General features: G+C 39.0%; 2 protein-coding genes across 2 annotated transcripts; one reads left to right on the top strand and one right to left on the bottom strand.

Moving 5' to 3' along the window:
* Positions 1 to 27,688: 27,688 nt before the first annotated feature.
* GPR63 (G protein-coupled receptor 63) lies at positions 27,689 to 61,080 on the bottom strand. Its single transcript, XM_064649927.1, has 4 exons — positions 60,942 to 61,080; positions 46,247 to 46,332; positions 41,531 to 41,608; positions 27,689 to 38,414 (listed from the first exon to the last, which is right to left on the bottom strand). Exon 4 carries the CDS (start codon positions 38,270 to 38,272, stop codon positions 37,013 to 37,015), a length of 1,260 nt encoding a protein of 419 aa, XP_064505997.1. The 5' UTR covers positions 38,273 to 38,414; positions 41,531 to 41,608; positions 46,247 to 46,332; positions 60,942 to 61,080; the 3' UTR covers positions 27,689 to 37,012.
* LOC135410686 (collagen alpha-1(I) chain-like) lies at positions 40,681 to 68,576 on the top strand. Its single transcript, XM_064647393.1, has 5 exons — positions 40,681 to 40,837; positions 60,282 to 61,591; positions 63,855 to 63,990; positions 64,899 to 65,037; positions 65,936 to 68,576. Exons 1-3 carry the CDS (start codon positions 40,681 to 40,683, stop codon positions 63,924 to 63,926), a joined length of 1,539 nt encoding a protein of 512 aa, XP_064503463.1. The 3' UTR covers positions 63,927 to 63,990; positions 64,899 to 65,037; positions 65,936 to 68,576.
* The last annotated feature ends 3,513 nt before the right edge of the window (positions 68,577 to 72,089 follow it).

Below are 72,089 nucleotides of genomic sequence, written 5' to 3'. Positions count from 1 at the left end.
AATTAAAGATGCAAAAAAATGCTATAATAAAAATGTATCTCAAATACAACTGAACTAAAAAGAAAAAGAATTCTTCATGTTCTCTTGTATATGAGAACATTTGTTCTGTAAGTGTTTCCAAGTTTTTTAACTGGATTCTAATTCTGGAGAGGAATAATATCATTCCTACCCATTTCCACCCTATCCAAACACTATTAGTTTGGGTAACAAAATGAGGCTTTTGCTGTCACCACTTTTCTAGGGAAAAGTCTATGTAGAAAATGAAATCTCATTTCAGTCATACAAGATATTCTGTAGCTTATTCAGCTCTACTGAACAAATGCCTACCCTTCCAGAATATATGGGCTTCCTAAAACATTTAGACAAATTGAAGAGCAATACGAATACAGTTCAATGATATTAAATGCAGCAGACTACACTGAATACTTTAAGCTAATATGTTCAATCTAAACCTTTGACAGCTCTGATTATCCACAAAAGTTCTCTCTCCCTCCTCCTACACTTTTCTCCAACCTCAGCTATATTGGTCCCAGCTGTTCTTAAGCTTTCTCTAACTTCCAGTAGCTAACCATCCCCTCATTCCTCCTGCAGCATCTTGCAATGCTCTCCAAGCCATATACAAACTGGGTTCCAAATGAGTGTTAGCAAACTTCAGAGTTGGCTAACTCCAATGCATGGGAAGCATTCAGTTGCCAAACTGGGTTTCTTTCTTAAACAGACTGTGGAACAAGAAATCACATTTTGGAAGATAGTTTGTAAACGTGTATTGGTTTTCAAGTTCAATGCAGTGAGGGATTGGATGCTTAATAACTGTGTCTGATTGTGGAGTTCTATTTTGCTGCACTTTAGCTTTATTTTTGTTATGGGAACAAACAGACACTAGAATAGATCTAAAATTTACAGTATTTACAGCAAGTTCTTGTTGGCAACCTAAGGCTGCAATTACCAGTACTATTTGTAGGTCCTCAGCTGGTTTCTGGAAAATGTCCAAGTTATTTCACCAATAATTTGGGGATCGTATGCATATACCCTAGGAGGACTGCACTGCTAGGCATCTGAAATGAAGGGAGAAGGTGGACACCAAATTTAGGCAGATGATACACCTTAATTCCCTTCCTCCTCTTTTGCAATCATTTCTGTTGAGATAGCTCAGTTTAGTCCCATCACCAAACCATGCAGTGGACCTGAGCAGCTCTATCTAAATTAATAGATTCAGGTAGTACCCTGAACAACCTTTCCCTGAACTGCAGCCAACTCTGACAGCAAAGGTTTCAAAATACTTTTTTTCTCACTGATCTTCCTGTCAATGCCAAGGAACTCTAAAACATACAAATTTACAGAGTATGGCCAATGTTAGAGAGTCCAAAATAGTAACAACTGGGTCCTGAGATTAAAAGGATTTAAAAACAAGAACTAAAAGATCTTTTTGTTAGTACTGTAGCTTTTGTTAGCATTCAGCTTTCAAAGTCTGCAGTAGTTTCATACAAGTTGGAAGGACACTTCTCTACAGCACAGAGAAACTGAAACATGCCTTATCTTTTGTAAAATACCTGATCTTCTCACTGAATCAAACAAAAACTTGGTTATTAAGGAAAAAACCTACACCACAAGCTGGGCAGGAAAATGGAGAATAGTGGCAGTGCTGCTTGCCATTTCTCTCTCATCCCTCCCACAACTACATGGAAACACTGACAGTTTAGTTCACATTGAAAAGACAAAAGGAAAGGACCAACACCTGCAAAGAGCTGCTCCTTTTTAATTCCTCTGGAAGTTAGACTTTTCAGAACAAAAATGGTCCAAAGACTTCATTTGGTACAAAAGGACAACCTTTTGGTACTTACATTTTTTGTTGTCCTCTGAATATCAAGGCTTTAAGCTGGTTTGTCCAGGATTAACCATGATCAGCTACTATTAGGATGGCAGTTTCTAAAGAGTCACCAACCAGCCTTACAACTACTTGTCTTCGGAGTGCCAAGAGCAATCCAATATCCCGGCTGGGTGGCCTCCTTAAAAGTATCCTAAGATTCCTCTCCATGTTTGTGTGCTGATTACCTGTGTCAGTGTTAGGTATTGTGTCTAATCCTCAAAACTAATGAGGTCTGTCTCCAGATCTGAGGCAATCTCATTGTTCTCAGTCTTCCTGAACTGAAAAATCTCCCAGGGACATAGCATGAGAGAGCTCGCTGGAATAGCTAACAAAGGTGCTAAACATTACTATAGCAACTGGGGAAAAACAGAGGCTCAGTATATATCCCTGATATATTTGCTATGTCTTTTATCATTCATACTCAATCTTTACACAACTGTAATACAGTCCTTTGGCAATATAAGCCCTTGTATTTATTACAAATAAAGTAAAACAATGTTAGTCAGAATAATTGCATTTCCTTCCCTGGAGATTCACCTTGCACATTCATTGACAGGCTGGCTCCCTTTCTGTATCAACGTAGGTAATTAAACCTTTCTGGCCTAAAGTGAACTGAAGAACAGTAGGAAGCAGCATGACAGAATGTATAATGAAAACATTCTTTGAATGTAAATCATGTAACGTCTTATTTTTTTAATTATTTCATAGTTTTTTTTACTGTAACTCTCGTTGAATTGTAAGAGACATGAGGGAGACCTTAACACTTCATTTTTCTGGTTTTCCAGCTTTAGTATTTCCCTGGTAGGCGTTTGAAGGTGCACAGGATATGGAATTCTGCTTGAGTGCATAACAATTTTTTTTCTTTAATTCTTTTAAACACCTAAATGTACAATGTTGGATGAAGAGAATTTAGTCTGTCCAAGAATGTGCTAAAGGGTACTCCAATACCTGGATTCCAAAACTGCCTGGGACTAGGGACCAGACCCTAGATTTCCCCTCTATGTGACAGAGATTATGCCAAAAAATATTGCACTCTCTGTCTGAAGGAAACTATCTTCCTTTTCTCCATTATTGCTGTGTGGGTTTCAGCACTGGATACCACTCACTGTTCTGGCAATTCTCTCTAGCTTCATAACACTCTCTTGAACTATCCATAAAAAAAAGCAGAAAGAAATTCCATCTGCTTTCCAGCAATATGAGCTAGGTGCTTGTTTTTTTGTGTTGGACTTCAGATCTCAGCAGAAGATGGTGATGTAAGTTCCACATGGGTACTCCACAATGACTTCTTCTTGTGTAAAAAAAGCCTTTTACAGTTATTAACTTTTTATATAGAGAATGTTTCATGGAGATGGGTGTATTTATCTCAGATGGCTTTGATGAAATAATTCACATTTTTTATTGTGCATTTTATCTGAGTTTTGGGATAGTTCTAATAATTTTCAGACAGCTCAGATTAGGTGTACAGTCAAAAGAGATTTTGAAAATTTATCTTTAAAATTAATAATCCTTTAATCTCATATTTGGATTAATCAGCATTTGCTCCACTGTGCATATTTTTTTTCCACTTTTGTTTAAGGTGATTCTTTTAATATTAATCCTAACAATGTGCTAACCCAAATAGTAGTTCTCATATTTGAATAAGTGATTTGTTAAGCAGTGTCAAAAACAATGAAGGCCTTGATTTTCATGAATTTTTATTATTTTTGGTTAACAGCTGGCAAGGCATGACTAATTCTTTTAATAAAGACAACGTTATAATTCATATCCATTGTTTAAAGTATAAATCTGGAAAAAGGACATAATGGGTTCAGGAAAAGTGTGAAAAAATCTTAGCAACTGGAAATGGGTCATAAAAACTAATATACCTTCCCTATTTCTAAAAAACTTCAGAAGTGTTCTCTTTTATAGGCATATGTCTGACATACGTCAGGTAAAAATAACTTACATAGCACTAAGGATAACTCTGCTATTACCTGAGCCTGCTTTCATAATCAAGTAGATGCTGCATAATCTGCATTTTTGAGAGTAGACTTAAATATCAAATAATTGAAAACATTTACTGTTTGTAAGTAAATACAGTATAATTAACAAGAGAGAAAATTAATGAGCAAACATGAGAATAATTGCTGAATCAATAACAAAAGAAATTGCTACATGAACAGAGAGACAGAAGAGGCCTGGAAACATCAATCTTCATTATGTCTCACCCCTGTCCTGCTTCTCACCCCAACTCATCCACATGCACTGGGAAAAAGATATCAGTTCCTATGACTCATCTGGAGCTGAGTCCATGTGGATAGGCCAACCTGTTATGTGCATGCCTTAATAGCCAGGAGGTTGCTATGAAAGAGGAATACAATGACTGAGCTGTGCCTTCCTCAGAGGAGTCATAAAGTTCTCCTTTATGCTGATATTTGTTTCTGTTAGACTAGTAGGAAAACATCTTTGAGTACTCCACCCTTTTTAAAAGCTGATTAGAATTATGCAATATCAAAAATAATGGGGGGAAGGGACTTTGCAAAGGGATCAATGTGAAAATTATATAGCAGTAATTTTTTATTTTTTTTTTAGGAATTTGGGTCTAAAATAAGTTGAAGCATTCATGTTCTGTTTTATTATTATATGGGTTTTTGCCCATCCCAAATGCAGAAAAATGAAATGTTCATGTTCATTAATTCCTAAAGTAAAAAAGTTTTCACAGCTCATAACTTGAGCCTGACTTGCAGTGAGCACTGAGTCTGCTGCAAGCCCAACAGGACTCGGTGGGGCTGAAACGTTCTGGATAGAGATGTGGAGCTAAAATAACTACCTAAGTTATTTTAATAACAATAGTTACTCAGCCAATATTTCTTTGGTAGATAGCACTTCATAAACTGCAAGCTATTTATTTTCATCTCTGTGAAGTGCAGAGGCAAGTACAGTTTACATGCAAGATACCTCCTGAAGTTACCTCCACCAAGGGAGATGACTAAAAAGCCATTTAGCATTGTTGCAGTAAATTTTCAGATGCCATGTGTGTAACCAGAATACATGAATCTTCATCAGGTCCTTGGTTTTTTTTTATTCTGCAAAGCTGAGCAATTTAAGTGCCCATACTTGGGCAGACAGTGAGCATTTAGACGCCTTAGGGTATCCTGTCTTGTCTCCAGATGACACTCCAGGAAGACAAACGTCTCCAAACATACTGTACTGTCTCTGCCTGCTCCACATTGATGACTTGGTAACCAAGGACATCTCCACTGGCACTTGGCACTTATGTTTATGTATGTAAGTTCCACCACAGGTGAGGAATTCACAACAGCCAGGACTCTCTCCATGGATGAGATTTAAGTATCTTTCAAAAAAATTAACAAGTCCAGAATAGGCAGGAGCATTAGAAAAAAATACTGAAGGACTTAAAATTTGAGAAGTTTTTTTGGGTTTGGGCATGAAGTGGACATGTTCCATGTAGCATTCACCAGGAAGATACTGCCCACACTGAGAGCTGTAGGTGAGAAGAATTTTGTAAAACTTTGCAGTCACTGAAAGGCTAAGAAAGGTCTGATTTTCAGGACTCATGTTTTGAACTTGGCTGCTTAAATACCAGACTAAAATGATATTTTAGGCCTTAAAATCATTTGCATGCTTGAGCCAATATGATTTGATCTGTCATAAAACATCTGGAGGAGAGAAATAAATTAGGCCTCTTTCTCCCATCACTTAAAGCACTGTCCCATCCACCCTTACAGCACATCAGCCTGAAAACTTGTAACATACCAATACCAACCCAGTCCCTACTTGATTCTTTGTTTTGATTTTATATTTTCTGTCCTAGAAATAATTCTCAGAGAAGTCTAACGTGACATTAAAGAGGTTTAAAGAGAACAAAAAGGATACAGACTTTCTGGTAAGTGAAAGGGAAAGCTTGAAAGTAGGATTGGAGAAGGTTAAATAGGACTTATTTGTGCAATTGGGAAGTACCAGTCAAGAAGGGTCTTACTTCCTTTAGTTCTAGTACCAGAACTGATGAGAGTTAAATGCACTGGTACTGCAGAATGATTTCTAAAAAAACTGAAAAACAAAATAAATGGCAGCCCTTACTTTCCCTAATTAAAACAGCTTAGTTACAGTAATTTACTGTCAGGATTAATGCAGCAGCAGCCAGGCAGATGAGGCCTATTAAACAGCTCTGCTTTTGCCAAAAGGATTTCATTCAGTACAACTGGATTTTATAAAATCTTCATTGCGTCTAAACATCTGCATCTAAATTTTTACAATTTCATGGCATTTTTTACATTCTGTTTTCTAAATGTTTTATTATCAGAGCGTATTATAGGCTTTAAGATACTTATAAATATGCATTCCTTTATCTGTGTCCTCTTTTGAGAACACAGATACACTTTAAAGCTTTGCCTAGATCACTGTGGCAATTATTTCAATCTCACCACTAACAGGAAAAATCAAGAAAGCTACAGTTTACATGGCACTGGACCTCCATCTAGTGAGAACAATAATAGTGCATGTTTCTGGTGCATAAAACCGGCACAGTTCTTGTTTCTACATTAAAGAAGATTTTCATAAGGGGAATTGTGTTTAGCTGCCAGAAGAGATGTGGATACTTCTACATAAAACACAAAGGAAAATGTAATTTTTTATTGTGAAAAACTTCACAAAAGTTATACCCTCAGTTTAAATTGTCAGTGATGGCTCACAAATCTCAGTAAAGGAAACAGACCTTGAGAAAAACCTGCTGTAGTCAGACACATGTAATGGCTGGTATCATATCATGCTCCTCTATTTATCCAGTTTAAAGACTGGAAAGGCCAGTCTAAAGCCTCTGTTCCAAGATGGGGAGGTGTTATCATCCCCACTGGACAGGTATGAAGGAAACACATCAACCAAGGGCTGGATTTTAAAGGTTTAAAGGTGTAGAGATAGGCACCTACTGAGCTTTTCAGATATGCCTAAATGTCTATTTCTAAGTCAAGGTGTTAAGTGCCTGACTCCTCCTAAGCATCGTGGCAGATGGCTGTCTGCATCTATTGCCACATAAATGCCTGCAAAACTTGTCCTGACGTGCCAGACTGATACTCTGCTCTTCTTCCCGTTTGGAGGGGAACAGAACTGCAGAATTAGTATCTGCTCACTGATGCACCTGCAATAATGACAGTCCAGTATTCCCTAGGGCTTGTATCAAGGAAATCTTCAGGGCATATTTCATGAGACTTCTGTAAAAATTTCTGTGACCCTTTTACACAAAGGACAAAGCCACCAAGGCCATCTGAATGCCCAGTTTTCTCTGATGCCGTAAAATTGTCTACTTGAAATTTTTTTCATCTGCTTTTTCCAAATCCAGGATTATTTCTGTGAGATGCTATAGTATAAAAACATCTTTTTCAAGCTAGAAAGAAAATTTTTGCAATAGCATGCCTCAGTATTTGCAGGATAAGAACTATTTTTTTAAGAGGCATAGGTATTGCCTATAAATATTATGACAGATAATGTCTTCAGACATCAATTTGCTTTAAAAGTAATTAATATAACTATACCATATTTTCAAAAGAGGTTTGCAAGAGAATATAAAGCACTTATGTTGATATAAATCCAGTCCTATTTTTCAATGCCAAAATCTGCACAAATTCTATTTTAATAATATTACAATTTTTTTTAATTCTGTTAGACCATATAACTTCCTCCAAATCATATATTTTGTGGTTGCACAAGAAAAGTAAGAAACCTAAATAGTATGATCTGCATCCCTGGAAAATACCATTATATACCAAGGAAATTTCTTCTCATAGTATGAATTCCATGTGAAATACTGCAGTGGTAAAATTTATTTTCACTGTGTTTTACTGTTCACTGGTGTTTTATTCACTCTTCCAGCCTCACTGTAGTCAAGTTAATGATGATGAGTGCTTCTATATCATTTGCACCTTGAGCAGCAAAAAAAATTAAATCCACTAGATACTAGAAACAGTGGATCTTAATAGCAGAGTTGGTCAAAATATGTTAGGTTTTGCTATCCATCATCTAACCCATTTTTAGCACTAGAGTACAAAGAACTGCAAAAATAATAAGGAAATAAATGTATATACTCAAACCCCCAGACAAGCAAAAAAACACAGTCAGGGAAATGGGGTTTAAAACAGAAACACTGTACGGTATGGTCCTAGATTTGGAGTAACAGCAGGGTTTAAATATTAGAAGGTCCTCCAATTTTATTTTTCAGAGTGCTTAACTGAGCCTTTAATTTTCAAAGGTTATGAAATTTTAACCGAATTGAATTTATGTTCACAGTGTTTTTCCATATGATTCTTTATAATCCTGGACTTGTGCAAACCATTTGGCACTGTCCTACATGATTTCCTTGTCTCTAAACTGGAGAGACGTGGATTTGATTGGTGGAGCACTCGGTGGACAGTTTCACTCACACAGCTCTCAAGAGTCGCAGTCAACGGCTCTATGTCCAAGGTGAAACCGGTGACGAGCGGAGTTTCTTAAGGGGTGGTTTTGAGACTGGCATTTTTAACATCTTTGACATGGACAGTGGGATGGATTGATGTCTGCTGATGATACAAAGCAGTGTGGTGCAGTCGGCATGCTGGAGAGAAGGGATGTCATTCAGAGGGATCTGGACAAGACAGAGAAGAGGGCTCATGTGAAATTCATGAGGTTCAACAAGGACAAGCGCAAGGTGGACTTAATGGTATACAGCCAATTGGTTCACAGACAGTAAGAAGTTGAACGAGATAAAGCTTCCAGTGGTTCAGGAAAGACACATTAGAGATTGGAAAACCCGAAAGCAGAGCTCTGACTTCCTACATGAATTCCAGGGATGCCCTGGAAAGCTCTTCATTTGATTCCATAGCCTAGATGTCACTCCACTTTAAAATTTTTTTTACTTTATCATAAAATCTAAGGCAAGAGACAAACCCACGTTCAAAGCAATTCCCAGTTCAGTTCTTATTTTAGAGGTGGTGCCACTAGGCAAACAGGAGCTATGGATAAAGCCAAAGTAAACAATAAATAAGTTCTACAAAGAGAAAAATAACTCCTTCCTCAAAAAAAGGAACAGATCACTTGACAATGTTAATTACTTGCAAATTACAGACCACTGAGATATGTATATCCAGACTGAAATTCTCTAAATAAAATATAAAGACACCAGACATTCAATGAATTACATCTAGAGAGCTACTGAGACAACTTAAAATACCCTTAAATGAGTTGAGCTGTTAAATTGCAGGATCTGTATTTGGCACACAAATCTAAGCATCCAATCTAGCCCACATGGATACTTATTGCAAAATCCTGTCTAATAACTTTGTCCTTTTTTTTTCTGCATTGGAAAATAAGAGTCTGAGAGATTAGACATTGGTTCTGTGTATTAAGATGCTCTAGACCAGTTTTATAAGGACTGGAAAATTTAGTTTCCTTTTTCTGTGGAATTACCTACGGATACCAGAGAAGTATTCGTGTTCTACAACTTTGCTACAGAATGAATGGATCTGCCCAAAGATAATGTACATCAGCTATTTTAATCCATGTCTTAAGCCATGTAGAGAAGGTTGGTTTAAACAATAAAGAAGATCAAGTGTAGCAGGGATACACAAGAATGTTAGAGTTGACAAAAAATCATACAGACTGGAATGGTTTCTCTACAACTGTAACTATAAACATACCATGATGCACTCTAAGAAGATAGTATTGTTAATCAGAGAAATCCATCAATCATTTGCGACATGTTCCTAAAACAATGCAGCGTTTGAAAAATAGAATATTAGGAAATATTATAGAAATAATTGAGAAGAAAAGAAAAAGTCTAGTAAATTCCTCCTGAACACTGCACACAGTTTTGGTCACTTCATCTTGAAAATAACAGGAAAGGGTAGAGGAAAGGATGACAGAGATGATGGAAGATAGGAAATGATTTCCTAAGAGCTTTGGAATAGGTTCCTGACAAGGAAATACTGAATAAATCACGATACTTTGGTTGAAAGGATACAACTGAGAGAGGATAAAAATTACTCTACCCAACAGATTGGCAATAAAAAATGGAAACACCATTCAAGATCACAAAAGTTTGGCCCTGCCTTTTCTCATTCCTTTCCTTGTGCCTTTCTTGTGCTGGAGGAAAGCCTTGATTTGTCCTTGGGGGTCATATGTGTCCAGGCAAGGAATCCATTGAGCAGGTTCTCCTTATAAGAACCTTACAACAACATGCCTTTGACAACAGGCTGAACCTTTAACAGGAGGGACATTGAGTTAAAACCAGGTGCCAGGCTGTGCACCAATGGGTAAGGCTTTGCAGGGGCTTGGCCAGGCTCACCACATCCCCAGATCATAGCTGCATTTCTTCCACCATGGTCTCACCAGAATGACCCTTGGCTTTAGACCATGCTCATTTTATAAGTTCCGAAAGAGCTTTTCCAGAGTAATGGTATTTGTTCTGCCTCACCCTTGTCTTCCTGATGTAGAAATAAAATCCAAGTGCAGTTCCTTAGCTCTGGTTAGTATCAGTTTCCATTCTGAAGACCAGTATTACAAAAAAAAGCTGCAAAATCTTAGTCTTGGAGAAAAGCAAGGTGGCACTGTTCCTTCTGATTCCCTAAAGTTTGCTCGGTTATTCTGGACTTAAAGAGCTTTTGCAACCCTGCTGCAGTCCAGAAGCAAAACACAAACACACAGGATAAACAGAACAGATCTAGCCAGCTTTATTCAACTCCTTAGGTGTTAAAATTTCAAGTATTTATAAAACATGTAAGAGAAGTTTACACAATTTCCATATGTACAATAAAAGTGTGTAAGATACGTATGTAGATGTCATTAAAATTGCCTCTGAGTAAATAGTGACAGTAAGACCAAGAGCTATTTAATGAGTATTTGCTGCATGCAAACTGGACATAGGAATGCATAAACAAATGTCAGATGCATCATTAATGCCATGGTAATTTTTTTCCTCTTTCTTAAGTTCCTGAATACTATGAAGCCCATTTAAGTCTTAAGAAACTTCCTATATTATTGTCAGTCACAAACTTGACATCTCGCTCAGAATAAATCCATCTAACTAGCATGCTTCTCTTTGTTGGAAAGATTCTCTGTATTAGCAGGAGATTTGTACTACCAGATGACATTTATACCTTCCCTGCTTCTCTATCCTAATTTGAAACATTACTTTTGAAGGCTGAACAGAGGTAATAGATTGAGAGCAGCTTATTAACTGGCATAACACAAAAGAACCAAGATTAGAAATGAGATAAAAATGTTGCAAGAACACAAAAATAGTATACATGAAGTCATTGACTTCCTGAGGCTCCTTACACCTTGATGTCATTCCCTTTTAAGTGTCTTGGCTTGTCTGCAACCACCACTACATCCCATAAAAATATACTTGTACATTTAATAGAAAAAAACTGTGCTACATTCTGAGGCCTTTATGTAAAAAAATCCATCCAAATCTCATCTTGAAACTCTGCAAAGAATCACTTCTCCTGGATGAGGTATCTGAATTATGACTATATGATTACAAGGTTCTCCAGTATATACGATTATATTCTGCCTTCCTCTAGGCATGTTTGGTATTCAAAGTTACCTCATTGCTTTGTTACCTTGTGAGAAAGCAAGAAAAACTGATTATAAATTCATACACATACATATACCCACACACAAACTTATCATTAGTGTATATATATATATATATATATATATATATATATATATTCCTGTTATTATCTGGTGTTCACTCATTTGTAGTACAGCTGTCATACTTCATTATTTCTTAAATTCAAAACACAGTAAATTATTATTCTTTTGTTCTGATCTGCATATTTCTTTGCATTTATTCTATATGAATGTATTACACTGCACTGTTGTTATTATTTATTATTTCATTTAAATTTCCCAATTATTTTGGTTCTGAGAATTTACTTAAGAGATAAAAATGGGGGGGATGTTCTAAATATACTATTGCCTTGTTCCCAGCATATGCAGTAATTTCTTGTGTTTTTAAATGCCTCACTTGATTTCCTTTGTCCACTTCAGAAAAGCCACTCATATACAGCAGGCTCATGTGTGGATTCCTCACAGCTATTTTTAGGATGCGTTTGTACTAAGATTTATACCATTCTCTGGAGGTGTCTGTCTTTCTACACTGATTAAATTGCAAGGCTGTGTGATTAAGCTTCTAATTTAGGCATCTCAATGCTGGGTTTAGGCACAGGCTGTTCTCTAGGGTCCTGGCTACATCACCTGCATATCTGGTGTCATGAAGAAAAGCATTTCCCTTCTTACAAAAAATCCTCACCAGACAGTGAGAAAGTGACAATTTGTTAAGTCCTCGGCCAGGGGAATAGCAAAATTCAGCAATGCCTGCACTTCATGAGAAGACTTTGGCCACTTTGAGTGGATATCTCAAATCAGTTGCCAGTGATTTTCTAAGTCCCAGATCAGCATCTCAACACAACTTGAGTTCAGCTGGTAAGACTCTACACATGTGAAGAGTGAACATGTACAAAGCCCACCACATAACGCAAGGCTCACCTTCAGGATTTATGAGTCAAGAGGATGCTATTGTCAGTACTGCCAGGAGCTAGTCTCTGTTCCTGTTCACTTCTTTCATCCTAGATCTTGATATAAGAGCCACCCATCATTTTTTCTCAGTTTATTGTTTATAACTGAAATTTGTCATGTATTTTCATCCTGAGGTTCATACATGATTGTCAACTATCACAGAACTTTGTAATTCAGATAAGGACGGAGAACTTTAAATCTTTTCCTGTTTCAAACATGAAAATTAAAACGTTTCTGTCCCCTTGACTCTTAACCATTCATTCATCAAATCATAGATTTTTTTAGGTTGGAAAAGATCTCTTAGATTATTGAGTCTAACCATTAACCCAGCACTGCCAAGTCCTCCACTAAACTATGTCCTTAAGTGTCACATCTACAATCTTTTAAATATCTCCAAGGATGGTGACTCAATCATTTCCTTGGGCAGACTGTTCCAGTGCTTGACAACACGCTTCTATGAAGACGTTTTTCCTAATATCCAATCTGAAGTGCCCCTGTAGCAACTTGAGGTTGTTCCCTCTTGTTCTATTGCTTGTTACCTGAACAATAAGGTCTCTCCTGAGCCTCCTTTTTTTCTCCTCAGCTGTTTCTCATAAGATTTGTGCTCTAGACCCTTCACCAGCTTCGTTGCCTTTCTCTGGACACGCTCCAGCACTTCAGTGTCTTTCTTGTAGTGAGGGGCCCAGAACTGAACACAGAATTCAAGGTGCAGTCTCCCAGCTCAGGGGGTGGCTGGGTACTCAGAGAACAACTGAGTTAACTGTTAACTGTTAAAGACTGAGGGAAAGAAGACCTTAAGTAACTCAGCCTTTTCATCATCTTTGACACAGGCTGAACAACTCCAACTCTCTCAGCCTGTCTTCATGGACAAAGTGGTTATGGTTGTCTGATCATCTTCATGGCCCTCCTCTGGGCTCGCTCAAGTAGTTCTATGTCCTTATGTTGGGGGCCCAAAAGCTGGACAAAGCACTCCAGGTAGGGTCTCAAAGTGGAGTAGAGAGGCAGAATCCCCTCCCTCAATCTGCTGGCCACACTTCTTTTCATGCAGCCCAGGATATGGTTGGCTTTCTGAACTGCAAGGGCGCATTGCCAGCTCATGTCAGGCTTCTTTTCCACCATCACCCTTGAAGTCCTTCTCATTGGGGTTGCTGTCAATCCATTCTCTGCCCAGCCTGTATTTGTGCTTTGGATTGCCCTGACCCAGGTGCAGGACCTTGCAGTTGGCCTTGTTGAACTCCATGAGGTTCACACAGGCCCTCTTCTCAAGCCTTGTCAAGGTCCCTCTGGATGATATCCCTTCCCTCCAGAGTGTCAAAGGCACCTCACAGCTTGGTGTCACTTGCAAACATGCTGAGGGTGCATTCAGTGCCACCATCCATGTCACCAACAAAGATGTTAAACAGTGCCAGTCCCAATACTGACCCCCGAGGAACATCACTTGTCACTGGTCTCCACTTGGACATTGAGCCATTGACCATAACTCTTTGAGTTTGACCATCCAGCAATTCCTTATCCAGCAAGAGGTCCACCTATCAAATCCATGTCTCTCCAGTTTAGAGACAAGGATGTCATGCAGGACAGTGCCAAATGCTTTGCACAAGTCCAAGGAGATGACGTTAGTTACTCTGACATTATTCATCAGTGCTGTAACCCTGCCACGGAAGGCCACCAAATTTGTCAGACACAATTTGCCCTTAGTGAAGCCATATAGGTTGTCGCAAATGACCTCCTTATTTTCCATGTGCCTTAGCATATCTTCCAGGCAGGTCTGCTCCATGATTGTGCCATATAGAGGTGAGACTGACTGGACTGTAGTTTCCCAGGTCTTTCTATTTTTTCCCTTTTAAAAATGGGGGCTATGTCTCCCCTTTGCCAGTCAGTGGGAACTTCACTGGACTGCCACAACTTCTGAAATGTGATGGATAGTGGATTAGCTACTTCATCAGCTAGTTCCCTCAGGACCTGTGGGTGCATCTCATCAGGTCCCACAGACCAGGTTCCTTTGATGATCTCAAACTTGATCTTCTCCTACAATGGGAAGTTCTTCATTCTCCCACTCCCTGAGTTTGTCTTCTGTGACTCAGGTGGTGTGGCTGGAGCATTTGCCAGTGAAGACTGAGGCAAAAATATTGACTAACTCAGCCTTCTCTATGTCCCAGGTAATCAGTTCTCCTGTTTCCTTACGGAGAGGGCTCAAATTTTCCCTAGTCGTCTTTTTATCATTGATGTACCTATAGAAGCTCTTCTTTTTGTCTTTAACATCCCCGGCCAGAATTAATTCTATCACAGTTTTAGCTTTCCCAACCTGATCCCTGGCTGCCCAGACAATATCTCTGTATTCCTCCCAGGCAGCCTGTCCTTGCTTCCATCCTCTGTAGACTTCCTTTTAGTGTTTAAGTCTATCCGGGAGCTTCTTGTTCATCCATGCACATCTCCTAGTGCTTTTGTCTGAATTCCTCTTTTTTGGGATGCATCACTCCTGAGTTTGGAGGAGGTGATACTTGAATACTAACCAGATTTCTTGGACCCCTCTTCCCTCCAGGGCTTTATCCCATGCTCTACCAACCACATGCCTGAAGAGGCCAAAGTCTGCATGTAAGTGAAAATGTGGCCAATATATGGTTCTGCTCTGATTTCTATTTTTAAGAATATGAATCCAGGAGATAAGATGTCCTTTGGAGAGGAAGGCAATATTTTTCTTTCAAGTGGTTTTCTTTAATATATCTTTGTTTGGTGTGTGGGATGGGGTTGTACCATAACTATTACACAGTAAGAAACGAACAGAGAAAGTGCATGAAATAAGCAGAGAAAATAAACATCAGTCATATCAGTCTGATCTACTTCAGTATTAGAGGTCCACAGAAATGAGGGGGGGCTTGGGAAAGTAAATATGTGGATTTCTCTGACAGAAAGAACAGTTGCAAACTGTAACAAATATTATAAGAAAAAAAATGCAACACATTGTGAATTTGAATGAATCACACAACAGTACATGGACAGCATTTTCATAGCCATGAAAGGCATTTTTCTTAATATAGCACCTTGCTGACTCCTTTAAACACTGTTATTATTTCTGCAACTCAAAGCTACAAAAACCTAGCACAAACTGAAAATAGCTGTATCATTCTCCTCCCTCACCAAAGCTTAAAGTTATCTAAATTTGGATAATCTTTAGATTTACACTGTGTTAGATTACAGAATATTTTGAAAACCAAAGCCTTAGGAGAAAACAATGTCTGTGAAGCTAAAAAAGGCTTGAAATAATAAACCCAGCTCCTGCTGGAACACAGAGATTCAGCACTGCAACAGTGTGAAAGCAAATCAAATAATCAGTTTGGAGTACCAGCAGATCAGGACTCCCCAGCAGCTGTCTTTTCAGTTTCTCAATGGAGACCAACAGATGGAAAAAAGCTGAAGAGAGCAGGCTTGCTTTCTCTGCCCACTGAATTATTTCATTCTTATGCCTTTTTATCTATCTATAGCTTATAGCTCTATTTACCCAACATGATTTCAGCTTTCTGTGAAACAGAAGCTTGGAGGAACAACAGAAGGTCATATATTTGTGCTGATACAGCCACTTCTTGTCTTGCCACATACTCCATTTATTTACTACTGACTAGCTCAACCTTCCTCCCCAAGCCCAGCGAAGCCAAATGGGACCTAGATTTCTTCTTTTCAATTTTACTGTAGCAGGGTAACAAAATTATAAAAACTGCCCAATTTTGTAACCTTTCTGTAGTGAAATCTGCCCTATCTTAACCAAAAATTGTCATGGTCTTTCACTCACTCAACCATATGAAGGAGGTGATGATGGCACAGGTTTCCAGACATACGAAATAATTTTCAGTCAAGTGCACAGTCAGAAAGGCAGGAGAGGGGGAGCAAGGCAGGCTATTTATAATTACAGAAGAAGCTTCACAATAGCAAATCAGCTAAGCCCTGGTTTATTTTCCAAAGCAACTTGGCTCTGCTAGAGATTAATTTTCTCAGCAGGACTTTTGGCAATGTTGTTATAGCCTGCTGAGACACTCTAGACTGCCAAAATCCACACTAGCAAGGATCTCCAGTATACCGCCATTTCTAGGTCAAGTTGGTTCTGAGATAAGATTTTTATAGAAAATATCACAAGGCATTTCAAAAAATGAAACACCTACATTTTTTTAGATGCCCTTCTCTGTAAAATAGACATTGTCCAATTATGTGGAAAGTGTCTCAGGAAAACAATGTAGATCTAGCTACAGCTCCACTCTACCTGCCAATTTTATATGGAACATACTTTAAAAAAAAAAAAAAAAAAAGGGGGGGTAATCATTTGTTGATCAGATAGGGATGAAGCAGCCAGAATTAGACTTACAACAGAAAGTAATTCATATTTTATCTTTGGACTTACTGTACAGCATCTGTAGTTTCAACTGCTCTCATTTTGCAGGAAGGCAAGGAGCAGAAAAATGTGCAAAAGACTGGGCTGGAGATAAGGTGAAGAAGGCCATGGACACATGTCTCCGACTTTCTGGAGCACCCAGGGGAAATGCAGATAACTACTTTGGTGGCCTTTTGCCACAGTCAGTGTCCTCTGCTTCTCAGAGTGGCTGGATGAACTAAGGCACATATTTAAGATATTTTCCCAATTGCTTTAAAACTGTAATTGACCTTTAGACAGGTCATCTCTCTTACTGACTTCTTCCACAAAGAAGCAGTGTTTATTTTGATTTCCAACCACAATGGTTTAGTGTTTTTAAATGGTTTTGAGAGGATACAGTCTTTAAGTTGGCAATCTGCTTTTGTTATTGTGATCTTTTTGTTTCTAATGAAACCTGTTAGCTGTCTGGACTGAAAGAACAATTGAGTTTGGGGTAAACCTTGTTAACAATACTTGCGCTGGGAAATATTAGGCTGCTTTAGTCAGCATCAGCATTTTATTTCAGAAATTCTGTTACACAATCTGTCAGATTATATTCACTGTTTGAGGTTTTTCAGGAAGAAGCACTCAAATTAGACTTAGAAATATTGCAAAGCATTGATATATGCTAGGGAGAAACCCAGAAAAAAAGACCCCACTGAAAAGAGGGCCCAGAGACTTCAGGTGTGTTATATGGGCTGGTGGTAACCACCTGCCCAACCAGCACGTGAACAGGTCTAGCTTAGTCAGGGTCTGTTCTGGCTGCCATTTAGATCCAAGGGGGCTCTATGGGGAGGCTTTGGCACCCAAATAGCTTGAGTTGGCTCCAGCAGCTTCATGGTTTCACACATGCTGGGTCTCAGCTCCCTGATAGTTGGGGAGACCCACAGAGTACCACTCATTTCTTTTCCAGTACTACACCCATTGCCAACAAGGAACCCATCAAGGACACATATATTTATTTTCAGCTCAGAGAGTGTCTGGAAAGAAATATGAGGTTATATCTGGGATAAATCCAGGTAGGGTACATCAGGACACAGTGACAAAGGAAATTTAAATTGTGAAAAAAATCAATACCTCCTATCTCAAGGGCTAGGATTCAATTTCCCATGCACACCATATCTACTCCCCCAGTGAATTCACTCAAGAAGTCTCTGACTGGAAATCTGCTTCTCTAAGTTACAAGATTATAGAATCATAGAATCATAGAGACTGGAGGAGATCTTAAAGATAATCTAGTTCCAATCCCACTAGACCAGGTTGCTCAATGCCTTATCCAACCTGGCCTTGGATGGGGTATCCACAACCTTCCTGGGCAACTTGTTCCAGCGCCTCACCATTCTCACAATAAAGAATTTCTTCCTAAAACTCTTTCTGGTTGTATAATTGAGGTGTTCATCCACTGCAGAAGACTGGTCTGTGACTGGTCTGTCATCTACAGAAACTTTGAACAGCTCTTTTCCTTACCCTGAAGGGATAGACACTGAGCTCCAGACGATGAGGGCAGGCTCCTCAAAGTTTGAACAGACGTCCCAAGTTTGGCCACAGCCTTTTTCTATTGTAGCTGGGTACCAGCTGCTTGAACAGTGTGTCAAAGATGAGAAAATTTTGCAACCCTTGAACCCTTGCCAGTAAGAGGGGGCAGAGTTGATATAAGTGATGCTGGAGAGGGGATGCAGACAAGCTGGGGGGAGAAGTGTGGGTGGAGAAACCAATGTCGGTGAGACATGAAAAGTCCATGAAACACCAAGATGGAATTTTTTTCTGCAAAGCTTTGCACTCAGCTGAAGCAAGCCGGAGATGAATGGCTGTGTCTAAAGGAAGTGGAGACCAGAGCAAAAACCAGGAAACTTGTAGTGTTCCCTTCAAGGAAAGAAGGCTTTTTAAGGTTTATGGCTAATTCCACTGCTAGAATAGCAAAGCATTCAGGCTTCCCAGAAGGAAGAGAAAGGAAATTGAAGAATTCAAGCTGTAGTGTAATGAAATGCGCTTTCCACCCACTTAGATTTAAGGTTGTGATTCAGTACTGCATTTATGTAGTTTCTGGAATGGAAGGGCATTGTGATGCATCTAAATCATATTTCTGAGCCAGCGGTAGCAGATGGACCTCAAGAAAAAAACCACACAGTCAGAGAGCTAAAATAAGGAGATATTTTTTCCCACCTCTATTTCAGTTATGGTCACCCTCTGTCATTGCCAATTCTAACTAAACTATTAATCTCTTTAAAAAATGCAACACATGGGAGATAAAAATATCAAGAGCAGCAGTTAACTAATTTTTTAACTTCGATCTCTTTTGCACAATTTGCAGCATCTATATCATCTACCTGACACTTTGACACACAGATATTTTACTGGCAATGCAGGAAACCAACCATTAAAGGCTATTTCATTAATATTATTATAAAAGATTACATTAAGAGACGTAATTAGAAACCGATGGCAGCCATACTTGATAATGAATTCAATTTTAAGGAAAAACCGTAACAGACTGTGAATTTGTATAGTTTTATTTTATCATTAATTGGCTTTATTAAAATACAGTTCTAAAATAAAATATGCCTATGAGGCACTGGAAAATCTTTTATGCATAACAACCTTAATAGACAAAAGTTTCTTCCACCTTAGAAGTTGCACAGCCATCCTGCAAATTTTGCTTAATGTTTCCCTGTCAAAGCAGCATTTGCTTTTCTCATTCCTGCATTGAGGAGTTCTGTACTCTCTCTTGCTATTTAGGAAAAAGCAACAAACAAACACATAAAAAACCAACCAACAAACCAAACAAAAAAAGGCACAAAACCCCCACTAACTTCCAGGACAGCATGACTTATTTGATTTGGACAATCCAGTGCTCACCCAAAGTATTCAGTTTAATGTGATGGAGATAAATCATCCCAACATAATGCCAAACACTGCCTGTGGTTCCAAGCAGAGGAATAATTATTCCTTTCCAAGTCTAGTCTAGGTGGTGCTATTAATAACAAGTAAATTTAGACTAGCATGTGAAGCAGAAAAGTTCAGTCATCAAGAGGCAAACCAGAATATCTTATAAATTAGGAAGAGATATGCACTGACTTAACATTTTTTGTTTCTGAGACTTCCAGTTACAGAAATTGTCGTAGTCAAATACGTCATTACCATTTCATTCAGCGCTTAAGATAAAATGTGGCCAAAAGCATCCATCTGTTCATCTTTAGCACCCACCCAGACAGAATCTATAGTGCCAGTTTCTGCTCAAAAGTACACTGAGGTAAACCAATAAGAACTACTTTGACAGTAATGTATTCACTTCAGGTTTAATATAGCATAAAATTTGTTTGGCAGCTCTCAGAAAGACTAGAAAATCTCCTGGAGCCCTACCTAATATTTCTTATAAAAAAAGTCTCCCTAAAGACCTACCTAACACTTCTGGAAAAAATAACGCGCCTTATCTACAGCAGTGTTTAGGTCACTGTTTCACAGATCAGTGTAAATACTCTGTCCACTGTTTACCTGCTGGGCAATCTGCTTTAAGGCATCATAAGTTAGAAAAGCATCATACAATGCCACAGTCTATTGAATATGTAGAAAAAAACAGACTTTCTTTAATATCAGGTTCTCTAATTAGAAAATAAGATATCTGTGGGATATTGTAGGAAGTTTTGAATGTTTTTCTTCAAACACCCAGTCTCACCCTGCATGAAGCAAGGATACAGAGGGTTAAAGTCACATCAGTCTTGAAATCAATCCACGTTGTGACTCAACCAGCATCATAAGCACATTGAAACCCCACATCAGACTTGCACTACGCATCAGATTTCATCAAGAAGAAATGCTTAAGAAAACCTGTTTTCACCCATCTTCAGAGAATATCTGCTACATTCCTCCATATTGGCAGATAATGCTTCACTAAACTTGCCTGGACAATTTGAAAGAATGGAGTATTTTCCTGCACAAATGCTAAGGACAATATTTTGCCTGCCCATCTCCACCTTTTTTTCCCAAAGTTCTGTAAAGCCCCTTTAGTCTCATTTCAAAGATGGTCCAGCCTGTACCCAGAACATGCAGTTCTGTTGTTAATTTGAACAGAAAGGTAAGGAATGATATTACAACACAGTGAAAAAAAAAAATCCAAACTTGTCCCTCCCTAGTTTACAATTTTCTACAAGAACACAAAAGCAAGACATCAAAAGATGATGTGCTGTCTATGTGGCAGGGTGTGGAAAGCTCTACACCTCTTATGTTCAGTGGAGACCACAAGTGAAATAATGTCTAGAGACAAGTGATCATGTGATCTGTGATCATTTTCACTCTCCAGAAAAGTGAAGGTCTACAGAACTCTACAGAAGCTATATATGAAATGAATATCAAAAATTGATTGATATTAAGTTTGGAAGAACCACCTGTTACTTGATAGCTTCAGAAATCTACTTTGAAACCCACTCCAATTGATTCAAATTTTATTAAACTCTCTTCAGCTTGAATATTAGAAGCACAGTCACCATTTACTAATGAAACTATGACCAATGGAAATGTATATGTCATGATCCAGTGTAATAAGTTAGGTTAAAATGGCACTGGAATTGGCTAACAAGGTACTTTGATTCTTCATACCTAGAGGTAAAATGGAAGACATCTTCTTTATCCTTATGTTTCCAGCTCCAGTTATTTAGGCTAGTTAGGATAATGAAATAGCTGCTAAAAAAGTTTGAAAATAAGACATTGACACTACTCTATGAAAAACAGAAAGGCAGTCTTATAGAGAAGTGGAATGGATGGAAAGGGAGCTGGGAGCACTTTCTCCTTTGCTTCCTCTTTTACTGTTTCTGGGGCAAGCTATGTACCTGCCCAGAGCCAAGCAGCCAGTGCGCTTCCAGGACCTGCCACGGGCAATGACTACTTCACAGACTCGGTTTAACTGTTGCCTTACTTCAGATGCCCTTCTTTATTCCTCTCTCCTTGGATGTACAGCAGACCCGGGATGTGGTGCTGGTGAGAATTTCATTCAGATATAACAGCCTGCTTAGGAATTGAGCATAATGTTCCTCACTGCATTCCTTGCAGTGGGGGTATGAATTTAGCTGTATGACTTTGTTGGCACTAGTGGAGTCATGCAGCAATATCTGGCACAAATGAGTTTGTCTACACATTCCCATGGCTGACATTCACTAATAATATTGTGTCCAGAGAAATATGGATTATCCTGTTCTATTATGATTCTCCCATATAGTGGGTAACATAATATTTGTCTAGATTTCTGTCCATTTTCACCTTTGTCTTTGCTCAGACAGTAAAGCTACATTGACAGATCAAAAACTGCATCCTCATGCACAAATAGTTTTCAAAAAAATTTATGTTTTGCAGCTCCATCTGTTTTCAAACAAATTTACCAGTTCTTGCGAGGGCTAAAATCAGTTAGCCATTTAGCATTTATAGCAAGGAAGAAGTTCCTTTCTTGCCTGGTTACCAACTCCCATTTTGACCTGTAATCAATAGAAGAAGAACTATTTGGTGCCCTGGACAGACCTTGCAGAAAACCCTCCTGATGCATCTGCAAACTCAGTATGCCAAAGAGCACCAGTGTTGATGGCAGCTTGTTAAAGCTTAGAAAGAGTTCTTAGAAACTCATCTTGCTTACCCCACAGACTTACTGGGAATAACACCATATGCTGTGACATGAGACACTATTTCTTCTGCCTATTTAACACAGCACTAGGTTAAAGCAACCTGGGCTATGTACCGCAGTCCCATAGTACATTACAGTAACTATTACGGTACTCACGTACCACAGTACATTAGAAGATGTGTTGTGGCTATATTTAGGTCCCAGATTGTGAGGACAACTCTCTGTAGGTGGAATTGAAAGACTGATTTGCTGAAGGTATTAAAAATATCATTGGAGAGGTTGGATGAAAAAAAGAAATGCTGTTGGACGCAGCTTGGAGCTAAGTGAAAAACCTTTAGGCAAGCTTTTCTCTGTGCTGTATTTTATATTAATTTTTTTTTTAAAAATAGCTAAAACAATATAATATACCCATACCATAACAGGGACTGCTATAAAGCAGTCTAATAGTACCTAAATATAACTAGCAATATAAATATTAGATCGAGAATGTAATGGCAGCAACATCATCATTAATACTAATACTAATGATGGAATATCTACCTTAACAAAAGCTTTGACCTATTTTTTTAACATTAAAAGCCAAAATCTTATGGCAATGATGCAAACATACAGTAAGTTAGCTACAGGCAAAATTAATGGATCAAGTTACTGGAAGAAAGTAAAATCTATGAGTCCTGAAAAAAGGGTGAGGGTGAGTGCCTGCAAGGCCTGTCATAAGAATAACACTGGAGAGTCTGAGAACTGTCACCTAAAAGCTCAAGGGGTCATTTGCAAGCTTTAAGTAATGTCAGACAGGAGAAAAACAAGCTGCTCATTATTTCTGCTGCTCACACAGAGGCAAAAAAGACCCCAAGATGAGACAATCCTGGCCACTCAAAATTTGAACTAAAGCAATCCACTGCTTCTTTATACATCTGAGTAGAGAGGACTGTTGTACATATTCAGAACACAGTGGGAATGCCATATGAGGTATCTCACTTCCCTGTCCACAGAGGATTTGATTCAGTAAAATTACTGAACAAGTACCATGGGATAACCATGGTGTAAATCTGTTCTTCTCCCTGTTTGAAACAAACATGACCATGTTAATAAATAAGTCACAGCTGAAGAGAGGGAGAAAAAATGAACCTTGTCTTACCACACTTGAGAAATTCAAAAGTTTGTGTGTGTGTGTGTGTGTGTGTGTGTGTGTGTCCCGTTTAAGCTTACCCTCCTCGAGAGTCACTGGAAGCAGGTGGGCATTTCTGGAGAATGATTCATTCTTCTAAAATAATTTTCTTGGATAGAAAAGATGATTCACCACCTGAAGATAGCTAGAGAGCACATGGAAGTAGTTTAGATTAGATCCCTCATCTATTAGTGCTGAAAGTTAGGTAAAATGAATCTCTAATACAGTAACTACCTGATATTTCTTAGAATCCAGAAATAAAAAAATAAAGAAAAAAAATTACAAAAGAAGATGCATGAATTTGCCTCATTCTGCTAGAATTACATTGCCTTTGAAAAGCTGACAAATAGTTACAGCTTATTCTTGACAGAATTCAAAGCAAATGCCATTAAAAGACGTACCAAGCAGGTAAATGCAGTAACAAAGTAACATGTTACTGTTTCTGTTATTTCTCACTTTGCTATTACAGAAGGAAGACACAAAGTGATGTTCAGGAAACCATAATGAATCCCATTGTTACTTTCCAAATACAAACCTGTTAAAGCAATGTGCATTTCACTGTAAGACATAAAAAACCCACACAAAATCATGCTGATCAAAGACATTGACACCAAAAAATTGAGACATCCAGCCTGTTTCCTGTAAAGCCCATCAGCCTATAATAACAGGAAAAAAAAGTCCAAATTCAATTCACTGCTTTGTCAAACTAATGTTTCAGAGTGGTAGAACTGGATATACTTCCTGCAGGTTGCACAATGGTGGATGCTTCCCAGCTCCTAATTCCTACTGGAGATAGAGTGCCTTTTTTTATAAAATATCTGAGGGTATAATATACAGTAACTGGAAGTAATAGTCCATTATTCTCAAAAGGAAGCATCCTCTGTATTAGTTTCACATGAGAATAGCAATATATGTCTCCAGTGTCTTCAGCTGGAAGAGGTTTCAGTCCACATGGCCATGCAACTCTTTTTGTGGGACAGGTGTGAACGAACTGCCAGCAAGAGACTTCCACAGTCCTTGTGCTATACTAGTCCTGTGGCAAGGAAAGATCAGGGAAGCGAAAAAGTCATGCATTTGTTATTTTTAATACTCCCTTGGAACAGAATAATCCCAATTTCTGGCAAACACATTTAAGATAATTCCTCAGATGCAGGAGCATATTAGGAAACAGCAAGAAACTCTGGGCAATAGCGTGTTCTGACAGGCATATTTAGGAAAAGGCTTCTTTTTCCAGAGGCATAAGTACATTACTGCCTAAGCCATACTTGCACTTCCTCTACATTTTTTATGAATGATTGCATTACTAGTATTGAATGAAAGGGTCAGGAAAGCAATAAAACCCTAGAGTTTATGCACATGCACACACTTGTTTTGAGTCAAGTAAACCAAAGTTTTCTATTGTGCTCTGAGCTCAGCAGGGTATCTTATCGTTTGAGGCACAGTTCACACAGAAGGCTATGATTAAATATCCCTGACTGGAAACAAGTTAAATTAAAATACCACTGGCTTGGATAAGTTAATTGGAAAATACGTCAAAATGTGATTTCTCAAGATTTGCTTGCTAAGAAATTTTTATGAGGTCTGGATAAGAAAAGCAACATATAGGTCATCCATGCATTCCAAACACAAGGGTTTGTTGTTCTACAGGAGACATTATACTTCCATGTCTGAAATATTTACCCAGGTTGACATTTTCAGCATGCTTGGTTTTTCTCCCTCTGTCCAGGGTAGCCCTCAATTAGAAAATTGACTCTAGGGGCTCAAAGAGCAGTGCCTGTATCATGATATTATATGATAGTGATTGATATTACATAATGATTAAGACTCTTCACCATCCACCCCAAAATAACTTGAGTTTTGCAAACAAGGTCATTTGAAAATGGTTCCTTGGGCAAGATGTAAATTTTCCAGCACCACGAATGACAGCTTTGTCTTTTTCCACTCCAACAGGGAAGAAGGCCAGTACAAATGACTATAGTCATCTCATTATTTTTACATACTGAAAGGCAGTAAGAAATGCATAGCAGCAGAGCCTTCCCTTTTCTGCTGTTGTTGTATATATCTTTGAAGACCAATTATATGGATCCAAAACAATAACAAATGCATGACTTTTTCATATTATATAGAGATTTGTGTGGGTGGGTCTGTAAGCATAAATGACAGTGATGACAACAACATGTAAGCACACATACACACATCTCAAATCCCTCCCAAAAGTACACTCATCCACAAAAATACTTAGTTTGGGAGAGTGTCATACCTTTAATACTGGTGTCTGCATAAGTCCAGAAAATTAAGACCTACTGCAGAAACATAACCTGGAATTTTTCATCCCAAATTATCATTTAGAATAATATTAATTACTCCACCAGTATCAGAACTAAGGAATCTTGGTTTCCTAGTTTACAGATTAAATATATATATGCACCTTCTCCCACAACAGCCACATATTTCTCTTCATTCAACTTATCTTTGTTCCTTATAGTTTGGGATATAACAAAGTGTTCTGAAGCCACTACAAACAATAACTGCTCTAACATCAAATTTTAAAGTAGTGCTGGTATTAAAATTTTTAAAAACCAGTAATTTTCTGAAGATTTATGACTCAAATCCCTAAAATAAGAGTTCCAGATATGCAATTGACCTATGGCAACACTGTAAAATCCCAACTGCTGCAAGACTGAAAACTATACTTACTGTAATCAATTACCCAGACTTCCTGCAACTTATTTATTCCAAACCCTTACTTAAATGATTTACAGCTTACAACATAAAATGAAGATATAGTTAAAGAAGAGAACATATTTCTAACTGCACATTCATTTTTTAAAAGCCTTTTAGTCATTTGATACATGTAATAGAAGCAGATCCAACAGAGACAGGGGTGATGTTTAAACTGAGCTGTGAAGTTTCTACATAGCTCTGGGTAGGAGAGATATGAGGGGTTCAGATTCCCAGGCATGATGTCCCTGACTGTTTTTACTTCATTTACTCTCAGAGAAGTCCTAAGGAAACTGATTCTTAAAAAAAAATGGGCCCCATCTAAAAGCTAAATCCCTTTAAACTGGGTAAGCTTTAACACTCAGAATCAGTCATCTAGAAAAAAAAGCCATCATACAAAATGTATGTACAAGATACAGAATGCTCTGGAAAAGGTATGAACCATTTTAGTTCTGAACCGAGCATAGACCAGAAGTTGAACATAACCCTTATCTGCAGTTCCAGATCAGTCCAATTCTATTTTCAATTTATTTATCTGTTTGAGTATTGAGATAGTGCTTCACGGTGGTATCATCATTCTCACCTGATAGGGCATCCTCCAGAACAATCACCAAAACACAAGCTGCAGATTATTCCTGGGGACAGCACTAGACTGTTTTAAGATGCTCACTACATAGCACTAAGGTACTCGTAAGTCCAAAACCAGTTACTAGGTGCAATTGCTACAGGTGCTTTGTCTAGAAGAGGAGAGAAGTGAATTCAAGTCCTTGTTTAATGAACAAATTGTTTTATTAAAGTCTGGGGTTCTTGAGGAAAAGAGTGGGCATTACTGTAGTAGCTCTGTAGGCAAGAGTTGCATTAAATGCTTGGAAAACTGGCAGGGCTTTGGTGTGACTTAAGTACCTACATTGTAGCAAGATGAGGACACGGCTGCTCCCAGGCATCCCCAAAGAACTGACCTCATGTAGCTTGTAAGTGTAGACACCTGCTGACCCTCAATACCTCCAGGGACAGGGAAGCATCTAAACAGATTATGTTTACTTCTTCATTTCTTTAAAAATCAGTGTCTCTTGTGCCTCACTTCTCATTTTATAAAACTTTGGATAATAATTAATATTTCTTTTATAGTGATAAAAACAAACCCAACCATGTTAAAAAGAAACTGTGAACATAATGATCAGAGCAGCTAAAAAATATCTGGATTTCTGTGCTAAAATTATTTGGGCATTCTATTCTTATCTTTGGGAATTTGACATACATGACAAGAATTTTTTTTAACTCAAATATTTAGAAGCTTTTATTTATTTCCAGATTGTATATATCCTGCCTATCCTACACATACCATGATTTAGTGAGTTAAGTTGTATGACATCAATATTGATATAATACTGATATTTTTATTATTGTAAAGTTTATGAAATCCATTGAAAAAATATTGAAACTCATGTCATGCAAATTCTATGCTAGAAAACAACACCACTCAAACAGTTACCCAAACCAAACACAAAAAAGAATGGACAAGACCAAAGGAGCTTACTCAAACACTTAAAAGATTATTGGAAGTACTTGTGGGGTTTTGTTTTTTCCCTCTTTATCCTCTATCATTTGTATCTTGCATTTAGCAAAGCTGGTGGATAAAGGCAAAGTAAGAAGACAGAATTAAATCTCTGTCCTCAAAAAGCTGAATATACAGATGAGGATTTTACTTAAGCAAAGCACAAATATTTATTTCTACTCCAACACAAAGCTGCATAGAAGGTGACACCATCTTTTCTTACTCAAGAAAGCACTCCTGTATTTCATTTCACTCTCTCCTCACAACTGGAATAACTATTCCTCTTTTAATATGGCTAAGATATATTTCAGGTGATTGCTTTTCTCAGAAGAATTGTGTATGCTGAAACATATTTGGGACTGTTTTTTTCCCCCCTTGGCCATGCTCTGCTCTATCTCTATGTTTGAGTAGAGGCTGAATCTTGCTTTACTTTCACTGTAGATGGTTCATGCTGATCTTTTGCTCCCAAGGGAGTTTTCCCATTGGTCGAACAACAGCTTTCGAGGAAGGAGACTCCAAAACAGGCCCTGGACATGGTAAGATTTGTGGCCCCTGTGTCTGGGGATAATATTTCATCATTCTTTGCACTGTGTTTTGTTTTACTTTTTGACCATACTGCAGTTTCAGCCCCTCAGGAGACACTCTGCAGAATCTGTTGCTTAGTAATAGTAACCTTCATGGAAATTAGCTTGAACTTCAAAAGAACAAAACATCTTTCATTAGTCACAGGTTTTCAGATAATGAATTCCTCTGAGAAAGTTTATTAGAAAAGCAAGCTTTCCAGAATCAAGTGCCTCCAATGTTGACCCAAGATGAATGGCCTTCTTGAAAGGGCCATTTCTTTGTGCCCCTTAAATTATGTTTGAGATTGTTTCTATCAATAGTTAGGCTCACCTTGACAGTGGCACTAATGAAGTGAAGTTTTATGTAAGTGGAATCAGCCTCTCAAACAGAATAAAGCCAGAAAAAATTACCGCAGTCATATAGTCTGGCCTCCTGTGTAATACAAAACACATGAATTAATTACTGTGCTAACAAAAGCACCTCTTAAAAAAATTATCTCAAATATAAAATGCTTTTAGAAATTTTATTTTTCCTTGAAGACCTGCTTTAGTTAAAAGTACTCCTGTTGTGTGATAAAGAGGAGGCGATAAGGACCAGAGGGGCACCAGAATTGCTGTAGATTCCTATTGGGAGGGTCAGAGGCAAAGACCTGCATCTGCTGCCCTGTGAGTGAAGAAAGCCAGCCACTGCTGTGGGCTGTCTCAGGTCATCCAGGCAACAGAAAAGCAGCTGCTCAGTAGAAATGCTTAACAGGACTGAGACCTTCCTGCTAAAGTTCTGGCTTCCATCCCCCACTGCACCTACCTGAAATCCTACATTTCCATTTCATGTGGAGAAAGGCAAGGATCCAACTACAAAGAACTCATCTCCTTTAAAACACAGTCACACGGAGAAGGACTGTTCTCTCAGCATAATGGCTAGCATGTGCTGCTAAGGAGGCAAAGGGAGGTCTGATTGCCTCTCCCACCACTTACCTAGGAGGCACAGCACTTTTATTGCAAGAAGCAGTAAAAGCTTTGTGGAGGCAGAATGCATGGCACAGGAATGAATGAGATACTGGTGTCTGGAGACCAGGACACATAAAGCCTCAGCTTCCACCTACATTTATAAGATTGCGACTGCATTTCACATCAGGTAATCCCTGAAGAAAAACTGAAATCAGCTGGGCAGTTTGGGCTGTCTTCAAGCATTCTGACTTGCCCAAATTAGTAGGTAGCAAAGTCAGGCCCCCTCAAGCATGTTCCTAGGCTTCCTTCTTACTTTAAATTTAGTCTTATAAATTTTGCATTGCTCCCTCTATCTAGTCTAACAAAACAGATAGGAGAGCAGCTCAGCCTTGATGCCTTCTGCATTTCTAAATTTGACATAACAGAAATGGAATAATTACCAGAACTTAAAAATCATGCTAGAAGGCTGGGTGATTTTAGAACAGACTCTATAAAGTCTTTTCTACACTGGAACATGAAAAATCAAAGACCAAGTAATTAAAGGTACAAAGGCAATACATTCTAGTTTAACAATGCCAAATCTCAGTGTAAGTTTTCTCACATAGAGGCAAAGTGCTCTAATTCCTTCAGACAATTTGGAGACCAAACTGAGCCCAACATAATTTTGCAGGAGAAAATCCACACCATGGTTAAAAGTGCAGGAATTTCACACCTCATCTACAAAGAAGCACTGAAGGAAGTGAATCAAGTTTTAAGATGGACAATCTTCTGTCCAGCACAGTTATCATCAGAAATCAAAAAAAGTGTCTAGGGCTTTTTTGGGCTATTTCTCTCACTCCTTTCGGAAGGTAACCTGCCAGAAGAGCTCCTAAAAACCTGAAAACATCCACTCATCTCCACTGACTGCAAAGGAGCCTCAAGTGATCGGTGGAGCTGTCTATGCTATAGATAGATGAAATATCCACAGATGTATCTCATCATGGATGTCTCCTTCTGCATATATGCAGAAGTGTTGCAGCACTGATGGCAATGAACAGTGCCATGCCCATCTCAAACTAGAATTTACAAAACAGGCTTTACATTATCTATGCCACATGAGAAGGTCCAGCCATAAGCATTTTCAGAGCTCAGTCAATAGCTAAGGCTGCAAAAAACCCCATAAATGAACCCAAAAGTCCTGGTAGACCACTCCCCTAACCTCATAACTCAGTAGTGAAAATATTTAGGAAGGAGATATGATTTCAGTTGTTCTCAGGATCCCAGAGGATTTTAAACAGTCTCTCCTCAATGCTTTAATCAGTGGATTGTTACCTAATCTGAGGTAAGAACAGAAAGAGGACCCTCTCCCACCCTGTAAAAGCTGTTTCGCCTTCAACAGAATAATCAAATATTCAGCAGAAGTGAGACATGGGTGTGTGGGGTAGTTACTGCATGTAAGCAGGGGAGAACCTGGCTTCCCCTGCTGCTCTCCTGACAGCCTAACTGCAAAACTCTACACCACCTTGCATCAAATGGTGGCTGGTGCACAGCCTCTCACCTTCTTCCCATCTCCTCTGGAACAGCACACAGGCTCAAACAGCACACAGCTTCAAATCTTCTCCAGTGAGGAAGGGAAGAAAATCCAAGTCTAGGGAATCAAATCCAGAATTACTATTCTCATAGTTAAAGTGTCAATTAAGAAGCAGATGATAGAAGAGATGTCATTTCATCTCTCTTCCTTTAAAAGGAATTACTTTTACAGGAAAAGGCAGCACTGACACCCCAAAGAACAGCGGGGCTTAAACTACAGCCCTGAGATTTTCACGTAAGCTCCAGTGGCTCCCTCTTGCCATCCTGGGTGTTCAGGCAGTATCCTCAGCCACCAAACTCTCCCCTCTGTCTTTGACACAGAGCCCAGACCCAGTAAATCAAAAGAAGCTATTGTTAAACTTATATCAGCTGTGATTACATCCCCTTTGGAGATCAGACAAACTGACTTTTGAAGGAATTGTTATTTATTTCACTAGACCTTCTCCTTCAACAGACAGGGCAGTGTTGGTGAAATTCCTACTCATGTTGGTGAACAGGCTTAATTTTATTTCAGGTCTACCACAGAGATTTGGATTGCAGTAATCTATTTAAGGCAGAGCACCAATTATACAAGGAGTATGTCTCATTATTGCTGTGTTCTGTGCCCACACACCAGCAAAGATGGTTATCTAGACAGGATAATAATATAAACTAGGAACATGCTCTTCTTTGGTATTTATGAATACTATGTTACTTATTAGCAGTACTGTTAGTGATTCGGTATCAAGCTGCATTCACTGTAGGTAGAACACAACCCAACAGTTTGTGCATAAATATCCATAAATAAATTTTAAAAACTCTCTCTGTAAGGGGCACTTAGGAAGTCCCATTACAACTCACATTTTCGTCCACCCGACAGTGCAGTCACTGACTTAAGGCTGTTTTCCCCCTCATATCTGAGCAGAGTTGTGGTTGTCTCCATGAATGCCATTTTTCTTTGAGAGCAAGCTATAGGACCTTTTGTTATGGTGGAGGGTCACTAGCAGATCCTGTGCCCAGAGCCACAGAGACAGAGAAACAAGTCAGCTAAGGGATTCTTATTCAGTCATGAATTGGCTATAGAGAGATGTAGCTTGGGCTCCAAAAGATGAGTGTGGAATAAAACCTGTAACACTACTGGGGATAAAACAAGAATCCTGCACTGGCAGGATTGCTATATATTGCACATATATTTGCACTAGAGGCAAATATATGTGCTCCTGTTCAGTCCAACCTGAACTCAAGGCAGGAGAGAGTGAAGAGGTGAGAGGTTTGCTGGCTGCACAGCTTCTCCAGGCACCTCCACCTCCTCCTGCCGCCACTGTACCTGTTGCAACACAGCAGTGCAGAAGGCGCTACCTCAGGGAGGTCGGGGGGACCAGAAGAGGACAAGAGAGAAAAAAGTGGTTGTTGCAGAGGTACAGTTCTCACCATCAGGCATGTGGGCAGCTGAGAAAGGCCATTTCCAAGCAACCAGAAATACCCACTCCCTCTCAGGAATTCTTTAGTGACATGTCTTTGACTTTAGCATTTAGAGAAATTGCTCCAGCAGAATTTCTGTTAAATCATTAGCAAGCTGAAAGATTTCCCCAAAACAGCCAAGAGCCTGAACATTTTTCACTCTACTAATATGGAGAATAATCTGTCACATACAAACATGCAGCACTTGAATCATAAAGGTCATTATCTTGTGTTGATATGAATCATGCCATGCAGTACCGCTGCCTGGTTTATTTATTGTAGAATAAGATGATCTTAATTACTCAGTCCAAACTAAAAGGTAGTACACCCAGTTCAGGTAGTATTTTAGGAAAATTATATTCTTTTTAGGTATTCTCTCTCTTGCTGGATACTATTTCAGTTGGTTTAGGTACTATTTTCAATTGTTTTGACATGTCTCTACCCCCGTGCCTTAGAAAAGACCACTCTAAATGCTTTACATGAGAAACATTTTGGCTTAAACAAAACCACTTAAATCAGGCAATCTTTGTTATTTAATATACAGATAAAATAAATTGTTTGAGACTATGAAGTTGGGCATTAAATCCAAGAAACCTGTGAATGTACAAACATAGAGTCAATTCTGAAGATTTTTGCTACCTTTTTGGAGAATGTTTATTTTCTCTCTTTTTTTTGTTTATTTTCTCAAGTGTTTTCACAGGTGTAATATGCACAGAAAAGACAATGTCATTTGTTTTAAAACAGTAATTCAAGGTTTCTCTACATCAGAAAAGGACTACTTCTCAAAAAAACCCAAAAAGATCAAGCCAGTTCATACTGGCTCCTGGAAAATTGGACTTAAGATATTCCTCACCATTCTAACCACAACAAACTTGTGCTCTGAATTTTTAGTTTTCACACAAAAATAAATTAAAATCTCTTTCAAGGAGGGCATTGTTGAATGATTTGAGAATTAGAAATCTCAAAAGGTCGCAGAAAAATCATTGAAATCTTACAGTTTTTTATGCATATGCTTGAAATAAAATATGAAAGCATTAAGCATACAAGTGAAAAAAAATAGTAACAGAAAGCAATAAGAGGCAAAACAATTTTCTTCTCTATATACAGAAATATTTTACACGAATAACACGAAATGACAAAAATACACAACTTTGAGTACAAAAGAATCATTTCATCAATAGAGTTATACAATTGAGAACTCTGTAAGCAGCATGCTTTGACAGAATGAATTAAACTGCAACATAATTCAAAATACATTCATTTAAATCCTCCATACTAAAGATGTCTGAAAACGTAACATGAGGGAATACAGATTAGCAATGACTCATTTCTGGAGAGGAAGAAAATTATAATTCCCACATAGAGTCAACAAGGATCTATTTGAGTTTTTAAAATCCTTGGTCTTGGTCAAGCCCACTAAAATGCCTCAATAGCCCAAATTCTGCCAACATGTTTATGTTTTGACATTACAAATGTTAGCATGGTTATGCAGGATCCTTGGCAGGATCACAGGCAGCAAAACTGAGCAGTTTAGAGGTCTTCAACTTGGTTCTAGGACTTCAGCTGCAATTATCAAGGCACTGCTCTACAGATGTATATTAGACACAATAGCTCAAACAGACCTGTAAACACATAATTACCCTGGGGATACTTCTAAACCGCCTTGATTCTTGAACACCCTTTTGTTCACTGCTCTGATCACCTCAGAAAACCTAGTGTGAATACTGTATCACTGTGTAAATTACCCCTGAATACGGCCAGCAATTTGGGTTTCTTTTCTCTAAGGATCAGCAGATGCAGCTCTGAGAAGAAACCTTGTTACAGTCAGTGTAAGCAAACACTTAATTATCAAAACAAATTAACTGTCTTTGATGTTTGCAATTTCCACTTCACAGCCAGTACTTATCGCAAATTGAGAAATCCCCACAAAATGTTTTCCCCTCCTCCTTCAAGAAAGTAATTTCACTAACTTTCCTGTATTACTCATCTTCTTCTCTTCTTGAATTATTATGTTTTACAACACTCATTCAAAACTCTTACATTGTAGTGCTGGAAGACAGCAAAAATACCTGTTCCTGCCATTTAGACAGTGTATACTCTCTATTACTTTAAGCACAGTTTTGCTGCTTTCAGAGATAAACAGGCATGACAGCTCTGAAATGGAAAATCCATACTAACCAGGTCATAAACCTCTGCTATCAATGTAAATGTAATTGAAAAATAAAAGCTTTACTGCAAAGACACACTAAAACACTCTCTTTCATAGTGGAAGTCTTTTACTGTCTGTCATTTCAATCAGAAAAATCCATACCATCATCAGTGAAGTTGACAAGGAAAGGAAAGCACGGACATCAATAACCTCGCCACTGCTGGGCAACATGTAACTTTACATGTAACCCACAACCTCACAACCCCAGCTAGCAGCTTACTAAATTCAAAATTAATCCTTTTATACTCCTAAAATTTAAATACTGCCAACACTTTTACCAATAGCTGTCAATGAGAAGAACAGAGATAACTTAAATTAGTTCTTCATTGAAGAAGAATTCACATTGGGGTGTGAATGTTTTGTTATCCTCAGGAAGCAAGCAGTCCCTGGACATCCACACAGAACAAGGCATTTTCTTCATGCAAACATGTACTGGGTAGATAGACAGAAGTAGAAAGAGAGATGGAAGCAAGAGAAGCCCAAATTCTAGCTCTTGTTGTTAGGTTTGTTGTACATCAATGCCCCTGTTCTCAGTCATGGGCTCAAAAAGCTCACTGCAAGGACACACAGATTTTACAGGCATTTTTCCCCAGCCTCAGAGCAAAAACCTCTGAGCTTCAAAGCCCAAACCTAAATCTTAATTTTACTTATCTCACAATATTTATTTAGCTGATTGAAAAAAAAATAATCTGAGTCTGGTTTGCCATCATTAAGGAAAATCTTTGCCATTCCGCTTTCCAGGCAGGTATCAAGACAGCCTGACATTAATCAGAAAGGTAGTTTGGCATTTCAGGGAGAGAAGCTGATGCCTAATAGATGAGAACAGCAGAATAAACCCTTGAGGCAGCAGCCACTACAGAGACAAAGAGGCAATGAAAAAAAAATCAATGCAAAGTAGTATCAGAGGGAAAAGGGGAATTTAACTTACATCCCCAGCAAATTCTGCTGGCTGACTGTTATAAGGGGTAATGGCTGAAAGAGGGTAGATTTAGATAAGATACAGGAATAACTTCTTCCCTGCGAGGGAGGTGAGGCACTGGAACAGGTTGCCCAAAGAAGCTGTGGATGCTCCATCCCTGGAAGTGTTCAAGGCCAGGAAGGATGGGGTTTTGAGCAAGCTGATTAGTGGAAGGCGTCTGTACTCGTGGCAGTGGAGTTGGAGCTAGATGATCTTTATGATCCCTTCAAAATCAAGCCATTCTATGATTCTGTGATTGTCTGTTTATGGTTTTGGTCCAATACCTAAATTGTAAAACAAGCAAGTTGAGGATTTTTTCTTCCCCTGTAATTACTACGTAGACTAAATCCTAACCTCAGCTATGGGTTATTTGCCATCTCTTTTCTGGTTTACCCTATTATTTCTAATTCTATCCCAACAAATGCCTGACAGCATTATTTCAATAGTGTAGAGCATACCCAGCCTTATATGAGCTCTGAGCAGAAACATCGCTACGAAAACACAGTATAAATTGCAGGCCCAAAAATCACTATTTCAGACAGGTTTTCAGGCATATCATCAGGTTTGAGTAGCTTCTAACAGCCTCAAGTAATAACTACAGTCACCCTTTACCTCATAATAATTTTCACATGAACACTATTTTATTAAATCTTGTGTTACCCTAAACCTCGGGTCATGGAATTTTTGTTGCTCTCTTTCCCTTCCATTCCTCCGTTTTCTCCTTCTAACTCCTCTGATAACTGAGCAGTTAGTTACTTTTGACCAATTGTTAAAAAACCAGCAGATTTATGACTGTACATGTAGCTATACCAACATAAATTGCCCTCCTACAACTTACATGGGTCTTTCATTGAAATTCACCAACATAACAAATTATAACAGCAATAATAATACACCTTCAATACAGAATAAAATATTCCAATGAACAAATTATATAGTAAATTTTGTAAAGTGCACAAAAATATTAATGGAAATATTAAAAAAAAGTTTTCTAATGTTATAATGAAAACTTCTGAAATATTGTTAAATTAAATAGAAGTAATCTAATGAGACTTTTTGGATCTATTATATCGGCAGACAGCAGCAACATTTTTCAGAAAAATTACACCAACTAAATACACCATATCTTAGCAGCATAAAAAGTCCCTACAATTAGATTGCAGGCCTAGTAAGCATAAACCTGACAAAATGTTACAAATGTAGTTTTCATTTAAAAGAATGGATTTCCATGGAATCCCAGAGGTAACATTTGTTATTTTGTTTACATTGTATTCTGGTAGTAAACCCAACTATAACCAATCACTTTCCCTCCCTCTATCTTCCCAAAATTGCACAGAGTAGTGGAAAACTAAATCAAGTTATGGCCATACTGAAAAAGCCATATGAAACAAAACAAAATTCGACCTAAAGCCGGAAAACAATCCCAAAATACAACAATCATTGTCAAGGAGCCACAGTTTCAAACCACCGACCGGTGCTCCCCACACACATAGATGGCACTGGGTCGAATGCGCCGCCTCGTATGGCCAGGTAGCTGTGGCAGAAACTTGAAGAATTTGGGCATCAAGTCTAAGCATGCGTCATGAAACTTCTTAATCCTCCAGTAGTAAATCAGTGGGTTCAGTGCAGACTTGAGGTAGCAGAGCCAAAGGAGCCAAGTGCTTATCTCAAAAAAGTTGTGCTTGTAGTAGAAGTGGCTGTTGAACGTGGCAATAAGGCTGTAAGTGGTGAATGGTGCCCAACAGACTATGAAGACAAGGAATAAAATCAAGATGGTTGTGAAGGCACGAGTTTTAAAGCTCATATCAATATTCATCTGAAAAGGTCTCTGTAAGCTCATGAGACCAAGTTTGCTGGCCTGGCTGAGACATATGCTATCAGGGTGGCTATGGATACGAACTGCATTGTGGCGGACGGTGTTGAGTATGCCCATAAAAGAATACAGCATTACCAGGAAGGGAATAAAAAAAGAAATTAGCAAGATAACTATCACATAGGCTCGGTAACCTGGGCTCGTAGAGTAGCCAAAAACACACTGAGGTGCTCTCGAGGGTATCTGCAGGTTAGGATTCCCTACTGATAACGGAAAAGCAACAACAAAGGATGCCGCCCAGGAAATCACAATGAGAATCTTTGCACGGTAAGGGTTCAGTTTATCTTGCCTCTGAACTATGATAAGAAATCGGTCAATGCTAATAATGAGAAGAATGGCTACCCCCTCTATGACAAAAAGCCAAAAGAACATGGCAGAAACTCTGCAAAATATATCCCCAAAAATCCACTGAGTGGTAATGATTGTTACAAGAGCAAATGGCATATTCAGCACTGCCAGCAGCAGGTCTGCAAAAGCCAGGCTTGCTAAGAGGATGTTAATTGCAGATCGCATAGCTGCCTTCTGGTAGACCATGAGGCAGACAACAAAGTTTCCAAGGAAAGAAACCAATAGGATAAATATCATAGCAGCAGAAAGAATGATCTGGAGTGGCAAACTTAAGCTCCTGAAAACTTCTTGCGATGGCAGGATAGCTGTAGTGTTTACCAGAAAAGTACTTCTCTCAGTGGTGAGCACAACACCTGAACTATATCTCAATGGCTGTGTTGTGCCACTATGAAGCAAGAACTGGGGAGTGGTAAAATTCGTATAGGCATTTTCATAGACAATAAAAGTAGCATTTGAGGTCCCAGAGTGGGCCAGTGTCAACATTGCTGAGAAAACCATTGCTTCAGGAGAAATGAAAGCAGAAACAAAAGTCTTCAAGGCATTTCATCTTGTTCAGGCAGTATTTTTAACTGATCGTTTAACAATCAAAGTTCAGTGTCTGAAAGCATCAAAGTTCTTAAGTTCATGTCAGTATTTCCATCTGAAAAATAAGAAAGAAACATAAAGAAACAAAGTAAAACTCTGAAACCAATGGGAACCAAATGATTGCTCACCTTTCCTTAATGATAAAAACACCTTTAATATATGTTTACACTTCAGGTTGACACAATTTACTTAAGCACCAGACACAGAAGTCTCGTAATATTTGGCCTTTCTCTCCTGCTCCTGTAGTGCTGCTGATACCATACAATACTTGCAACTCACCAAGTTTTTTTCCTACCATAACCAAGGCTGGAAACAAACTTTACTGTTTGAAAACAAACTTTACTGATTAAGAGTGAATAAATCAAGTAAGTATCTTTACTTAAATCTCATAATTTTTAAACTAACTTCATTATTTTGGTTTGGAATTGCCTACAGATGGAAACTTTAATGACATTTTTAAATAGCTTAAATAGTATCAGTATCGCCTATCTGCCTCTTTGGTAAGCACTAAAAAGCCTACCTATCCAAGTTACTGTACATAATACAGAATTCTTGGTTCTGTGTCAGTCATCCACATTAGATGTCTCACGAAAAACATGCAAAACATTCTAACCTATTACTAATTATCAAGTAACTTATCCACAGGTAAAAGTATTTCTCAATTTGTTGCATTTAGAGACTGACTCATATCAAGATGCAGGAAACTATCTCTTCTTTGCTCACTACAACTCTTCCCATGGCAGCAAGTTTTCCTGCTTTTGCTAGTCTAGGCATGTCTTTGTTAATTCAACTTGGTATCCCAAATAATTTAACTGTGTACACCCTCTTTTTCCCTGTAGATCTAATCCTTAGACTGCTCAACTCTCTCCCTTGCCATTATACAGTCATGGAATGGTTTGGGCTGGAAGGGACTGTAAAGGTCATACAGTTCCAACCCCACTGCCACCTTTCACTAGGTTTTACCAGGTTGCTCAGAGCCCTGTCCATCATGGCCTTAAACACAGCTAAGGATGGGGCATCCACAACTTCTCTGGGTAACATATTCCAGTGCCTCACCACCCTCACAGTAAAGAATTTCTTCCTAGTATCTAGCCTAATTCTCCCTCACTTCAGCTCAAGGCCACTGCCCCTTGTCCTATCACTACATATCCTTGGAAAAAATCCCTCTCCAGCCTTCTCACAGGCCCCTTTTAGGTACTGACACAATGCAACGTTTCTTTTTATAGTTTACATGTGCTGCCTCATATTTACTATCTTTACATGTATTGTATTAGTATTGTATTATTACATGTACTTACATGTACACATTCTCATAAATAAAATACAAAGATTTGAGAGTTCTCTCCCCTTTTCAGTGCTATTTCCTCCCCTCTATCTTGGACTATTAAAGACTATTAAAGACTCTCAGAACACACTGGCATCTGATCAAGCTGGAAACCAGATGGATTCTATGCCCTTTTAAAAAACAGATCACTACAGACAGAAACAGAAAGTGGGATTCACCTCATTCATTCGGGATGACTGCAACAGTCCCTTCTGGCTGTTTTCATGTTTATAATCAGAAAAGGGATAGAGCCATCTTCAGAGGGCATCTCCTCCATCTCTGCACACAGTGACAAGCTTGTGCTGCTACCACAAACAGTTTACGTTTGGTAGCACAAATCCTGCCTGCAGTATTTAAGCAGATTCTGCTTGGTATCAACGTTGGGCAAAAGTGATGGGAGGAAGGAATTTTTTTATGAATTTACACAAGGACCACATGCTTCGTGTTGGATCAAAAGTTTACCTTTCACTGGATAATACTTCACTGGCAAAAAAAATAATGGTTAGCTTAATTTATTAACAATTAAATCAGAGTAGAGTAATGAGAAAATAAAACTAAGTCTTAAAAACATCTTCACCCCACTCCTCCCTTCTTCCTGGGCTTAACGTTGTGCCTAATTTTCTCTATCTCCTCCCCACCAGCAACGCAGAGAGACAGGGAATAGGGATTGCAGTAAGTTCATCACATGTTTACTCTGCTGCTCCTTCCTCCACAAGGGGAAGACTCCTCACATTCTTCCCCTGCCCCAGTATGGGGTCCCTCCCACGGGAGACAGTCCTCCATGGACTTCTCCAACATGAGTCCTTCTTACAGGCTGCAGTTTTTCTTTGAACCACTCCAGCATGGGTCCCTTCCACAGGGTGCAGTCCTTCAGGAACAGGTTGCTCCAGCATGGGTCACCCCCAGGGTCACAAGTCCTGCCAGCAAACCTCCTCCAGCATAGGCTCCTCCCTCCAAAGGGTCACAGGTCCTTCCAGGAGCCTGCTCTAGGCTTCCCATGGGGTCACAGCCTCCACCTTTGCTGGCCCGCGGTCCTCCTGGGGCTGAAGGTGGAAATCTGCTCCACTGTGGACCTCCATGGGCTGCAGGGGCACAGCTGCCTCACCATGGTCTTTGTCACGGGCTGCAGGGGAATCTCTGCTCTGGTGCCTGGGGTACATCCTCCCTTCTGCAGAGCTCTCTCACATATTCTCACTCCTCTCTCCAGCTGTAATTTGCTTCTGCAAAGTAACTTTTTCTCCATTCTTAAATCTGTTACCCCAGAGGCACTTCCACCGCCACTGATGGGCTTGGCCTTGGCCACTGGTGGGTCTGTCTTGGCACCAACTGGCGTTGGTTCTACTGGTCACAGAGGAAGCTTCTCACAGAAGCCAACCCTGTAGCCCCACTGCTACCAAAAGCTTGTCACACAAACCCAATAGAGAGTCATATAAATTCCACTTCCTAGAGGTTTGACTGCTTGAATGGGAGGGAATGACATAATTTTCTATTTTATCCTATTATACTTCAAAGACTGTAAAACTCAGCAAAAGTATACTAGCTATGTATATTGACATTTTTGCAAAAATGAAAAATTCCATTAACTTTATTCTAGATTTTTTTCCCCCATTATTTCTCTTTAATTTTATTTTTACACTAACTCTTTTAGAGAAAGCCTCAATGCTAATTACAAGCTAAAGCTTCTATATTAGCCGAAATTATTCTTTCTTTGGTCTTTATAAACTTTTCCTTTACTAGTCTTCTTTAATATATTTTTTAGAATAAAGTATGGAACCAACAGTGAAAAGGTTAACAGAACTTTCCAGAATAAGTAAGAAATATTTTAGCAATGAACAAGAAAATCTCACCCAAAGTTCCACTGAGGTTTATGACTCCACAAGACAAGAACACTGAAGAGGAAAGGAAGCTGTAGCATTCTGCAGGGACTGCAAAAGAGAATAAATTCAACAAATCATTTTGGATTTAAAATCTTGGAGCAAGAAAATTAGATCCCCTGGGCAGTATCTTTTAAAGCTCTGTAAGCAATAAGCCAGCAAAGGTAACTTTTGCATTTCTGATTGGTTTTGACAAGGTCTCTCCAACAGGGCTCTAAAAGAAACTAATCTGCCATTAGATACATGTAAAACCCTCCTATAGACAATAATCAAACAGGAAACAAAAGAAGGAGCAGTTAGTTTTGCAGAGAAAAAAGGTCACCAGAATGATCCTACAAAGAAAATCTATACTAGGGTCCAAGCTCATCAACCTGCAGAAGAGAAGAGGGAAATGCAAAACTATGACATTTGCTGATGATGAACATGAGCTGTTTTTCAGGGCAATATAATAAAAACTAAGATCAACTATAAAAAGGCATAGAGGATTTCTTGAGGAGTAGTGGCAAGCTACTAGTCTGCCCAATAAAATTCAGTGCTAGAGATAAAGCTATGCCTGTACTGAAAAAAAGTTACCTGCACAGTAACAGGTGCTAAACCAATAATTACCACCCAGAAGAAAAACAGATCTTCAAATTTTCATAGTCTGTCCTATGAAAACATCAGCCAAGCGCTCAGAATTGTTAGCAAAGACACTGAGAAGAAAACCAGGAGGTAGCTATATACATTGTGTATTCAGATATGGTATCTGCTACAGTACATATCCATGGCACCTTCTTATCTTCAGTACTATGTTCAATTCTGCACCACCCGATCTCTATTCAAATGTCACTAGAAAAAGGTATCATAGAGGTCTACAGAGTTATTAGTGGCACAGGGAAAGTGAATGATTGCTGTCTTTCATAACATAAGAATACGAAAAGTCAAAGGAATCACAAAAACACAGACTAGTTGAGGTTGGAAGGTACCTCTGGAGGTCATCTTTTCCAACCTCTCTGCTCAAGCAGGACCACCTAGAGTCAGTCATCCAGGACCATGTCTAGGTGGCTTTTGAGTATCTCCAAGGATAGACTTCACAACCTCTCGGGGGGATCTGTTCCAGTGCTCACTCACTCTGAGAGTGGGAAAAAAATTGTTTCCTGATGTTTCAGCTTCTGCCCATTGCCTCTGGCCCTGTCACCAGGCATGACTGAAAAGAGCCTGGCACTGTCCTCTTTGCACTTTCCCTTCAGGTATATATACATACACACATTGATAAGATCTCCCTGAGCCTTCTCTGCTCCAGGCTGAACAGTCCCAGCTCTCTCAGCCTTTCCTCACAGAAGGGATGCTCCAGTCTCTTCATAATCTTTGTAGCCCTTCACTCTATTCTCTCCAGTATGTCCGTGTCTCTGAGGAGCCCAGATCTGGAAATTATTATTTCACAATTAATTGTGAAAACATTTGCCACAGGATGTTGTGGATGCCATAGAGCTTCTGTGGATTAAGAAGGCAATTTTGGACATATTTCACATGATCTTTATATAGATGTCCATGTCAGGAAGAAATGAATCACCCATCTCCCTCTGCTGACTGCAAAGGGTACATGGCCATCTGATTTGAATACAGACTTTTGAGCACATACATATGCAGTTACTGGACTAACTTTAAATATACACAACAGAATTTGCTTACTTAGGTTAAGTTTACATCCTTTATGCCACATAACTTTATACTCTGAAGTATGAAGGTCAGCAGAGGCTTAGATGGTAACATGTATCATAAAAGCTTTAAAGAGGAAAAAAATCAAACAAAAACCAACCAAACAATTCTAATATTCCACAGTAAAGGACCAAAGTTTTAGAAAATACTGCTTTATCATAAATTTTCCTTCTAAACAGAAGGAACCAGACAAGGGGAGCAGGAGTAAAGATGTTCTGCACCCTTAATTCAGTCAGAAAGATTGCGCTACTCCACGTTTCTCAAGACAAGGAGCATCCAGATCATAGGACAAAGGACTCACAGACATCTATAGCCTATTCCTAACAAACCTAGGAAAAGTGTCTAAGAAAAGTAATCTCACATATGCTCTCTCACCATCCCAGCTCACTGTGCAAATAGCTACCTCCTATTTTGTGCTTCCTCCCCTCAGTGTGATGCTTGTATGTTTTCCTGTGTGGTGTTAACAGGAGAATGACCTCATGCAAGCTGCTGCCTGGACCAGCCAACTGCTTAAAGTGGAAATGAGTGGAGGCCATTTGGCTGTTGCATAAGTCATCAGCCGTATCTTTTCAAGGATGAAAGAGTGAGCACTGATCAACTCTTGCAAAGAAGACACCTAACCTAGTAAGAGGACTGCAGGCTTTGGATCCAACATAAAAAGTAACTGTTGGGTGTTGCTCCTGTGCTCACTGCTTCCTGATGATTTCCAGGCAACACTCTTCTCTGTACTCTGTTTATCACTCTGAGGTATGAAATCTTTCTGTGCAGTGCATACTGAATCCGCATGCTCAGATGTGATTTGGATTTACACTTATCTAACCTGCAGGCAATGCTCTTTCTCAGCTATCATCCTTCATAAAAGTGACTGACAATTTAGCCAGTAAATTCGAGGATCCCTTCTATTGTAGTCATAAGTCCTTTTTTTTTTCCTCTACTTAAAGGGCTTCTATCATGATTATTAAACGTGTTCCCCCATCCTTCTTCCTACCCTTCCAACTTCCCCAAAATTATGTAAAGATAGAAATATAAGATGAAAGGAACCACTAAGATAACTTCACAGCAATTCTATTTCAGTCCTCACTCGCTCTTTGAGAAAGACAGATCCTGTAATTTCAAAGCCACAGTCATTCCTGAATGGTAATCACATAGCTTGTAAAAGACAACCATGCTTTGATAGTTTAAATGGGTAAGGCTATTGATGGTCAAGTGCTCAAGCAAGAGGCAGATAGATACCTTTTTGTCACAGCATTCTCACTTTTGGAACATGTGCTCTCACAGGTTCTTTTCAGATGCAAAAGAGCTTCATACAATCACTGTTTTCAATTTCAGTGCTAAAATTTACTGTGTATGCACATATTCTCTCAAGCAAGGTTCTCGTTCATATGCAACTTTCTTTTTATGGAACATAATAGACACAATTATTTCAATAAAGCACATACTTAAAGCTAAATAACACACAAATTCCATTCATCAAATATAATTATTGCTAGAACTATGGCATCTGTTTTTAACAGCTTTAGAAGCTAAAAGGTTTCTGTTCAAAATTCGGATAGCATGCTAAAAGGTTTCTGTTCAAAATTCGGATAGCATGCTCAACTGGAAATAAAACATTATATCTTATATGCAAAGGTAACATCAGTCAAAATCAGTAACAGGGAACCTAACAGTGCCATAACAGGTTTAATGCAGATCAGAACACAGCTGCCAAAATGTTCAATGATTTAATATATTTGTCTGCTAAAAGCATATTTTCAATACTGATCAGCATCAAGATTTGGTCTAGCACACAAAAACACCATTCTTATTCAGAAACTTGAAGCTAGCAATGCCTGGTACAGTGATCCTATTTCTTGGGGTTGTTTTAAGGTTACAAATGGGAAGTTTCTGCATGTTTTATAGTTACTATTAATGGTTTTATTTTAAAGGCAAACTTTGGCAAAAATTATTTTTGCAACATAAAATCAATTTAAAAAGCAAAGTATTTCTAGGGGAAAACCAATAACAACAAGCATGAAGGCCATGGGCTTATTTTGTTTTCAAAACAATTTATATGCCAAAAGAAAATACTCGAGTATGTGCTCTCTGACACCCTGTTATTGCACAAAGCAGCCCAGGACATACACCCCTCTCAATATGAAACAAGCATTGTTTCCTGTGCAATTAAGTAGAGGCAGGAACACATTGCAGTGGAATCCTTTCTGCTAAAGCCAGTGCAAAGAATGAGTCAGAGCACAAATCAGCAGGGACAATGTTCTTACCTAAAAGGAACCAGCAGTTTTCAGTTTTAATACATATTTACATATCCTAAATTGAAACTAATCAACTCCACTGCATGAGTAGGTGACCCATAAAACTATTCACAAGAGGCATTACTTTAATTTAGGAAATTGTCCTTTTTTCCACTCTATAAACACTACTGTAGCAATTGTGGGAAAACAGTCACCTCTGCTTTGGGTCATTTAGTACAACTAATTGCCCTCTTGAGGGTATTTCCTTCTGTCCTTAATTCAGAGAGCCATTAACTGTCAAGAAACGTCAGCCATGGGAATCATTATTACTATTGCAAACCACAAATATGCAAAATGTAAAGAATAATCCTATTTTCTTAGCTCTCAGGAAAACTCATGTTCTCAAGTTGCAGATCACGTGAAAGGACTTACACAGTTCTAGGTTCATTTCTTGCACTGTCATATCTCCCCGCCTTCTAACTTTCCCACTAGCTCAACGGTCATATAACTATATTCATGATGAAGAGCTAATTAAATACTGTAGTACCTAGAACAACAGTAAACATTGAAAACATTACTGAAAATATACTATTTTAATTCATAGTCTCCTTCTAGTTATTAACACACAGCTAACAAATTGGAAGTTTCTTAAATGCTTGGCTTCCTAAATTTTAAGTGGACTATACATAGAATCACTATATGTCAGTGTAGCAAAAAAAACCCAAAACAAAACAAAAACCAATGAACAAAACACAAAGCATACCAATCCAGACAGGCTCCCACGAAGAGCAGGAATCATAAGTCATCTTGTGCTGTTGTGCTCAACAAAGTATTCCCTTCCCAAATAACCTGCCAAAAAAACAAAGAAAGTAAAATGTGACATATTTACTCTCAAGGCAGGACAAGATCAGGATAGCAAAATTTTCCCTGTAAAAAAACTTTATTTTTATTGGGAAAAGTAGAATACTCTGTGTCTCCTAACAAAAGACAGATCATAAGAATCTCACCATTTAATACTAACATTTGCCAGGACTGGAGTAACACGTTGCTTTAGGTCTCATTCAGACACATTTATTTCATTTGTAGACAAGCACACAGCTGTTAGCTGCTGTAAGTCTTATTGGATCTATGAAAATACATGCTTGGCCTTAACCATCAGGGTTCTGATCTTGATATCCCCAAAGACTCTCAAAACAATGACATTTAAATCTATGAGGTACTACTGAGCATCATAGAGATGATGAATAAATTTTGCCCAAATGGCAAAGATATTAGCATAACAGTATCAGAAAAACAAAGAGCAAGAAAACAGGTCTAGAGAGGAAGAATAAGCCATGAAAGTTTCAGTGCAGGATCTCAGCACTTCCTTTACATGCACTTGTACCAATCATCATTACACCTTAGGTAGTTAAAATTATTTCTGTAAACTGGGCCTAACACAGCTAAAAAGTTGCACATTCTATCATGGCATACGTGTTCTTAACTAAGAAAGTCAATTTTCAATGTAGCTTTTACTGATATTCTTAGAGGGAAGCCATAAAATTTCAGTGAGCCTTGAAAGCTGAGTTTATGTCACACCAATAGACTTAGGTAATCTAATTAGTTTATAAATATTATTTATATATAAAAATCAAGAGAACAAAGATATGGGCCACAGACACTTTCACATACTATTTTTTAAAAGGCTACATAAGTTTTAAATTCTGCCAGAATAAGCTTTAGGAACATCTCTAAGTCACCTCCACACTGGAGCAAAAGATGTCAGGATCCTTCAAGAACAAGTTTCTAAATAAAAGCTGTACACAGAGCTTGAAGGACAAACCAATGAATGAGTTCACATGGCAATAAGAACAAACCGTACTTGAAGACCACCCAGAACGTACTGGCTCCTACAGTCACTCAAGCGCTGAGTTTCTGTATCTGCAGCCAACTTAACACGGACTTTAAACATCCAAAACATAAGGCTTGATTTACCAGATTTATGTCTGCTGAGAAATCTGCCTTCTGCAAAAAAAACACATTATCTAGCCACAATGGAAGTCAGTGTCTGAAAGGTTTTTATGATAATCTATTAATACGAGTTGTTTTCCATTAGCATACAAATTTAATCTTTACATTTATTCTACAGAACAAAGAGGGAAGGAAAAATACAAGTCTCAGATTTGGCTATGTATAAAAGAGACAAAATGTAGCCATTGGATTATTATAGACTTTCACCATTTGGTTTGTTCCCTCTTTAGTGAGATAAGTAATATGAACTGCTAATCTTTCCTCTTTCTGAAGTGTCAAAGAAGTGAACAGGTTTGCAAGCAGGCAGAAAACTGCCAGGAGCCTGGACAGATTAAATACAGCAACAACCTGTAAGATCTTCCCACCGTACAAGCATATTCTCTGACATAAGAGCCATTTCTTTTCTCAAGTGATCATAGAAAGTACCACAGAAAATATTCCCAACTCTCATTAAAATGAAAGTATCTTTAAAATCAATTTAGAAAAGCATCCAAAACATCACTATAAACTACAAAGTTCTTCCACTTCGAGCCTCCAAGAAGGAAAAAAATAAAAGTACTTTTTCAAAGTAAATCTGGAAAATTTTATCAAATTTGAGTACCTTGCAGAGATTGCTCTTAACTGGGCAGGATTGCTTTAGGTAGCTTTCTGTTGGCAATAGGTTAACACTGTTTCATAACGGCATTCCTTTTTTCCCCGCCATTATAAATGATTAGTCAGGCCTTTTTTGTAAGAACAGAGGGGAAAAGCTCTGTAACCCTTCATGAAATTGGAATGTGAGGATTCCTGTTTCTGCAAAGAGCTCTACTTGTGGAATTACAGCCTTGATGATATCAGCATTTAGACCTGGCAGAGCTCCTGAAAGGATAGTCCTGACCTATTCCTCATTCATTCACTCATCCCTGAACCCAGCTCCCCACTCCCAAAGCTCGACTAAAATAGACTCTGACAAGCAAATTTAAAAGTTTCACTTTTCTGTCCTGAAGCTGTGAGATGCTGGGGTACACAGATTAAGGCATAAATTGTAGATTTAGCTTCTACATAGTAAGAGGTATTTTAATTCAAGACAGTGCTGTACCATAAGCAAGAAGGGTGCAAAACTTGTTCTTACTGATGAACATAGAGAAATTTAGATCTTGTTAGATCTATTTCGATTCCCCAAACCAGAAGCTGTCATTTCCAAAGAACTGAAATAGCAGAAGTCACAGGGATCTTAAACACCACTAAATTTAAAAATGTTTCCCACAAGCAGATTATATTATAGACTTAGCGACAGGCTAGAGAAGGTCTTAAAAATATTATGAAATTGCTTTTCAAATGAGTAATAACTTTTGTTACGTACTTTACTGACAGCTCTCTACATCTATTTGCACCTAGTCTATGGTTATATTTTATCAAGTTTCCCTAACATTTTCTTGGGATATTAAAATAAAATCATGAGCAAAAATGAAGTGAAATAAAGAAAGCTGTCTTTATTCATAACAATAGTCAATCTATCGGAAGATAATAGGCAAGTTAAAAAACCTGCTTCAAGTTAGAAAGCTTTGCCAGAGTTGTCCTATGGCTATTTCGGCTTTTCAACTACAGAAACTTCTCCAGTATGCTCTCTCAATGAAAGACTGAACTCTATGAAAACGTTTCACCTTCATATAACATAAGGTAAAGAGGCTATCCATAAAGGCTCCTTGTATTACATCATTCTTACTTCCTCTGTAGTGCCCCAGTATACGCAACATACACTATTGCACTGCTTTCTGCTAAAAACAGGGAAAGATGAATTTTCTTATTTTTCAGTGTTTTTGACAACAGCTGTTAACACACAGTCTTCTTTTATAAGCCAGGGCTTACAAAATTTACCTTACAAAAATGGTAACACCATCATCGACAGAATTTTACATTGATGGAATTTAAGCTCTCTCCCATAAAAATGTACCTGTTTCTTGAAACAAGATTATTTTAACAAAAAGGGATGTTAATGGAAAAGTGATTAGAATGATCAAATTTGTACTTTCTTCACACAGTGTGCTGCACACAAGTTCCTGGGATTTTGTTTAGTTCCAGAGCAAAGCAATCAGCCTTGCTTCTAGTTTTTCCACAGGGATTCTGCTCATGCTACAGCTAAATCTGTGCCTGCCCAAGAGTCTTGCTGCTGCAATACAGATGTTATGGATCTTACTTCTTGTCACTTGGCTCACAGAGAAGAGGTGCTGGTATAAAGTTAAATAAGGTGACTGTATTTCAGCAACAGGAACACTGCTGATCGGAGCATCCTGTTCTGAGAGTACTAAAAGGCTGCAACCATAAGATTTAGCTGAGAACTAAACAAATATTTACTTTATATGCATATTTATGTATTTATATTACATGCTTTTCTTCTTATACATATACATACACGCGATTCTTTTCAATACTTATTACCATCTCTATTCAGCCAAACATAAACATAAAATGCTCAATGTAACAAAATAATATAACAGTTATTTGTGTTCCTTTGATTTTTTCCCCCCAGAATTAGCCTACACTTTGCTGTTAGTCTAAATGAGTCTGCTAAAAATCAGTACATGTTACAATAGTAACTTATTTTTCATATCATAGAAACAGAGAATAAATAAACTATCTAATTCTTAATAGTTCTCCATATAATTTTTTTTAAAAGCTTCAGAATTATTTTTGGCTCATGTCAGCCAACTGGGATAACACTTTCAAGATAGCAACTATTTTGGAGAAACAATCCTAGTTATAAATCTATTCACACTAGATATTAAAAGACAGTTAGATTAAGAGTTCCCATCTGGACAATTCTCAGTGTGAGACAACATACTACAAACATTGTTTTAAGGATTCTGTATCAGGATTCTACTGAACAAACAGCCACCATGACAAACTTGCTCAATCCCAAAGTCCCTCAGTAAAGGGACAATGAAAGAGGAAAAGCCATCCTTCACATACTATGAAGTTATAGTCTGCTCCTGGCTACTGTTCCAGTGAAAAAACAGTGGCAGATTCTGATCCATATGTATACTGACAGTACTCATAAATACAGTAACTCCAGTCATTTGACAAACATGAAGGGAAAAGTTATAGTGCACTTAAAGCCATCTCCACAATAACCTCTGTTGGCTACCTGGCTGAAAAGACCAGAAGCAGTTCTCTCAAATGTACTCCAAATAACAGTTTAAACACCGCACGTTGAGGAGGTTTAACACTGATGGAAAAATGACTTATTTTCCAGAATGTGTTTTACTGAAAACAGTTTCGTTTCAATTCAGAAAACATAGAAGGGAAATTCTACTGACCACCTGCACACACTTGAAAACCTTCCTTAGCCTTCGATTTCATATTTAGCTCACAGACTATCTTTGCTTGGCAAGTTCTTACCACTTTCAATCTTACCAAGAGCTTTCCAGATGTCCTTTTTCTTACAGAAGAAGCTAAGGCAAGTTTCTGAAGCTCTACAGACTCAACCATCACCTGTTCTCCTCCCAGCTCACTATTCCTTTTCTTCTTAAGCAAACCCAGCCTGTGAAACGCTCAGTCCATGTCAGTCTTGTTTTGAGTAGTTATGCCTCACAAATAATAAAAAAACTGAAAAAAGCTATAACCACTTGCCCATATACTTGAATTTACACCCTTGTATGCATGGCATACAACTTCAGAACAGCAGAGCAGACTCTTGTGCTAGGTTTTTGTGTTGCCCTTCACTATCTATCTATCTGCTATCTCCGGGGCTTTTTTGGAAGTGGGTGCAATTCTAAGTATATTGCATTTAGATAGTCTAGTCATTCCTTTTCTCTTAAAACCACAACTCACACCATGCTGAGAACATGGGTACCACTACCTCCTCTAGCATTTCAGTTTCCAAGTCCATCAACCTGCAAAGGGATTTCAACTGCATGAACACAAGGCACTTGAAGTAGAGCAGCAATGCCAAATAAGCACTTTACCTCTCACATTGCAGACACTGGTAAGCAGAGGATTCACATCTTATTTATATGCTTTTTAAGGTCTGAGGTCTGCAGGTATTTCTGGCTATGCAGAACTTTTCCTGCCTTCTCCTTGTCCAGTCAGTCAATCTTATCAACTGGAACAGTTGCTGTCTGTCCTGTGGGCTCAGTGTGCTTAAGTCTTTATCCCTATTAGCCACATGCTTAGCTAGAATGGCTCAGATATGCCCATCTCAATGGTAAGAAGAAGAAAAACCTCTGCTGTATCAGTCAATAACCCTGGTTTGGAAACCTGACACATTTTCAGCAAAAGCACTAGGAAAAAAGAGCCAAGGTCTCTTCTTGGGCAAACCAAGTATCGAAACCACAATTCAGTTCCCTTGCTCCGAGCAACTTCGTGTATGTATATCAAATAGGTATAACACAGATGTTAAACACTTTATACACGAAGTTAAAAATCTGTAACTTCACCAGATCCATAGTAGTCCTATCCTTTCTAAAGTACTTTGAAGAATGTCAGTTCACTTCCTCATCCCAGTTTTTCAGCAGGACCATATTGCTGCCAGGTCTTCGTTACGTTGTCATCTATCCACTGGTCAGTCGTCTAAATGATTATTTTAGGATCTGTTTTACTGTACAGCTTTTGTCCATTTCCTAATTTCAATAGCAAATTTTTGTTCAGTGACCCACACACTAGGTGGTCTGAGTGGGAAGTTAAGGTACCTTTTGTAAATACTAACAAAACAATAAAAAATTAATGAACTGTAAAATACAGGAAATTAACTTCTCATCACATCATCTATCTACCCACCTAAATGAGTTTAAAATACCAGCTTCAAGCAGTCTGATGTTCTAGGGACATTCAGTTGCCATTTCATTTATAGTCTGTTTCCTTAGCAACACTATAATCCATCTGGCTGCAGAAAGCTAAATTCCCAAACCATATCCTCTCATACACCGGAAATAGGCTCAAAAACATTTATATTTTAAACAGCATACAGTCATCATGATTAGTGAGTGTATAAATGAATCTGGAAAGGCAATAATGTTCTTAAAACACACACACAAACTTCCCTGCTCTAGTTTGAATAAGAGGTTCCTGCACTGAGGATATCTTCCACCAAGAATTTCAGAAATATTTCTCTCATCTTTGTTTCACTGTGCCCAGCTGAAGGAGCCTTCAGAACTGCACATGGTCAATCAGTTCTCTTAAGGTTTTTCTAAGAGAAGAAATTTAAAAGACCTGGGATGCAATGCTACTAACGGCAGCCAAAGAAAGCCTGATGAAAGCTAATAACATTACAAAGTAGAGCCACTTGTCTTAAAAATACTTACTCTTCAACTTTTTGCATCTAAACTACAAATAACATCTATACAAACTAAACTAAAAATCCAGTCCCGAACAGCAACATTTAAACATCAAGAGTGTAAAAATCCCCAAATCAAAATATTCAGGAAAGCTAGCTCAAGACCTGGAGGATAACTAGCAATTCCCCAATGAAACTGGATAACATCAGACTTTTATCACCAGAATGAATGGACGCAACTTTAAATCACAGAATATATTTTAAGCATACACCATTTTGCATGAATTTGGCAACTTCAACCTTGCAAAAGGCAATTTCGTTCTCATGTAGTTATGTAGAGTAGAACCACCTCCTCGTTGCCTATATCTAAAAGACCTATCAACAGTCTTTAATCCACAGAAGGATTCTGCCATGCAATGAGCCATTTTAGTGACAAACCTGCATAGCTTTGCCTGACTCTACTGTACAGTAGTGGCCCACAAGTCCCTATTGCTCTGACCTGTTGACAGCAACTGAAGACAGACTTGAGCAGGCTGAACTGGGTAGGCCTTTTGGCAACATCTGGCAACTTTAGTAAGTGCTCATAAATACGAAGCCCCAACCTCAGGCCTTAGGTAAGTCTGTTTCCTTATCAGCATCTGTTTTTACACACACCATACCCCTCCCCATTTTCTTCCTACTAGGGCTGAGACTGATCTCACCTAATTTCAACATAGCTTTGAAGTAACCACATAAGCTTACTCAGTAGTCAGACAGAATATGCATTTCCGGAAAGCAAATTCAACTAAACCATTTCATTTATTTATTTTTCTTGTTTCTTAACAGTACTATACGTTAATACCCTTATGTATCTACACTTGCCTCATAATCTGACTCAGACGTATGTCTCTACATTTCACAATTCTGTAGTTTCAGAAAACAGAAATTGCCCTGTCAACAGCTGACACCAGCCTACCCCAGGAGTGATTCACCAGTGCCCCCCTCTCTGGAGTTAAGATGCTGGGATCCTCAGTGTGCTCTGGAGCTTGCCAAGCTTGTCAGGAGCCCACAAAACACCACAACGCAATCAAGATCACCCATCTGTCTCATCATTTCAGAAGTGTGAAATTTTGGAAGACCACCAAAGCAACTGGTCAGCCTCTGACTCGATGCCTAACTCACACTCATTTATACTGGCATCAAGAAACAAACAACCTGATTATTTATTGAAATAGCTGCATATTCAAGAACAGAGACAAACTTTCAAAGTAGCGCAGAAAACAGAGAGAATATTCCAGGGCTGTTACATTTTCAGCCCTGTTGATAATATATCGAAGTATATCTCTCTATTGGCAGTGTACAGTGGAGATGCTTTTTCAAGTCTATTATTTGCAGTGGACTTGAAAATACACATTTAATCCAGTTTATTTGGATCTAGCAGTTCAACAGCTGAAGTGCTATTACCTGAGATTTCATGCTTTGATTTGATATCTCAAAAAAAGATGAATGTAGTTGGAAATTGCCTTCTTATCAAAATGAAGGGAATGGGGAGGCAAAACAACTTCAGTCAGCAAATGCACTCAACCCCATCCCTATCCCTGTAATAAATGCAAGGGAAATTTCTTATAGTAGCTGCAGATGTCCCAATATCAGTAATGCATAATTCAACTTCTCCCTGTTATAAATATTCTCAACATGTCTTTATGAGTCATTATTAAATATTGCCAAATTTCTTTTAAATGTCACCTCCTTATCATAAATGACACAGTTGGAGCTTCAGCAGACATGCCAAATGAATTCAGTAGTCTGACGGATGGAATTAGCTTTTCTCCACTCTACCAACTCATGAACCCTTCACACCAGAAATAAGACAAGTGGTGGGAGACCCCAGTGTGATTCAGTTGATTTTGCTTCAAAAAGAAACAGGTAGTTCCTCTCCAGGCCACAAACTCTACCCAGAGTACTCAAGACAAGCATATGAAGGTCTGGGGTACTAGTGTGCATGAGCGCACTGTTGAGAGAATGGAAATGCAAATACAGCACACATATTCCTTCAATGTTTCATAACATGTCTTTGGCTAAATGTGGGAAGTTTGGATTTTTATTTGGACATTTACTTTGGTTCTTAAAATCACTTTGGTAATAAGATGAAGCACAGGTAATTTGTATACAAATGCAATTTGAAAACATTATCTGCACTTTGGAGTTTAGATGTGCAAAAGCATATACACATATAGTTAGTGACATCAAAATATCATGTGTATATTACATTCAATACTCCTAAACACATCCACAAGTCTCATGTAAGTCTCAAGAAAAAGGTCTAGAGAAACTGAGAAGTGACAACTGACAGAAGAGTGGAAATCAAAATGATCAAGTAATAAAAGACTTGTTGGAGTATTATCTACTGAAGAACTTAATCAACATATAATGTGTTTTCAAATTACTTTTCAAGTCTGACAAAAAAAAGTCACCTTTATTTTTCACAAGATATCAGTCTCTTTTCTATCATTATACACAATGAACCTTTGAAAGGGATAATTGTGTGAATTACGCTACTGATGCAGAAGATTTGTAGCAGTAACCACTTCCAAGCAGTATCAGGTTTTGAAGTTCTAAAACAGCTTTAGAAAGACAGGATTATTATTTTGCAATTTGCATTAAAAATACACGCTTTTTCTTCCGCTTTGTTGCAAAGGTTTCCCCTGTTGCTCAAAGCAACCCAAACTGAACACCTCTTGTTTGTGAACATTTTTCTATCACTTTTTTCCCTTTTTCTGTTTTTAAAATGAGAATATAACTTGCACAAGACAATAAGGTAATGAAGATAATTTAAATGTTCCTTAAGAACTGAGATATTATAGATATGAACACCACCACAGAAGAAACACACATGGAAGTTTAATTATTAAGCATTCAGAATAGGTTGTAAATAAGACATGTGATCATATATTGAACAATGACAAGAAAAAAAAAAGGACTGAAAAGGTGCTCATTATGGATTAACCTTGCCTAAACGTGGCTGTCCTAAAAGCTGGATAGCAAGGCTAAAAGAGCCATTGAGACTCTCATGATACAAAGCAGAAAGACACTGAGCAAGTAATACAGCCACATGTATCATAAACCACCTTATGGACAGGCTTATTTTCTCCACTGACTGTGCCTGAAAGGCTAGTTGAGACCATCTCAGTGCCACCACAGTACTCTGCAGAGCATTTCTAACAGAGCCCTGAAAGGTAGCCTATAGTCAGTGGGTTTAAATTTGCTATGCAGGGGTCCATACACCTAACAAGGCTGAAAAAAAAATCACAATCACAGGACAAGATAGCTGGCTTTCAGAAGCTCAGCTTGAAGACTTAGATTTACCTCCTAAACCAACAGCATCCCTTCACTGCACATAATGAGGTAGTCACCTGATGGAAGATACAATGTACGATCATGTGGGAGAAAGAAAGGAGAAATTTCAAATATCACACCTGTTTCAAAAAGTAAGGCTAGCAAAAGATTTTTTTTTGCCCACAGAAACAAAAAAGTAATTCAACTGATTTCATCAGCCTGCTATTGAATAAGGTGTGCAAACCTGACTGGAAGAGGATAGGTTTTTACATGCTTGGCAAAAGCTATCTATATTCATGACAGAGAGTGTGTTATTAAGCATCTGAAAAATATTTTTTGCTTTTCATGAGCACAAGAATCTGACTCTTCTTGGAGGTTTACAACAAAGGACAAGGGAAAACACACACAAGCTATGGTATGGGTCACTTCAGTTAGGCCTTAGGAAAAAAGCTTCATAGTGACAGTGGTCAAACACGAATAGGTTACTCACGGAGGCAGTGGAATCTCCATCTTCTGTGATATTCAAAACCCAAGTGGACATGATCCTGAGCAGCCTCATCTAACTTTCAATCAGGCTCAGCAATGAGACAAGTGGTGGCCTACACGACCTCCTGAGGCCTCTTCCACTCTCAATTATTCTGTAGTTCTATGCTCCAGCCTCAGTCCACTTAGGCTATAACAGTGATTATTTCCTCAAGAAAGCCTGTAAAATCTAAGCATAGGATCTGAAAGCCTGCTTCCCCTTTGCTTTCTTGACCTGATCTGCTTGGCCAGCTGACCTGACCCATGCAACTAGAGGGTTGCATGCTAGATTAGGATAAAATATTCTAACTGGCCAACAGAAGTGACTAGCAACTACAAATTATATATTACATCAACAAAGAAAAGGATCTGGCAGAAAAATGTAGGCAGCAGCTGGGCAACAAGATGGCCCAGAAGAAACAGGTCAGTAAAACATTGCAGGGAAAACAACAGTAAAGTCACCAGACAGCATTGCCCTGTGGACAACAGAATGGAAACAAAGCATTAAAGCTTCACCATCCTCCTTAAGTCAGTGACATCATATTACATAAAAATTATGAGGTAATGCGGGTCATTTCATAATCCATGTTTAAAGTATGCTATTTCCCTTTGTTGTCAATCCACCTATTGATCACGATCTACTGCTACAGCTTGGACAGTTACAGCCTGAGTTGGCATTTAGAGAGTTCTAACTCTGCTAAAGACATAAGAAGTGATCAAAGATACCCCAGAAAAAAATACACCTTTTGCTTCTATCTGTTTTAGGGGTAAAAAAAAAAAGCACTGAGGAAATTATACACCCAAAAACTATGTTAAAAAATTAATGCTATCATGGTTCAAAAGTCAAGCTCTGAAGCCTTGAGAAGTAGCAGTTATAGAACTGAAATTAAACACTAAGATATAGTCTTTAACTATGTGACTAAATACTACTTATCCACACAGAATCCAGCTTCCTTTAGAAAGTGCATTAGTCATCAAGATGAGCAAGTGTCCAAAACCTTGCTTTCTCCACAATTATTCTCTGTCACTATGTCATACCTAATCAACACAATTCTCCTCTCCCAGGAGGAGAAAAATCAAGGAAGAGATGCAAAAATCATAACCATTCTTTAATTTTGGTTGCCTGATTTGAGATGCAAAGTGCTCTGAAAAAAACCTGGTCCCAGACAGTATAAAGCACAGCTCCCAAAGGCCACATCATCATCACTTCAAAGCTTTAAATTTCCAAACACTTCTGGGCTTATGTGGACTTAACAGTATTCTTTTAAACACGGCTTGTGTATAATAAACATCTAGATTGATGTAAATTAGGTTACAGTTATGCAAGAGATTTCTCAAAGTGCCATTCAGACCAGTGGGACTCCTCAGACACTGACGTGTCACCTTGCTGAATCAGTGCTTTTACACATGAAAAAAAAATGGATACCTCAACTTTCTCCTAAAGCACGCACTGAAATGTCTCAATATTAAGAACTGTATTTTACAAGGTTTCATTCGTATGAAATCAACTGGAATTTCCCTGAGCCGAGCTGCCGGTTTGGGAAAGCACTTTAGAACATTTACCCAATCCCATCACACATGTAAGGTTTACATAAGTGTCTAAGTGTTATTCTCAACTGGAAATGAGACGGTTAAACAATTACCCTATTTAAGTTCAAACTGTACTACTAGCTAGGTTAGCAAAATAAAGGCTGCCAGCAAATAACAGAGATAAGAAGTACACCATTCTCTTAAAGTACTTTATATGTGTATGAGAAGCACTGCAACCTGACATAACAATTTGCAATCTGAGACTCTACTTCTGGATCCTACAACTATGCTTCCTCAGATAATAGTTACACTTCCTCTTGCCTCACTTTCCTCATTTGTAACAATGAAGCCTGACACCCTTTAGAGCATTGAAAAAAAACCCCAACATTTGCTCTGCCTAACTTGCTACTTGTAACACATTAGGAAAGTAGCAAACCATCATGTGACTGCATTCACATCTAGCCATCACGATTGCTTATGGACACGCAATGCCCTGGGAACACATTTCCAAACAAGCAGAAGAAGTCACATAAGCCTTTCCCTGATCTTGTTTACCTCTCCTTTATTGAGAAGTGGGAAAGCCACCACGCATTCACCTACTCCCTCTTCACCCACGTGTACAAGTGGAGATGAAAGGAAGAAAGCTCTGCCAGTTCTAAGCAGCTGACCATGAAAAGCAGCATTTTATAGTGTCAGAGATCCTCAATGAATGGAAATTAAATCACTATGATTGAGTACAGACTTAAGGAAGGCTACCTGCAGATAGACTATGTTACAGATAGACTATGTCCACACTAGTAAATCAAGCAGTGCCAGGAATTATTCCCAGGAAACAGAATTCCCTCAGTCACAGACCGCTGAACTGTCAGACTGGCACAGCATTCTTCTAACACAGGGCAGCTACAGATCTCCCATGCAATTTTGAGGTATGGTTCTAGATTTAACACAGGCCAGGTGCCAGTCACAATCACTAGCTTGTACTCAGCTATCCCATTCTGGAAGGCAGGAGAGTTTAGCAGCATTGACAAGGGCCAATCCACAAGAGTTGGCTTCAGAACCAGAAAACAGCCTTGGGTGCATTTAATTAGCTGCAGAGAAGTGGTCATAGCCTCTCCAGGCTTCATCTGCTATTATTCCTAAAGGAATATTTTAAAAGTGGCAAATGCAACGATGAAGCATATAAGCATTGCCTGATCAGCACCACCTGACAAAAGTCACCTACGCACTGTAGCACACAAGAAGAAAATTAGAAATTAGTAGAGCTCATCTTAGCTTCTTCCTGTTTCCTCTGAGTAGGCAGACTTCACATATGATCTACTAATTTCCACAGTCTCATTTATTTTCTCAGTTTAAAAAAAGACAAAATTTACACATTTAGAATACATTCTTACAGTAAGGCTACCCTCTACATGAATAATGTAGAATAGCGCAAGAGGCTGTGCTTCTGAGGGCTGATCATTTGGCAGTAAATATTTCAAATTACAGTTATTTAGAAATTATTTTTCTTCTAATTATTAGTCATTACCAAATTTGCTTCTGTAGACTAAAAATGTAATTACTGGTGAGTCTATTATGTTATCCTGGAGCTACAGCAATTTTGGCAAATACGTTTTCACCATAGAGAACTGTGCAAAAAAACAACAGTAAAAACACATTTGACAACTGACAATACACAGCTATTCCATGTTATTAATCTTGAAACAAATCTGAAGTCTTTTTACATTTTCATCTATCTAGAAACGGTCTAGTTAAAGCTGCCCTTTTTATAATTTGATGCCTCTGACACCTTTGCTCTAATGTTAGAATGTGTAAGATGTCCCACAGAAAATGCATTATGCAAAACCCTTTTGGCACTGCTTAAGCATTCATGGTTTCAGTAAGGACAAACAATTTCATTTAACAGCCCTCTTGGGCATGGATCTAACTTGCTCTGACCATTTAAAATATGCATGTTACCTGTAAATCTTTACGTAAATCAACCGTTTTCTTGGAAAAGTGTTTTTATTGATTTACAAGGAAAACTTCATTATATGCTTTGGGTTTTATATATACATACATATATATATATATATATATAGTAGGCTGCACTGTATTATCTGACTTTTACAAAGCAAGTATGAGGAAAACTATGCAGCACACCCAAATAAAAATTACATACTCGTCTAAGTAGATGAAAAATCATCAAAACCAAGCGAGGCACTTCTATTTTTTTCCAGGAGCCACACGCACACCATACTGACACCGGCAGGTTCAAGAGTTGTGCACAAGCAGGAGCCTAAAGAAGCAGGTGACAGCAAGAAGCCAGCCCCACCCCGTGCCCCTGACCAGCGGCCCGGAGGGCCGGTCCAGGAGAGCCGAGGGGAGCCAGGCCACCTCCGGGGGACGCAACCCCGGCGGAAGCGCGGCCCCCGCACGCCGCCTCCTCGCCGGCACCACCGCCGACGGAGGAGCAGGAGGAGAAGGAAACCCCCCACGGGCGGCCCGACGGGCCACGGGACGCGGCCGAGAGCGCCCATCTGGGGCTGGCAGCGCTCCCGCCCCCGCTGCCCGCCCGCGGCTCCGGCGGCTCCACTGGGAGAGGGGGCGCCCGGCTCCGCGGTGCCCACGCAGCCTCCTCGGGGCGCCGGCCCCCGAACCGTCCTAGCCCACGGATACGGATCCTCGGGGCTGGAGCGGCTTCCTGGCCGCGGGATCCCGGCTGGGGCGAACCGGCATAACCGTGCGGCGCTCCCGGCGCAACTCTCTCCCCACTCCTGCCGCCCGTCCCGCCGGCCCCGCGGAGCTGCTCCCGCTGCTGCCCGGCAGCGCTCCTCGCCCCGGCTCGGCTCACCTCACGGCGCGGCCGGTGCCCTGCGGAGCCCGGCGCAGCACAAGCGCGGCCTGAACCCATCCCTCCGGGAAGTTTCCTGCCATCGCAGCAGCTGGGGAAAACAAAAGCTTCAGAGCCGGGAGCGGGAGGAGGAGGAGGAAGGGAAGCGCAAGCGGAGAAGTGAGAGGCATTGCTCGCCCGCCGCGCCGCTGCCCTCGGCTGCCGACTCCTGCGGAGGGCAGCCCGCTCAGCGCCGCCTCCCCATTGGCTTCGGCGGCGCCTCTGCTGCCCGAGCAGCGCCGCGGAAACGCCGGACTGAGGAGCAGGCAGGCGAGCCAGCGCCTCTCTCCCCTCCCTGCCTCCGTCCGTCCCTGCCCGGCGCCGGCAGCTCTCCCCGCACCGCGCGTCCCGCCGCCGCAGCGCCGCCGAGCCCCGCCCGCGCCGCGGCTCCGCCTCCCGGGGGCGCGCGCACGCTCGGGCCGAGCGGGTCCCACCGCCCCCGGTGCCCGTGGGCGCTCCCGATGGAGCCGCCCCGCCGACCCTCCGCTCCGCAGCAGCGGGCAGCTCGGGCTGGGCTGAGCCGCTCCGCAAGGCCGCCCCTTCCAATTCTCACCGCCCAGCGCCAGCACGCTGTTCCTGTAAAAGTTGGAGGCGTGTCTTTAAAAACCGAGGTAAAAGATGCTGAAAAGCAGGATTAACAAATGCAGAGGAGCTCCAAGCTTCCTGCCGGGCAGGGACATAAATATGTTATGTGCTTGGTGGTACTGCAGTCCTTGTGTACATAAAGGGAAAATTAGTATATCTCCAAGAGTCACTTTATCACAGAGAGTTGTGCTAGATGATTTTTAAGGACTAGCCTTCACAAGCCTTCATGTCACAGCTAACTTGGTAAGGGGGAAGGTTTGCTAGACAGGCTATAGTTAGCAACGTTAAGGTCGCATAGTATGTGGCATTGGCAGCCCTATCGCTTCCGAACTGGGATAGGGTGACTGCTGATGCTGAGAAGTGCAAGGCCATAAATCGTAGTTTCAAGCCAAAGTCTACATGGTTCCGGGTAGCTTTTTGTGGTTTTCAGTAGTTCTTTCAGTAATTATGTATTATTGACAAGACTCACTATATCATAACAAATAGCTGTACAGGGATGTAAACTGATATGAAAACTCTGTATTGTATTACAAAACTTGATGTCTAAAACAAGGAAGAGTCTTTCAGAATCCCTTTTCCTATTCAAAGTGCATTTGCCTGATTGCCAGCTAACAAGTCTCTACATCAGATCACAACTGCTCACAGTGAACTCAAACCATGAGAGAATGAGGAAGCTTCTCATTCTCCCAAATGGATCTCTTAAGCATGCAGCTGATGGGATGCCAGCAGAATGCTAGCAGCTACATCCAATCAAAGCACTGATATTGCTTTGATTTTTGAGAAGTTCAGGTCTTGATTGAGTTCAGCAGCCACAAGGCTGAGAACTGCAAAGCTAATACAGAGAAAAAGCAATTTTTTATGACAGCTTTAAAAAATTCTTTACTGAGTAAAATTATTTCTTTATTCCTACATCTTGTGTAACAAGTGGGTGTGAGCACTTTTTTGGTTGTAATTTCCCATCAGAGAAAAATTGCTGTTAAGTTCTGCTGCTCATTTGGAATGCATAAGGAAAAGAACCTGTGGACCTTATTTGTTTTGTGGGACGCACTCTGAACTCCTCCCATCTGAAATAGGCATAACTAACCAGTGAGAACCTGCTCCACTGGAGTTTCTGATTTGTTTTGCTGTGGTTGGATAAAGTTTTTCAAGGCTTTTTCTAGCATAGGGGAGGCATGATATATTGATTCAATTTGAAAATTCTCAGATATTATCACTGCACTCCATCTTGTGGAAGAGGCAACAATGTGTTTTTAAATGATCCTGTTGTGGTTTGTTTGAGTAATTAAACCTAACAATGTTTGGTTCTTACTGCCAAAGCAAGCAACTACATGTAGCAGTGGATACAAGAAGTTGTTTAATTCTCAGTCTGCCTAATTGTACCCAATGGATTTGTGTAAATGTCCCTTGGTTTAGGTATGAGCTTCACATCTCCTCTTCCTTTGTTTTTGGAAGGAGCTTTAGGAAAGCATTTGGAGAATCTAATTTGAAAAGAGAAACTAAAGCAGAAAAGAATCTGCTTTCTAGGTGAAGTTGCCGAGGAGCACCCAGATTTGTGAGAGATTTGGGGATGATGATCTGTGGGGATGTGTGGCTGGGGTGAAGACTCTGCCAAGCAGGACTGTGTAGGGAGCTGACTGCTTGGGGTTTTGGTTTGTGTGGGTTTGCTGGGTTTTTGTTACCCCTATATGACTCACAATAATCTAGTTGTATCTGGACACTATTGGGGATTACTATCTGTTTTACCAATAAAAAAGAAACAAATGATGAGGTTCTCTCTGTCCTTCTGAAACTGCCTTTCATGGTTTGTGACCTTTTTCTCCTTGATGTTCAGTACTGCTTTGGGAAATCAAAATAGATGTTGAGGCAACAGCTATGAACCATAGCAAGGGCATAGTCATATGTGTTTGTGTCTGGCCAGGTTCAGAGAAAATTGAGAAACTTATCTGGATTCACTGCTATGGAAGGGTTAACCTTATAATAGTTACCCAGGACAAGCTTGAAGATAAAGCCATTTAACCTTAATGAATAACTTAAAATACAAAGGGCTACTTATTCCAGCTGTTCCTTGGATGGAAAAAAAAAAGATTTTCTCGAGAAAAGACTGTAGAAAAGCTTAGTCATTCAGACCCAAAGAAACAGGGAAAAACAGGAAGAAGTTAGGAAGAAATTCTTTTGTGCAAATGAGGATCTTCCGAATTACCTCACCCCAGAAGTAGATTTCACAGGGAGACTGAATTTAATTAGCAGCCATAAACTGTGATTTTCTTTTTCTCTTTTTTTTTTTCCCAGAATTCTCCTCTCTCTTGCAGTAGCAGAAAAGTATGCACCTCTGTCTGTTGTGGTGTGGAACAGCAGTGCTGAATGAAGCACTGGCCTTTTCTGTTTCATTTACCAGGGAGAGCCTTGGACAACTTGCTGATTGCTGGTATGTCCTACTGCTCCAAACTGTGCTAAGTCTGGTAAAGTAGAAATGATCTAAGTAATGCCTCAGTGCAAACAAGGCCTTGAAGGTGGAATGTCTCTTTCTGTCTACTATTCTAACATTGGTCTCATTAGTTCCTGATGTAATAGTAAAGGCAGGGAATCATCACTGACTGCTGTATTTGTTAACCTTTTCCAGATTCTTTGGTCATCTTCCTAGAGCAATGACTCATCACTTCATCACTGCACTGATTACATTAAATTGTTATTATTATTACAATATAAGTAACATAATGCTTATGTTAATTCACTCTGTATGGAACTGTCAGAATTCCTGAAACAGTCCTCAATTGAAAGCATCCTACATGAACATTTTGGCATTACTTACACTCTTCCCAATTATTCTATTCATATTTATTATATTTAATTCTGTTCAGTGATGGGTTTTGATATAGTATGCGAAACCTCGGAGCAAATGGTCAGACCGTTTTGTGAAACCATTAGTCTCATTTGAAGGGAAATCAGGACATAACATGACTGCTCTTTCTCTTAAAGAGGCCAAAGAGTAATGTTGGGGCAGACTTGAAATGGAAGAAAAATGAAGAGTCTGCTTTTTAAAACCATTAAACACAGATGATAAAATGAAGCAGTTAGGGTTTTGGTGTTTTTTTCTAACAGTAGCAAGAAAATATGCAGATGAACAGAACAAATGTCAGATGTTGAAAGATTTTATATTTGCACTTATTTTATTAAGCAGTTAGTTGTATACAATCCCAATAGAGTCTTGAGTTTCAAGGCTGGCTCTGAACTCTGTGCCCTGGAGAAAAGAAAGATTTCAAAATGTAGTTTCTGGTATATCCAACATAAAAAACCACCCTTATCATCTTTTTTGCTTGTTTTTCTTTGTAACAGAGTGAATTTGAAGATATGAAAAACCACAGCATAGTGTAACAATGAAGGAACAGTAGCAAGATCTGACCTTGGTGGATTTATTCATGTGCTTGAAGTTACACAAGTCTTTTGCTCTGTTTACCACAGTAACTAGCGTGAGGTAAGAAAGACTGGGTGAGTTAAGGACCAGAGTGAAAAAAACAGGCTGCTATTTTGAAACAGAAATTTATGACACTGATCTGAGCATTTGTACAGAAGGCTGGTGAATTGGAGCTGAGTTTGAAATGTAGCATGAAAATGCTTTCACACCTTTCTCTAGAAAAATAAAATCCTCTAGAGCCATGTTTGCAGTGCACCAAATATCAACTAGTCATTCCCTCACAGCTTCAGTTCTTTGTTTTCTATCCTGTTTTCATTCTGAGGGTAAGAGAGAAAGAGAAATCATGTCAGCAAAATTTGTGCCATTGCCAAGCAAATATGAGATAATTTAATATATAATTTCAGGTATTGGCACGCGTTCAGTCTCTCTTATCCTCTTTTGGCCATCTGACTGCTATTGAAGTAATATCTTTTACTTCTCATAGCAAAGATGAAAAGATGGTCAACAAACCTCATAAATTCATCTGCCTCTCAAAGGCCATTTACTGCTTCAGTTGCTACTGTTTGCCTTTGAAGCAAGATAAACGAGCTCTACTGCATCTCTGCACCGTTCACATCAATACGAAAAAAATGTTCTGGGAAAATTCAGCATTCAGTTTCCAGTCTATAAGACCCTGAAGTGTCTGGGTCTTCAGGAATTATAATCATTTAGGAAGCTTGTGGAAGTGTGCTTCCATGCAGAGACGGTAATAAAAGAAGTGTAGTCTTGCCCCTTCCCAATCCAGCTGTGCCCGGTTTTGGAATTTTGCTATTCTGTCACATTCAGCTTCATATCTACTCCAGTTACTCGATACAATTTTCAGTAGAATCTTTGTGGTACATATTGGTATCATTGTTTTCAAAATTATGTTTACTGATAACATAGGAATTAAAATTAAAATTAAGTCTTTATTTTTCAGCAAATGCTTTGGGATCCTTACATTATAGTCTAGTGAAACTAGCCGGAATGGCTTTTCAATGTCTTAATGCAGGAAATTATCTACAGTGCATCATCTGAACCTGTCCAGTGTTTTGTGCAACTACACTCTCTAAGAAGAGGATAACACAACAGGACTTCTGCCACAAGCACCTTTCTTTTGTGATGTCACAAATTTGGTAAGGCAAAATCTAATTCTGTGCATCATGTTAGAACTGTAGCCATTCATTAATCAGCAAATTTGACTTTTAATAGATGCTGTAAATCAAGATGGACAACATAGATGGTATTTATTAGAAAATTACAAAAGGTCCCTATAATAATACAGATTTCTGAACTGCTAACCAATGACAAATGCTTCACAGATCCTCCAATTAAATAAAAACAATGGTGAAAAACTCATTTATCATTAAAAGAGAGCATTACCTTAAGTAAGGTAAGCAATTTACCACTGAGATATATCTGTGTTGGAATCCCCTTCTATGAATGAACAACTAACTTCAGCAAAGAATGAACATGAAATAATGAGTTTAAAACAAAATTTTCTGTTCAGTCAATTTAATAAGAATATAAAAATTTTACTGTGATGTTGCACATAATTTTCAGTTCTCTCTTTAAAAAGGTTACTACCCTATTTTAACTACACCTGAGATTAGGTAAGTTTTTGAATTCTTTTTAAGTACCCTTTGTCCTAAATATTCCTTACTATTTTTAGAACAGCACTAGTAACTTAACAGTGACTTTCACCTGTGGAGGCCTTTACAATTCACACTCCTTAGAGAGAATGAAGATGTCTAAGAACATACATGAACATGGGAAATGCCCCACTGGGTTGGACTGTGGATCTTTTTTTTTTGTCTCAGACAGGGGTAAGAGACCCTGGTGCACATCAGGTATTTTGTGTGTACATCAAATGAGGAGGGTGCCATCTCTCCTCCAGAAATGCTCATTGAACTTCTAGCTGCACTTTTTCCTCTGAACTTTATACACTCCCTAACCAAGGCCCTTTCCAGTTGCAGGGTCTCCTCATCAACGGCTTCCAGGCCCTGCCCGTGTTGGTTGTTAACATCACCAAAAGACGTAAGCTTGATGGGGGGATCCTGGTGACAGTGGGACCTGTGTCCTTTCATTTCACCATCCTTCCACACCTCCAGGCAGAGCATCACTGGGCAGCATCCACCTGCTCCTTGGTTAACCTTCGAGAAGGAATGGGTGATGTCAGGGCTTCTCTGCTTCATGCCCTCCTCCAGTTCCCTATCTGTGTATTTCCAGTTCTGTAACTCTTCCTTTTCTATCATTTGTTGTTCATTGCTGTTCAATTTTTTCTCCTTGTTTTCATTACCTATAGCCCTCTCCCTCCCTAGGGGGCCTTCAAGGTTTTGCTAATACATACCTAAACAGAAAAACAAATAGAAACAGCAGCAGTAGGAGAAACTATTCATAGAGTGCACACAAGCTTGGCCACCTTCTTCAAACCATGTTCTTTGTACTCCCGTAGCTTCCATGGCTCTTATGAAGATAAATCGTTGCTTAGTCCTTTCACTATCCACTTTTTGGATTTTTTGTAAGTGAACTTATCCAATTCTTGTCTGAACCTACTGTTGGGATCTGCTGCCACAACCTCTTTCAGCAGCAAGTCTAAAAATACACTAGCCACTGTTTAAAGTAATGTGTTATTTTTATCTGTTTTAATTTAATTCCACCAAATAAGCCAAAATTGTAATGTGGTGAAAAATGGTTCTATATTCATCTTTTCAGCCACCTCTGTGATTTCATAAACAAGTCTTGCCACAGCGCTCTCCTAGTTGATAATTTTTTAGTCTGATCTCATAAGACAGCCGCTACCTTTAATCCCTTTAATAATTGCAATTGTTTGCTATGTATCTTCCCTAACTTTTATCAGGTCCTATTCCAGGACCAAAACTGTAGAGCATTCAAAATGTGGATACAATAGAGTTGCATTAGAGTTAAGGCAAAATGATGCTTTCTCACTACCATTTCAGATTATGCCAAACACTGGGTTTTGCCTCTTGTTTGACAAACTCATGCAGGGATTTCAGAGAATTTCAGCCTCAAGAACTTTAACATTTCTGAGCTGTATCTGGTCATTAGATCTGGAAGTGCTTTGTGACAATGTGTGCTTCAGAGAAAGCTAATTAAATACTGTTGTTAAATTTTAGAAGCAATGTTAACCAGAATTTCATTCTGAATCCCATAAACGATTACTTTTTACCATTTTTCATATCATCCATGAGTATTGGTCCCAGTGCTGTAGGTCTTCCAAAGGAACAGCTCTACTTGGAGTGAAGTGGAATTCTAGTTTAAATAAGCTCAAATGTATCTTTGGTATAAGGCAGACAAGGTGAAAACACTGTAGATCTTAGCTAGGAAGACAGCAGAGAGAGCAAATTGGAATTATTTTTGGATCAGTACCTGAGTCCTATGATAGAAAAGCCAGCTGCTTCTCCTGTGGTTGGTGATCTCCATGCTGAGTGTAGAAGAAGGAGGGGAATGAGTGCTCCTTAAACATCACTGAAATTTTCATAGGTTTTTGGTTTTTTTCTTAATTTCTATATTTTCAATGTCCGAATACCAAAAGTGAACAATTAAAGGTGTTTATCAGAGACTTTATGACTTTGAGCAGTTTGTGTGTGTATGTGTGCAGACATCCCATATATGATGCACTCTTTGACTTGAAGGCCTTGCACTCAAACAAACAGGTACTGGGTGAGGAAAGAAATTTGTTTGTATCCATTTTACATAGAGGTGTAATGGCTATCTAGCAATCAGACATTTTGCATATTACATTTTGCTTAGCACATTAGTTCTTACCTATTCAATATCCACATGAAACAGTAATGTATGACACCTGTAAAGGCAATCGCAGAAACAGACAGCAGGCTATTCTTTTATAATGTTCTTTGCTGGTTTAGTTTTGTATTTTAAAAATCCAGATATTTTAAATTCATTTTATAGCAAATAAAAGAAGGTGCTACCTGTTGGGGTTTTTTAGGGGGAAATGTTGTAAAATATCCAAAGAATAAGTAAAATGTCCATTTAAAAATGAAGAATTTCACACCATTCTATTCTTACGAATGCTGATTACTGGGGAGGAAAGGGTTGTTAATGTGAAATCTCTATGTCCTTTTAGAGCAACTCTGTTATTAAAAGGAGACATGTTTGAAGAGTGAATCTTTTGCTAATGATGAGCATCCCCTTTCCATTTTACCTTCAAATGGAAGATCTGTTTTGTTTTTTTTTTTTTTTTGAAGTTCAGGGAGGAGGTGGTTACAGCAAAGTTGTGCTTTAACTGAAAAATTTGATAAAGCCATCCTTTTTTTCAATTTCAGATCATGTTTACTGAAGCATGTTTCTCCTGATTGCTCTATATAAAGTCCTTTCTAATGTTATGATTGATGCCTCTAAATACACAGGCAGTGAGATGGCAATCACCAAGAAGGGAGAAAAGACATGAATAAATTTAGAGTTGAAATTCAGAACGTTTCTAATCATCAGAAGAATCAGGTTCTGGAAGAGTTTTTCAACAGAAATCATGGTGGGATGAACTCTTTTCTGTACAAGATGACATCTGTGATTTCCAGCTCTGCCAATTTAATCAGAAGACTGTAACACAGCCTGGAGTCTTTATTTCTTGTGCAGAATAAAGAAAAAAGAAAAAAGTCTGAATTCCCCAGTCTGGGCATCCTACTGTCTATGTGGGGACATAGCTACAGCTCTATTCTAGGGATTAAAAGGAGAAAAAACACATTCTGCTCTGCTGCACCTTGCCTGTGCAGGCAGTGAGCTGTTACTGAGCTGTGGAGTTATGTTAAATAACTTTTGTGAAAGCATCTGTGGAAGGTTTAGACATGACTGCTTTTCTGCTGGAGGGCACTGTCATCAGAGCTGAGCTGGTAGAAATGCTCATACAAGTGTTTCTTATTTTCTTCAGCAAAAGGTCAGCCAAGATTAGCTCCAGATATGTTAAACAATAGGTTAAATGACGCCAGCTGACTTTGTGCAGAAGCAGATTAGGAGTGCCCACAAAGGCCATTCCACAACTGAGCTCTAGAGGCAAATGAACTCAGGAAGCAAAAACAACAGCTTCTGCCATTTCTTTGGTGACTGACACAGCTCAGTGGCTGTATCTATGCAACCAGTTATTTCTGCTGCAGTCTGAATTATAGTCTCCATACAGTGAGGACCTTTGAAGTATCAGGCTTGTAACATTTCTGGACAAGTTGAAAACACTTTGTTTCCAGATTTATGCATTCTCAGATGTTTTCCTGTGGTGCACTGGGAAATGCCTGATGGAAGGAAAAATCAATGGACAATACGGACTTGTGCTTGCTTTCATGCTGCCTTGATGCCCCTTTCTTCTTGGCCTGTTTGGATGGCTCTGTACCACACCGCTGGGCCTTGTAAGTGCTGAAATGCTGGTGAGTGGGTGTTTGACACCTTGACTAATGAATATCTCATTCTGGCGAGTCACTCACAAAGCTACCATAGAGCTTTAGCATGGCACTCACACTGGCACATTTTAGACCAGTGTCTTCTTTCTAAGGGTGATCAGTAGGTGCTTACAGGAGCAGTGTAAAAAACATGTACCAAATTACACGTACTCTGCTTTCCAGCCGTGAGTGACTTATGGACTTCCTAAATCACTTGTTCTTCCTAGATGTTACATCCCAAATGCTGTGTTTAACAACTACACATTAACTTGTACTTCAGCATTGCTTTTTGGGGTGGTTTTTTTACTTCTTTTTTAATCTACTTATATTTTTAACCTCCATAACATCTCAATGAGTTCCACAATTTAATTATACATTAAAAAAAGAACTGACTGGCTTGCAGGACTTACAGTGCACTGTAGCTACACATTCCTCAAAGCCTATTTGCCATTTTAGTGCCCTTGTTGCAAAGTTCCAGCCTACAGGGACACATACAGAAGCTAGAAATGGAAAAGATCTATTATATCATAGTGTTAGCTCCAGCCTTAATAGAAAATGTTTCAGTCACAGCTTGACATGATAACATCAGTGTACTTTAAAGATACAGCAGGTCTCCGAACAGTCTGCAGGGTGTGAAAACAAAATGACTTCTACAGCCCCCAGGGTGTTTTTCCTCGACAGAATGAGCAGGACAGGATTCATGCTAGAGCTACTGTGAACATCTCTTATGGAATAGGTGCTATTTTGAGTAGGCTTGTTGTTTTCCTGGCAATTTTAGTTCTAGAAGTATTTCCTATCCTTCAACAATTGCTAGACTAAAACTGTGTGCATTTCCTTTTATTTGTAATACAGAGATGACCTTGTTGTATTAATAAGCCACGGTTTGTAAGTATCTTCATGGGGAATACAGTTGGTTTTCCATACCTTAAACACTGTTTAAAGAAGAGGCATCAAATGGTTGAAAGTTTACCATAAACAGTCAGTCCAGAAGTAGAGCTCAGTCTTAAACATGAAGGTCACCTTCTAAGGATTATACAAGATTGTCTCTCACTTGAAATTTTTTGATCAATAGTGAGTTTGTTCTTTTTTCCCTGAAGCTTCTTCTCTATTTCAAAGAAATAGGAAATTAAGGAAGCATTTACATCACTTTATTTTAGGTCACATTAGAGCATCACAGTGGTCATGTCTAAGATTATATGAAGTGTGAAATAAGAAAAAAGGAAGAACTCAGAAGAAGCATAAACTGTTGAAAAACACAGTTTCCTCTGGAATAATTCAAAAGAAATAAAGATCAGTTAGTTTAAACAAAAAGCCTTTTGGTTATCTACCGAGGGCTTTTCCTAACAAACAACAACAACAACAACGACAACACTGCAGATTTATGTAATTCTTTTATTTAGTGGCAATTGAAAGTGGTATACAGATGATATATGGGAATGTTTCATGCATCTTTAAAAAGCAATCTCTTCCTGAGTAGAAAAATTCTAACTATTCTCTGTAAACAGTAGTATAGTGTATGTTGGAGTAGCAGGATTGGTTTCTCAATATCTCTGTAGTTCTATCTATAGGCAAAATATATGAGCTACTGTCTGTTTTCCTCTTTTCAAAAAATGATAACAAACAAATGCTGAAGAAAATGCCTAACTGTATGCTAGAAAACCTTCCTCTAAACCAGTCCTCAATATC

This window comes from Pseudopipra pipra, chromosome 3, assembly GCF_036250125.1.
Source record: "Pseudopipra pipra isolate bDixPip1 chromosome 3, bDixPip1.hap1, whole genome shotgun sequence".
In the NCBI taxonomy this organism is placed as follows: Eukaryota; Metazoa; Chordata; class Aves; order Passeriformes; family Pipridae; genus Pseudopipra; species Pseudopipra pipra.
The sequence above is the reverse complement of the archived record's forward strand: the minus strand, read 5'-3'. Positions and strand labels throughout refer to the sequence as shown.

Excerpts from the sequence above, each read along its gene's own strand:
- GPR63 (XM_064649927.1), bottom strand. The coding sequence starts at position 38,272 with ATGGTTTTCTCAGCAATGTTGACACTGGCCCACTCTGGGACCTCAAAT.
- LOC135410686 (XM_064647393.1), top strand. The coding sequence starts at position 40,681 with ATGGGGTCACAGCCTCCACCTTTGCTGGCCCGCGGTCCTCCTGGGGCT. Across the intron at positions 40,838-60,281 it reads TCTCTGCTCTGGTGCCTGGG|ATGAAAAATCATCAAAACCA; the intron begins GTACATCCTCCC and ends TCGTCTAAGTAG. Across the intron at positions 61,592-63,854 it reads GCGTGTCTTTAAAAACCGAG|AATTCTCCTCTCTCTTGCAG; the intron begins GTAAAAGATGCT and ends TTTTTTTCCCAG.